Below are 72,089 nucleotides of genomic sequence, written 5' to 3' on the forward strand. Positions count from 1 at the left end.
AACATGGATGGACTTGGAGGGCATTATGCTAAACAAAATAAGTCAGAGAAAGACAAATACTGTATGTCATCACTTATATGTGGACTCTAAAAAAAAAACACAACAGACTAGTGAATATAACAAAAAAGAAGCAGATACATATATAGAGAACAAACTAATGGTTACCAGTGGGGTGGGGAGGGACACATATGGGTGGGGGAGTGAGGCACAGACTATTGAGGTATAAGATGGACTCAAGGATATATTGTACAACATGGGGAATATAGCTAATATTTTGTAATACCTGTAAGTAAAAAGCAACCCTTCAAATTGTATTAAAAATTAAAAAATACAATATAACAATGACAAAAATTAACTATTAGTAAGTCACAAAGGAAATCCCCACAAATTTCACAATACATAAATTGTACTATTCTCAAAAATCTACATAAATAGGATAAAACTTAAAAAACAAAAATGGCTAATTGAAATTTATAAACACTCTTTTTCAGAGTGAATATTGCATGTCCATTATTATCAAAGCCTCTAATGTGCTTTTATTCTTACACCATTCCCCTCTCCTTCTTCATTACAGAGGTATTCTGAGATTTTTCACAATCATCTCTTGGCTTTTCTTTATAATTTCTTGAACACATGCATGTATCAATAAACATATATAACTTAATTTAGGTTGTAATTTGTATTTATAAATGTTATATTTTTGTTCATTTTTTCTGAAACTTTTTGATTACAATATTTTGATTTTATGAATTATTTTTATAAACATGAATTTTTAATATGCAACTTAAAAATACTACATTTATCTGTTTTCCAAACAGTTGATATTTGAGTTATTTACAATGTTTGATTGTTATAAACAATAATGTGATGAACATATTTGTATATGTATCTTGGTGCAAATAGAATGCATTCAATAGAAAGTCAAAGGTAACTTAGTAAAGAAATTGATAGACTTTAATTTTACAAGAATATTTTTTGAAGTTAATTCTTTCAATTTATACTTTGAACAATGAATCTGTTTTTATATTGTTCAATTATTTAAATTTTCAAATGTTTGCCATCTTAATGGGTGTAAAATAGCATTTTTGTGGTTTAATTTACATTACCAATATTGTCAGGTAAGTTTTCACTGATATTGATCATTTCAACATGTGTGGTAGTTCATATTTTCTTAAATAGCTGTTTTTGCATTTTGCCTATATTTCTCTTAGCTTGTATTATTTTTTATTCATCAAAGATTATATACATGTAAGTATATGTTTGCATATTTTAAAACAATACCTTAATGATTATCTGTATAGCAGACATTAGTCCCAGTGCCACATGTTTCAAGTTTCCTTATGATGTCTTTGAATTAACTTGAAGCATTTATTATATTGTAGTCCAATATATATTCACATACTCATCACAGTTATCACATTTTGAGTCTATTTAATAAATTATTTCCTATCCTATAGTTTTCTACATTTCCTTATAAACATTTATTGTATTTGACATTTAAATATTTTATCTGCTTGGAATTGTAATTGTGTATGATATGTGGCATGAATTATTTTTACATTCTTTATATGTGAAAAACAAATCTTACCACAATTATGTCACACAGTAATTTCTCTTCTCCTTCATTTCCCATACTATTTCTCATTTTTAAAGTTCCACATTTGTATGTTTTCTTCTAGTTTTTCTGCTGAATACCACGGACCAATTTATTTATGGCTGGAATTCACATTCACCTGATTTTCTTAAAGAGCATCTTGACTATTATTGGCCCCATCTTCTTTCACATAAATTTTAGAGTAAGTTTGCTATGTTTCATTCAAACCTCTGCCAGAATTTAATGATAGAGCATTAAATCTATGAATCATTTTGATGAAATTTACATAGCTGAAATACTGCTTTACATATTCATGAAGTTATATTTCTCTAATTACTTATGTATCTTTATGCATTTCCACATAGTCATATATTTTTTCTCTAACAGAATGCAAATCTTTTATCTGGTGTATTTCTTTTTGCCTTATTTTTCTGTAATTGAAATTTTATCTTTTTATTGAATTTCTAACACTTGTTCCTAGGCATAGAAATATGAGTTATGTTTAGTCTTTGGACACTTCTGTTTATATCCTACCTTTTTATCTTATTAACCTAAACAGTTTAACTTACTTCTTTCCAAGTCTTGTAAATATTACATTTGATTTTGTTTCTTATGCAGCTCTTAAGGTACAGTCCTTAAAATGATGAATGTAAGAGGTCATGGTGGTTATTGGTATCTTGTTTCGAATTTTAAAAGTAATGTTTTTACATTTCTGTATTGATCACAGTAATGTTTACTTTGGGATTTTTTTTCATATACCCTTTACCAGGATAAGGAAGTTCTTCTCTATTTATTGTTTCTTAAAATCTTTTTATCAGGAACAGTATTGAATTTTATCACATGCATTCTCTGTATCTTCTGAAATGATCAATGGCTTTTCCTCCTATAGTTTTGTAAGCTATTAATGTGCAGTACTACATTGATTTATTTTATATAAGAAAACTATCTTGGATTCTTTGAATAACCCAGCTATGCAAGGTAGTTTACCTGTATAAAAGTAATATATATATATATATATTTTCACATTGGATTTAATTTACTAATATTTTGCTTAGAATTTTAAAATGTGCCAGTCAATTTGCAGGTCAATTTTGCCTACAGTTTTCACAGTCTTCCACTGAATTTATCTATTTTTGCTTTGTTTTTATTTATATGATAGTAAATATGAGACATTTCAATAATTAAATCTGCAATGTGAATGCATACATGAATGCAAACTATTTTAAATTGTGGATTATAGACAAATCACATTTAATCAGTCTGGGATGAAAGAGTTATAGTGAAAAAATGCCTATTATGAAACTATTGTAATGTAAACAATTGGTCCTTGCTTTACCTAAACTATACATTTGGATATTTAAATTTGTTTTCCTCAGAAGAAAGTATACCCTTCTTTTAATTTTATATTTATATGCAACATTTTGAAAGAAGCATATTCCTGTCAGAGATTTTAAAGTTAATAATAATGTATACTATAACTAAAAAAGGGCCCATGTCAAAATGGACTGAAGCACTACTTCTGAAGATTTGATATATAACTATAATCACTGAAAATACACAATTAATTTATGCCAAGTATCTGTATATTATGATTGCATATTAAAGGGTTGTTTTTCATATTGCATCATTCTTAAGACTGGATATTTTTAATATGTTAACTGCTAAGACACATAGCTTTCAGATCTTACCCAAAGCAAGGCAGCATGAGATATGCTTTGTGTTACTCTTTTTCTGACAATATCCCCTACTGTTGGATTGCAAGAAGGGTGATAAAGACTGGTTTATGTTACCAAACACTGTTTCCATTTCCTCCTGGTCAAAAAGCTATATAGTCATATTTCTCAGACATCTTTATGTTTAGAAAACAATAAGCCAATATTATGTGGGCAAAAGCAATGGACCCATGCCCATAATATTTCTACACCCTCCTATACATATCCACTTCCCTCAAGCCTGGCCCACGGAAATTTTCCAGGCTATCCTCCATCCGCTCTCTTTTTCCTCCCTTACTTTTTTCACGTTCTCTGTTTCATGAGGAAATTATCTTTCAAAGTCCAGTCACATAGGTGATTTTCTTCAGGAGCATTATCATTCAATACTGTGTAATTTCCATTCCCCCATGTGATATATGCCGTTCCATTCCAGAACTCACTACAGTCTTAACATGCACTATTAGGTATTTCCATCTATAAAATAAAATGTTCAGGTTCATTTTTGTATACTGCTGTATCCCAAAACTTTCTGTTTACCAGGAATAGGCCATAAATGGGCAAGCTGTTTTGCTGTTACATCCTACATTCTTCTACTAATCTCATCAAACTAGGCAAACAAATGGTTTTGTAACCACAGTAATAAAAGAATTGTAAAACCAACTGTGTGTTGAAACATGGGCAATTATTCTTATCCTCCACACAACTTTGGATGCTGGATTTTTAAAAAATCAATGAAATAGGTTTTTATGACATTATGACACATACCAGAGGCATATCATTTTTCATGTTATTTTCACCAAATATTATTATTGTATCATTTAATCTTTCTATTTAAAGACTGCCTCTGAAAATGACTCTGGAATTATATTTATTTAGGAACCTTAGTGATTTATCATAGATGAGGCAACTTTTACATACTTTCAAAAACATTTTTCCAGTACACTTTAGTGATTAACACCTATATCATATAAATGGCAATGTAAGCAAGATGTCTAGGGACATGAGACCCTATTCTGCTCACTCTCATTATCCTTCAGGCTGACTCATTAAGGTAAAGTAGCTTGCTAGTTAACCATCTTCCAAATATGTATAAATCATTCTTAATCCTAACTTCATGTGTTTTTATTTTGTTGAAATTATCTCTTTGCCCTTTTTGTTTAACCAAAAGTTACCCAATATTTCGGATACAAACCTCAGGAATTCTTCTATTCCTACTGCAATACACAACAAACTCCATTTTCCATGAAATATAACTGAACTGAATGTAATTCTTGTTGAAATCACATATATTGTATATGTTATGCTATATATACTAAATATTATATATGATATACATATTTATGATGTACTGGTTTTATCTTTTCAACCTCATATCCCCTCCTTTCAGATGAAGACCATATTTTTCATTTATCCTATGTTACTTATAACTCCTGTTAAAGAACTAACAGTATAAGAAAATCTAACATACATTTCATTGATTGGGTAATTAATTGATTTTTTAAAACCACAATACAGATGAAAATATTCAGCTTACTGAGTAATCATCAATGACCCTGTAGAAAATGAAATATTAAACTGGGTATGAAAAGCACATTTGACCAATACCAAATTTTCTCATTCAAAAGTGACAATCCTAATACACTTGCACAGAGGAATGTTTTTTGAATCAAAACTAATTGTTGATTTTTTTAACCTATTTTTTTTTAATTTTGCTTTTTTATTTTGGATTGGGGATTTGTTCCAAGCAGCAGAGCTATCAGTGACAGATCAAGTACATATGTGATAATAAAGTGAGCCTATTCACAAAGTTCATCACTGACAGAGACTGAAAATTCATCATGAATTTAGAACTTAAGAAATATCAAGCAAACCAACTCAGTATATATTTTTTTATAAATCAAGTATACTGCAATAAAAATTAAAATAAACAAATAAATAAAATTTTTGTGTAAGCTAATCTCTCACAACTCTCATCTATCTCAATCTTCATGTATATTAGTTAATTCTATTCCAATCTTTTCCAAAGGAAGAGTTAAATATACTTCTTTCTGCTCTAATTCTGGCTAATATTCCATCACAGGTGACTTTTCTCATAACAATACCATCAACTGATCTACTTGCTTGTTACTAATTTAACTAGAAATGGGCCTGAACTGTTTTTCAACTTATTTTGGCTGCTTCTTTTGGTCAAATTCCAACTCCCGTTTGTATTCTTGACTTAGTCAATGATCTCATTGTGAGCATGCAAATGTCTTTTGAAATGCATTCTTCCTAATTTTCATAATATTGCCCTGCATTGTACATATTATCCTGGATCATATTCCAATTATACAACATAAAGAAAAAGAGACTTGAGAAGAGACAAGATGGCAGAGTAGGAGGACCTTGAACTCACTTCCTCTCATAAGCACATCAAAATCACAACTAACTGCTGCATAAAAAATAGTGGAATCTACCAAGAACCAGAAATTATACATCCAAAGACATAAAGAAGAAACCACAAGACAGTATGAGGGGCACACTTGTGATATAATCAAATCCCATACCACTCAGATGAATTCCCAGGCTAAGAGTCCAGCATGGGGGGAGGAGACCCCAGAACATTTGGCTTTGAAGGTCAGCTGAGGTTAAATGCTTGAGCTTCACATGACTAGGGGAAACAGAGACTCCACTCTTGGAGGGCACACATAAAGTCTCATGTACACTGGTACCCAGCATAAAGCAGTATCTCCACGGAAACACACAAAGTCTCATGCATACCAGCACCTCAGGGCAAAGACTGTGACTTCATAGGAGACTGGTTCAGAACTGTGCTGGTCTTGGAGTGTCTCCTGGAGAGGGGGGTGGGGTACTGTGGCTCAATGTGGAGACAAGGACACTGGAAGAAGAGGTGCCAGAGAATATTTATTGCCATGAACTCTCCTGGAGGCCACCATTTTGGCACCAAGACCTGGCCCACCCAACAGCCTGTAGGCTCCAGCACTGGGAAGCCTCAGGCCAAACAATCAACAGGGCAGAAGCACAGCTCCACCCATCAACAGGCAGGCTGCCAAAAATATTTCTAAAGCCCTCAGTCACCTCAAGACATGTCCCTTGACACAGCCCTGCCCACAAGAGAATCAAGAACCAGCTCCAACTAGCGTTGGGTGGGCACTAGCCCTCTCCACCAGGAAGCTTGTACAAGCCTCTAGATCAGCCTCATCCACCAAGGGGAAGACATGAGAAGCAAGAAACACAGAAAATTAGATGAGATGAAATGGCAGAGGTATATGTTTCAGACAAAGGAACAAGATAAAACCAGAGAAGAAAAATTAAATGAAGTAGAGATAGGCAATCTATAAGAAAAATACTTCAGAGTAATGATCACAAAGATGACCCAGGTTCTCAGAAAAAGAATGGATGCACACTGTGAGATGTTACAAGAAATTTTTAACAAAGAATTAGAAAATATAAAGAATAACCAAACAGAATTGTAGAATACAATAACTAAAATAAAATTATACTAGAAAGAATAAGTACCAGAATAAATGAGGCAGAAGAGCAGATAATAAGCTGGAAGACAGAATGGGGGAAATCACTGATGAGGAACAAAATAAAGAAAACAGAATGAAAGGAAATGAGGACTGTTTAAAAGACGGCTGGGACAACATTAAATGTACCAACATTTGCATTCTAGGGGTCCCAGAAGGAAAAAAGAGAGAGAAAGGACCTGAGAAAATATTTCAAAAGGTAATAGCTGAAAACTTCCCCAACATGGGAAAGGAAACAGTCTCCCAAATTCAGGAAGAGAAGAGAGTACCAAGCAGTATTGACCCAAGGAGAAACATGTTGAGATGCTCAGTTATCAAATTGACAAAAATTAAAGACAAAGAGAAAATGCTAAAAGCAACAAGGGAAAAGCAAGAAATAATGTACAAGGGAATCCCCATAAAGTTAAAGGCTGATTTTTCAGAATAAACTCTACAGGCAAAAAGGCAGTGTCACAATATATTTAAAGTGATGAAAGGAATAAATCTACCACCAAAAAATACTCTACCCAGCAAGGCTCTAACTCAGATTCAACAGAGAAATCAAAAGCTTTACAGACAAGCAAAAGCTAAAAAAATGAGCACCACCAACCTGCTTTACAAGAACACTAAAGGGATTTCTCTAGGCAAAGAGAAAAGACTACAACTAAAAACAAGAACATTATGAAATGGGAAAGCTCACTGCTAAAGGCAAACATACAGTAAAGGGTGGAAATCATCCACACACAAGTATGATATCAAATCAGTAATTATGAGAGTAGCAGAGTACAAATGCAGATATTTGAAATGCATTTGCAATTAGGAGATCATCAAAATAAAAGTCATATATACAGACTGCTATATCAAAACATGGTACACCAAAACCAAGAATCTATAAAGATATGCACACAAAAATTAAAAGAAATCAAACATAATGCTAAACACTAAAATGAAATCACAAGAGAACAGAAAAAGAAGGAAATAAAAAAGACCTACAAGAACAAATGCAAAACAGTTAACAAAATGGCAAGAAGAACATGCATATCAACAATTACTTTAAGTGAAAATGGGTTAAATCCTTCAACCAAAGATAAAAATTTGTTGAATGGATGCAAAAACAAGACACATGTATATGCTGCTTACAAGAGACACACTTTAGATCTAGAGATACATACAGACTGAATGTGAGGGGATGGAAAAAGGTGTTCCATACCAAAGGAAATCAAAATAAAGTAGGAATAGCAGTAACCATATCAGACAATATAGATTTTAAAATAAAGTCTGTTACAGGAGACAAAGAAGGGCACTACATAATGACCAAGGGTCAATCGAAGAAAAAGATATATCAACTGTAAATATATATGCACCCAAAGACAAATGTTAACAGATATAAAGTAGAGATCAACAATACCACAATATTAGTGTGGGACTTTAACAACCCACTTACATCAATGGACAGATCATCCAGACAGAAAATCAATAAGGATACACAGGCCTTAAATGACACATTAGACCAGATGGACTTAACTGATATTTACAGAATGTTCCATCCAAAAGTAGCACAATATACATTATTTTCAAGTGCACATTGAACATTCTCCAGGATACACCACATGCGGGGCCACAGAGCAAACCTCAGTAAATTTAAGAAAATTAAAATCTTATCAAGCATCTTCTCCAAACCCAACACAATGAAATTAAAAATCAATTACAAAGAAAAAGAATGCAAAATCCACAAACACATGGAGGCTAAACAATACGCTACTAAACAACCAATGGATCACTGAAGAAATCAAAGAGGAAAGCAAAAAATACCTAGAGACAAGTGACAACAAAAACATGACAATCCAGAACTTATGGGACACAGTAAAAGTTTCAAGAGGAAAGTTTATAGTGATACAAGCTTACCTCAGAAAAAAAAAAAAAAAAAAAAAAAAAAAAAAAAAAAAAAAAACCTCAGGTAAACAAATAAAGCTTACATTAAAACAACTAGAAAAAGAGGAAGAAACAAAACCCAATATTAGTAGAAGGAAATAAATCTTAAAGATCTGAGCAGAAATAAAAGAGAGCCAAAGAAAACAATAGAAAAGATCAATGAAACTAAAAGCTGGTTCTTTGAAACAATAAACAAAATTGACAAATCTTAGTAAGGTTCATCAAGAAAACAGGGAGGTGACAAATCAATAAATTTAGAAATGAAAAAGAAGTTACAAACTTTCATAGTACAGAAATACAAAGGACCATAAGAGCCTACTACAAGCAACTGTATGCCAATAAAATGGACAAAATAGAAGAAACAGAAAAATTCATAGAAATGTACAATCTCCCAGGATTAAACCAGAAAGAAATAGAAAATATGAACAGACAAATAACAAATACTGATATTGAATCTGTGATTTAAAAACTCTCAATAAACAAACGTCCAGGACCAGATGGCTACACAGGTGAATTCTACTAAATATTTAGAGAAGAGTTAACACCTATCCTTATAAATTCTTCCAAGAAATTACAGAGGAAGAAACTCATTCTATGGGACCACCATTACCCTGAGGCCAAAACCAGACAAAGATACCACAAAAAAGGAAAATGACAGTCCAATATCACATGTGACACAGCACAACACACTGAAGAATAAAAATCATGATCATCTTAATTGATACTGAAAAAGCTTTTGACAAATTCAACATCCACTTATGATAAAAACTCTCCAGAAATTGGGCATAGAGGGAACCTACCTCAACATAATAAAGGCTGTATATGATAAACCAACAGCTAACATCTTTTATACTCAATGGTGAAAAGCTGAAAGCATTTCCTCAAAGATCAGGAACAAGACAAGGATGTCCACTCTCACTACTTGTATTCAACATAGTTTTGGAAGTCCTAGCCATGGAAATCAGAGAAGAAATAGAAATAAAAGGAATCCAAATTGGAAAAGAAGTAAAATTGTCACTTTCTGTCAATGACATTATACTATACACAGAAAATCCTAAAGATACTTCAAGAAAACTATTAGAGCTCATCAGTGAATTTGGTTAAGTTGCAGGATACAAAATTAATACACAGAAATCTCTTGCATTCCTATACACTAAAAATAAATACTCAGAAAGAGAAATTAAGGGAAAAATTCCATTTACCATCACACACAAAAGAATAAAACACCTAGGATTAAACCTACTTAAGGAGGCAAAAAAGCTGTACTCAGAAAACTATAAGATACTGGTGAAAAAAAAAAAAAAAAACAGTCAAAGATGGCACAAACAGATGGTGAGCTATACCATGTTCATGGATTGGAAAAGTCAACATTATCAAAATGACTATACCACTCAAAGCAATCTACAGATTCATTGGAATTCCTATCAAATTACCAATGGCATTTTTTTCAGAGGGTTAAAACAGAAAACTTTACAGTTTATATGGAAACAAAAAAGACCCCAAATAGCAAAAGCAATACTGAGAAAGAAAAACAGAGCTGGAGGAATCAGGTTCCTTGGCCTGAGACTATACTACAAGCTACACTAATAAAAATATATGGTACTGGTACAAAAACAGAATTATAGATCAATGGAACAGGATACAAAGCCCATAGATAAACCCTCACACCTAGGGTCAATTAATCTATGAGAAAGGAGGTAAGCATTTACAGTGGGGAAATACACCATCAATAAGTAGTGCTGGGAAACTGGACAGTTACATTTAAAAGAATGAAATTAGAACATTCTCTAACACCATACACAAAAATAACCTCAAAATGGATTAAAGACCTAAATGTAAGATGGGATACTATAAAACTTCTAGAGGAAAACACAGGACACCCTTTGAAATAAGTCATAGCAATATCTTTTTAGATGTGTCTACTAGAGTAAAGGAAATTTTAAAAAAATAAACAAATGGGACTTTAGTAAGCATAAAAGGTTTTGCACAACAAAGGACATTATAAATAAAACAAACAAACAAAAATCCACAGAATGGGAGAAAATATTTGAAAACAATGCAACTGACAAGGGATTAATCTCCAAAATTCAGAAACAGCTCATTGAGTTCAATAACAACACCACCACCACCCCCCCCCCAAAAAAAAAAAAGGACAGGAGACCTAAATAGACATTTCTCCAGAGAAGACACACAGATGTTCAAGATGCAAATGAAAAAATGCTCAACATTGCTAATTATTAGAGAAATGCAAATCAAAACTACAATGAGGTATCACCTCACACCAGTCAGGATGAGCATCATCAGAAAATCTACAAACAGTAAATGCTGGAGAGGGTGTGGAGAAAAGGGAACCCTCCTGCACTGTTGGTAAGAATGTAAATTGGTACAACCACTATGGAGAACAGTATGGAGGTTCCTTAAAAACCTAAAAATAGAGCTATCATATGACCCTGCAATCCTACTCCTTGACATACATTCAGAGAAACTCATAATTCCAAAAGATACATGCATCCCAATGTTCATTGAAACCCTATTTGCAATAGCCAGGACATGGAAGCAACCTAAATGTACATTGACAGATGAATGGATAAAGGTGTGGGATGTGTGTATATATATATATGATGGAATACTACTCAGCCATAAAGAAGAATGAAATAATACCATTTGTGGCAACATGGATGGATCCAGAAATAATCACATCAAGTGAAGTAAGTCACAGACAGAAAGACAAATATCATATGATATCACTTACATGTGGAATCTGAAAAATGATACAAATGAATTTATTTTCAAAAACAGACTCACACACAGAGAAAACAAACTTATGGTTACAAAAGTAGAGGGAGTGGGAGAGATAAATTAGGAGTTCGAGATAAAAACATATACACTTCTCTATAAAAAATATATAACCAGCAAGGCCTACTCTATAGCACAGGGAACTATACTCAGTAACTTGTAATAACATATAATGGAAAAGAATATAATAAAAGAATATGTATATATTATACATGTATACTGAATCACTTTGTTGTACACCTTAAACTAATACAACATTGTAAATCAGTTATATTTCAATAAAAATTTATTAATTAAAAATAAAGTTATTCCCATTCCACCATATAATGTATTTTTCTTATTCTTAATATTGTTGCTCCTTAATAATCTAGAAATATTCAACCAAATTAAGATAATTGATTAGAAAGTGTGATTTAGCATTCTGAAAGTGTTCCTTGTAATCATAAGCAATCTACCTTGCTATTGATCTATATCCAAATTTCTAAGAGAATATAATGTGTTGGAGAAAAGTTCTACATGGAAGCTTTTTGAAAATTAAAACATGTGGATCTTCTACTGTCTGACAGTATTACAAAAATTTATTGAATACTGTGAATTCATATACATCTTGACAGGCAATTAAAATATACTTTCAACCTCTATTTTATGATCAATGAAATAGTTATAACCATACAAACTTAATATACAAGATGAGAAATAATTTTCTTAAGCATATATCATCCAGTTTGTCCTCTAATGCTGATTATTATTCCTAATGCAGGAAATTTATATGTCATTCAAATTTATAGATACATTCCAGTATGGTTTAAAACTGCATTGAACCTTAGAATGCTTATTAAGAAAATATTTAAAAATTCCAATAGTATAATCCTTCTGCTTTATGTACAAAAGGCAAAAACATAAATATCTATATATGTATGTATGCTTGTGTATTTGTGTGTCTATATCTGTATATGAATGCAGATGTAGATATGTAAACATAAAAAGTAACAGAAGTTTGCAACCAATGTTATGACTGATTATTTTTTGTAGGAATACAAATGGGGATATTAAAATCTTACTGAATATATTTCTATATACTTAAATACTTTATAAGAATACCTGGATGTATTATTATATAATATACACATTATATGATTATGTAATATATATGAAATTAAATAAATGGATATTTTACCTTAAATTTAAATAAATATTTGCATATATTTCTACTACTCTATGGTTTTGTCACTTTTGCAAATGATATATAAACCTGATGAAATATATTTTTTAATTATGGTGAGAGAAAGGGATTTATTTTTACTATTTAATCATTAACCTTTGGTCACAAACTGTTTTATTGTTTTTAAGCAGATTTTAACTTCCATAGTTATCAATACCTGATACTTGGATCTGTTTCCTGGCTTTTAATAATATTTGGCTCATTAGTGAATGGAACTTGAACACATACCATTTTACATTTTGAAAATTAATATAGAGAAACCTCACTAAAATGGAGTTGTAAGGTTAGAAGGAGGAGCTCTAACATGCATACCACTTCAGGTAAACACAGATCCTAACAGGAAGAGAGGCACCTTGCCCTCTAGCAGAAAGTGACACTACTTTAACTACCACCAGCAGGAAGAAGAAAGATTTTTTTTCCTTGCCTGGCAAGAGCTAAGCCAGCAAAAGACTGTCACAACTCAGCCAATGAAAAGCCACCATAAACTCCCAGTTTCCTCCAAAGAGCTTAAGGTTTATAGCAGCCCCTTCCAACTTCCTCTTCCCTATAAAAGTGTTTTTTCTGCCCTACCAGACTTGCATGTGGTTTGTCATAACTGCATGTCCTGAATCACGTAAGAGTAATTTGAATATGCAAGCATGAGACAAGTAGGCAAAATCTGAATATGTAGCCTAACAATGAAAGCCTTCAATTAGTGCTTTCAGTGAGGATATGTGTGGGAGGGAAGGGGAAGTTGAAAGAATAAGTTTTTGAATATGGATTCAGAAATCTAAAATGTATTGTAATCAACAGGAGAACTGATCAGCAGTAACTGGCACAGGTATTTCTTTCATGAATGTACTTTTGTTTATAGAGAGTCAGAAAATATTCTCAAGCTTACATGGACTGGTGTAAAAGTTCTATTTAATAGTTATTCAACTGTAATGTTCATCATAATTTTTATATTCATGTTGTCAATTTGATTTTATTTTCTTTCTTTTCTTAATTGATATACATTTGATTTATAAAATTGTATTAGTTTCAAGTGTACAATATAGTGATTCAATATTTTTATAGATTACACTCCATTTAAAGTTGTCATAACATATTGGCTATATTCTCTCTACTGTATCATACATCCTCATAGCTTATTTATTTTGTACATAATAGTTTGTACCTTTTAAGCACCTACCCATATCTTGCCTCTCCTCACTTACCACTCCCTACTGGTAACCACAAGTTATTCTCTGTATCTGTGAGTCTGTTTCTGTTTGGTTATATTCATTTTTTTGTATCATTTGTTACATTTTACATGTAAGTGATAATGTACATTATTTGTTTTTCTCTGTCTGATATTTCCCTAAGCATAACACTCTCTGGGTCCATCCACATTGTTGCAAATGGCAGCATATCATTCATTTTTATGGCTGAGTAATACATATTTATAGATCTTCTTTTTCTAATTAATTTAGATGGTAGGTTAGGTTGTTTGAGACTTCTTGCTTTTTGAGGTAGACCTGTATTGCTATAAGTTTATAACTGTTTTTGCTGCATCCTTTATATTTTTGAAAGTTGTGTTTTCATTTTCATTTTCCTTGAGATAGTTTCACTTGGATTTCCTCAATGACCCATTGTTTTCCAGTAGCATGTTGCTTAGTCTCCCCTTGTTTGTGTTTCTCCCACTTTTCTTCCTATAATTGATTTCTAGTTTCATATCATTGGAGTCAGAAAAACATGCTTAATATAATTCCTATTCTCCTAAATTTGTTGAGATTTGTTTTGTGGCCAAGCATGTGATCTATCCTGCAGAAGATCCACATGCACTTGAAAAGAATTTATATTCTGCTGTTTTTGGATGGAATGTCCTATAGATATCTAAGTCCAAATGTCTAATGTGTTATTTCATTTTTTTTCTTGATTTTCTGTGCAAATGATCTTTTCATTGATGTAAGTGTGGTGTTAAAGTCCTCTACTAGTATTTTATTACTGTCAATTTCTCCATTTATATCAGTTAATATTTACTTTATATATTTAGATGCTCCTATATTAGGTTCATACATGTTAATGAGTGTTAAATTATCTTTATAAATAAAATCATTCATTTATTGTTATATATTGGCCTTCTTTGTGTTTTGATATAGACTTTGCTTTAGAATCTATTTTGTCTGATATGAATATTGCTACCTCTGTTTTCCTGTAATTTCTATTTTCATGAAATATCTTTTTCTGTCCTCTCACTTTCACTCTATCTGCTGATATCTGTTTTCTGGTTGTTTTTGTTGTTCTCTTTTCTTTTCTTCTCCTTTTAGTTTCATGCCTTGTGATTTGATGATTTTCTATTGTGGTATGCTTGTGTTTCTTTATCTCTGGTTTTTGTGTATCTATAGATTTTTGGTTTGTGATTACCATGCAGTTCATATATGTTGACCTATAACTGTAACTACTTGTTTTAAACTGGTAGTCATTGAGTTCACACACATTCTAAAAGATCTGTTTTTTTAACTCTTCCCTAAAACAGGTTGTGTTTTTAATTTCATATTTTACATCTTCATGTCAATACTTTACTGCATTTATTTCATTGTACTTACACTGGATTTTACAATTTTTGTCTTTTAATTTTTTTTACTGGCTTATTTAAGTGATTTATTCACCTTTTACTATATATTTGCCTTTACTAATGGGATTTTTCCTCTTCTATAAATTCTTACTTCTTTTTGTGGCCTTCTTTTTCCACTCAAAGACCCATTAACACTTATTGTAGGGTCACTTTAGGATTGATAAACTCTTTTAGTTTTTGTTTGGGAAAAAAATAATATTTCTTTTAATTCTGAATGATAGCCTTGCAGGGTAGAGTATGCTAGTTGTGTTTTTTTTGTTTTTGTTTTTTTTCCTTTCAGCACATTAAATATATCATGCCACTCTCTTCTGGCCTGCATGATTTCTGCAGAAAAATCAGCCGCTATCCAAATGGGGGTTCTTTGTATGTGACTATTTGTTTTTCTTTTGCTGACTTTAATATTCTTTTTATCTTTAACTTTTGCTGTTTTGATTATTATACATCTTGTTGCAGGTCTCTTTGGGTTCATCTTGTTTGGGGCTCTCTATGATCCCTATAACTCTATTTCTTCAGCTTTGGGACATTTTCAGCCATAATTTCATCAAATATTTGTTTGATTCTGTCTCCCTCTCTCTCTTTCTGCTATATCTGGGACACTATATGTGAATGTTATTACAGTTGATGTTGTTTCTGAGTTCTCTTAAACTGTCTTCATTTTTATTTCTTTTTTTTTTCCCTCTCTCTTCTGGCTGGGTGATTTCCATTATTCTATCTTCCAGGTCACTTATGCATTCTTCTGTATCACCTAGTCTGATGTTAATTCCTTCCAGTGTGTTTTCATTTCAGTTATTGTTTTCTTTAGCTCTGATGGCTTACTTTTTCTATGTTCTAGTTCCTTTTTAAAATTCTCACTGTGTTCCACTACTCTTTTCCCTTGTTCAGTTAGCACTCTTATTACTAATGCTTTGAACAATTTATCTGGTAAATTATTTACCTTGGTTTCATTAGTTGGTTTTTCAGATTTTTATCCTTATTTATTTCTTTGAGACAAATTCCTCTGTCTTCTCATTCTGATTATCTTTCTCTGTCTCTATGAAATTAGATGAAACAGTTATCTATCCCCATCTTAAAGTGATGTCTTTGCATGGCAGTGTCTCTAAATTGCTTAACAATTCCCCCAGAGAGCTGGATCTGAAGTGAGCTTCAGTCAAATCTTCCCCCAGGGTGTGCTGACAGCTATTCCCTTGGTGGGAAGTGGGGTTGGGGATGCAGGGGCTAGAACCAGTGCCAGTTGTGAATCCAGGATTTCTCTTATGCTCAGTGACCATCACCAAACTATTGGAGGCAGGATAGGGTTGTAAGGTGCTTGAGAAGAAGCCTTGAGGTCTGGGTCCAAGCTGGTTGTATTCCCTCTAAGTGTGTACATTTCCATTTCTCAACAACAAAATATTTGCCACAGTAGGGAGCAGCACTGGAACAAGTGGGCTACAGCAGATGCCTGATTCAGGATGAGATGTTCAAGCCAGCAGTTGCTGTAAACTGGCTAGAGCCTGGGAAGTTTTAATCAACTTCCTCTGCTTTGTTCCTGGGAGTAAGCAAGCATGTAAACACTCTATATGAGCACAGTCTTGGTTTCTTACAGCCCTCCTATAAATCCCACCAGCTAAGGGACTCATCTTTTCAGTGTCATACCCTGGGCTGGGGACCCAGTATGTGGCTTGAACCCTAACTCCTCAGGGAAAATCTCTGAGCCCATGATAGCCCCCTCCTCTTATGTATCCCCTGCTGTGGGTGCAGGTCCAGAGGTAATCACTTCTCCTCCCTTCCTACATGACTACATGTGGATATTTCTTTACAGTCTCAGTTGTAGAAGATTCTTTCTGCCAGTCTTGTTTGTTTTCAATGAGAGTTGCTCCACATGCAGATGCATTTTTGTTGTGCTTCTGGGGTGAGGTGAGCTCAGTTATCCTTATACTCTGCCATCTTGATCTCCTCCCCATTTACTGACCTTTTAGACTGGATTTGGGGTAATTTGGAGAAACTGTCAATCTAAGATAATAGAGAAATTGATGTATTTAAGTGCTATAGAGAAATTTCAGTTAAATTTTAAAAATTATCAAGGACCATGATGTTTTGAAGGGTCCATAGAGATTACTCTTTGGCAGTCTGTTTGTGATATATAATGTTGGACAATACCTAGAGGGAAAGGGTAGATGAATGGAATTCTGATATTTCTATCCTGGGAATTTTGATACTTCTCTATGAATTTTTTTCTTCATTAGTAAAGAGAAACAGGTTATAGTCATATGTTTACATTACAGAGTTAAATATTTTTTGCTTGAACATTAGAGAATTTATCAAATTCTTTTTAACTTTTTTTTCTTAGTATCTTCCTAAAGCAATGTATTATAGTTATAGATATATTCTCTCACTTCTCTTACTGAAGCTTTGATAAATTTGGAGCAATAAAACATAAACACACATTTCCCCTTTTCCCCAACTATTATCTGCAACTCTCAACATTATAGCACTCCACCAAAATTCTCAACAGAACTGCATATGTCCCCAACTTATTAATCCTATATAGAAGTGCCAAGAGGGATAGTGTGCTGTGTGCAAGTCTTGGATATTCAGATTATGCCTCAAGACTGAACCAGACTCTTCAACAATATTTCTATCCAACTTGAGGAAAACCCAGGGGATTTTTGTTTTATGTTGGGTCTAAGGTTACAAGATTAGGAGAATTAACAAATAGTGTTATTTTTCCTTAGTTCCTAATGCCCCCAAAATATTAACAGGTTTTTGTTTTTACTCTCTTTCTTGTTCTTTAGTTCTTGTTACTGAATATTTATTGGGTTGAATAATCCAAATGGGCTAAAAAGAACTAAAGTGTGCAATTTTTAAATTAGACAGAAATCATTCTACAAATGGTATTTTTCTCACTCATTTCACCTAAGCATCCTGTTCATCTCTAAATTAAATAAAGAGAGTATAATATTGCTCTATGAATTTTATTCACCATTATTAGTCATTATATCTTATTATCAAAAGAGTACCTGAAATATGGGTTCCAAGGAAAGGTCAACACTTATACATAGACACCAATACTCAATGTAAGATACAATGTTGAAATAAGGGCAGGGATAGAAACTATAAACAATCTGTGTCCAATTAATTTTTAATTACTATGGCAATTTTTAATATAATGATCACAATAATGATAAAATAATTGATGAAAAATTAGACATATTTATCAAATGTAACAAATTGCATAGCAAATTATAATTATTTATCAAATTCTAACAAATTATGATCATGTTAAATTTAAAGAAAAAAAATTACCTAAAGGTAAATAGGCCAAATTTAAGCAAAGTGTGAGTCAATATTCAAACCCTGGATGATGGAATATAAACAATTGTTCAGCAGAATTCCTGTAATCAGAGTGGGTAAAATAAATTCTCTTAACTTCTTGGTAAAGAAGAATAATAATCTATGCAGCATGTGTGCACACACACACATGCACACACACTCAGAGCACATAAATTGTATACAGTTTTAAAATAAATAAAACAACCATTTATCTAGTCATTCAGCTTGGAATCCTGTCTTATGCAGTATGCACTCTTTTTCTCTCCAGGATGGCTGTGAAAGATCACACACATCTTTCTGCATGAGGCTGAAAATTCACATAGATATGACTAAGGTTAATAACTTTAATAAATCTTGTTGTGTGACTGTTGGCAAGTATCAATAATTTAAGCTCACCAATGTAGTTTCTTTATATATATGTATATATATTTAATTCTGAATATATTAAATTATCTATTCCTAGCTATCATACACACAAGACATTAAACTGTTACCAAAAAAAATGATATATTAAAATTAAGCATACACTGAAAAAGAGTTAATAAGAAATTTACACTTAATGTGACTGTTAAAATTGTTATATTTGAAAAATAAACACCCAAAATAAGCCTTGAAAATATGGCAATAGCTAAAAATGTGTTGATTTTATCATATTCCTGGCCAAATTTCTTCCCAATAACCCTCTAAGATACATACAGATATCCATACACTTCCTTTATAGAGGCACACAGGTAATCTTACCACAGGTATACAGTTAGTAGTGTGGCACATGTATTTCAATTCAGAAGGGTGGAGTTTAGATTTCTATCTTTTTTTTAACCTAACCTTTTCAAATTGAGATATAATTTATCATATTAAAATAAACAAACTTTATGTGTTCAATTCTTTTTTTTTCTTTTTTTTTAAGAATTTTATTGAGATACAGCTAACAGACAATAAACAGCACATATTTAGAGTCTACAATTTGGTATCCCGGTCTCTCAATTCATTCTCCACCAACCCTCTCTGCTTTCCCCACTTGGTGTCCATGTTTGTTTTCTACATCTGTGTCTCTATTTCTGCCTCACATTTCCTCTTTCATAGTTGTTAGCATTTGCCTTGTGTATTGAGGTGCTCCTATATTGGGTGCGTATATATTTATAATTGTTATCTCCTCTTCTTGGATGGATCCCTTGATCTTTATGTAATGTCCTTTCTTGTCTCGTGTAACATTTTTTATTTTAAACTCTGTTTTATCTGATGTGACTATTGCTACTTCAGCTTTCCTTTGATTTCTATTTGCATGGAATATCTTTTTCCATCCCATCACTTTCTGTCTGTATGTGTCCCTAGGTCTGAAGTGGGTCTCTTGTAGACAGCATATATATGGGTCTTGTTTTTGTATCCATTCAGCCAGTCTGTGTCTTCTCATTGGTGCATTTAGTACATTTACATTCAAGGTAATTGTTGATATGTATGTTCCTATTACCATTTTCTTAATTGTTTTGTTTTTGTTTTTGTAGGTCCTTTTCTTCTCTTCTGTTTCCCACTTAGAGAATTTCCTTTAGCATTTGTTGTATGACTGGTTTGGTGGTGCTGAATTCTCTTAGCTGTTGCTTGTCTGTAAAGCTTTTGATTTCACCGTCAAATCTGAATGAGATCCTTGCTGGGTAGAGTATTCTTGGTTGTAGGTTCTTCCCTTTCAACACTTTAAATATATCATGCCACTCTCTTCTGGCTTGCAGAGTTTCTGCTGAGAAATCAGCTGTTAACCTGATGGGGGTTCCCTTGTATGTTATTTGTTGTTTTTCCCTTGTTGCTTTTAATAACTTCTCTGTCTTTAATTTTTATCAATTTGACTACTATATGTCTTGGCATGTTTCTCGTTAGGTTTATCCTGCCTGGGACTCTCTGCGCTTCCTGGACTTGGGTAGCTATTTCCTTTCCCATGTTAGGGAAGTTTTCAACTATAATCTTTTCCAATATCTTCTTGGGTCCTTTCTCTCTCTCTTCTCCTCTGGGGCCCCTATAATGTGAATGTTGGTGCATGTAACATTGTCCCAGTGGTCTCTTAGGTAGTCTTCAGTTCTTTTCATTCCTTATTGTTTATTCTTTTCTGCGTCAATGATTAGCACCATTCTGTCTTCCAGGTCACTTACTCCCCCTTCTGCCTCAGTTAATCTGCTTTTGGATCCTTTTAGTGTATTTTTCATTTCAGTTATTGTGTTGCATATCTCTGTTTGTTTGCTATTTAATTCTTCTAGGTCTTTGGTAAACTTTCGATCTTTACATCTAGTCTTTTCTCAAAGTCCTGGATCATCTTCACCATCATTATTCTGAATTCTTTTTCTGTAAGGATGTCTATCTCCTCTTCATTTAGTTGTTTTTCTGAGTTTTTATCCTGTTCCTTCATCTGGTACAAATTCCTCTGTTTTTTCATTTTCTCTGTCTTTCTGTGGCTGTGGTTTTCAGTTCCACAAGATGAAATACTGCTGATACTTCTTGATACTGCTATCTACTCTCTTGTGGAGGAAGCTGTCTAGGAGGCTCATGGGTGCTTCCTGATGGGAAGGACTGATTGTGGGTAGGGCTGGGTGGACAGAGCTCAGTAAAACTTTAATCTGATATGGTGGATGGAGCTCAGTAAAACTTTAATCCACTTCTCTGCCAATGGGTGGGGCTGTGTTCCTACCTTGTTGGTTGTTTGGCCTGAGGCTACCTAGCACTGGAGATTACAGGCTCTTTGGTGGGACTAATGGTGGACTCTGGGAGGGCTCATGCCAATGAGCACTTCCCAGAACCCCTGCCACCAGTGCCCCTGTCTCTTTGGTGAGTCACAGCTGCCAACCACCTCTACAGGCAACCCTCCAACACCAGCAGGTAGGTCTGATTCAGTCTCCTGTTGGGTCATTGCTCCTTCCCCCTGGGTCCTGGTCAGCACACTTTTTTTTTTGTGCCCTCCACTCGTGGAGTCTCTGTTTTCCCCAGTCCTGTGAAAGTCCTGCAATCAAATACCATTGGCTTTCAAAGTCTGATTCTCTGGGGATTCCTCCTCCTGTTGCTGGACTCCCAGGTTGGGAGGTATGGGGCTGATGTGGGGCTCAGAACCCTCACTTTAGTTGGTGGGCTTCTGCAGTATAAGTGTTCTCCAGTTTGTTAGTCACCCACCCAGCATTTACAGGATTTGATTTTAACATGATTGTGCCCCTCCTACCCTCTCATTGCAGCTTCTCCTTTGTCTCTGTATGTGGGGTGTCTTTTTTGGTGAGTTCCAGTGTCTCTCTGTTGATGACTGTTCAGCAGTTAGTTGTAATTCTGGTGCTCTTGCAAGAGAGAGTGAGCCCATGTCCTCTTATTCTGCCATCTTGATCCTATATCCTGTGTTCAATTCTGTAGGTTTTGACAGCTGTATACATTAGTGTAATCACCTAACAGAACATCTCTGACATCTCAGAAAGTGCTCTCTTGCCTCTTTCCACAGTCAAATCTATTTTCAAGGAAGTAAGCACTGTTGTTTTTAGCTTTGTTTGTTCATGCCAATGGAAAGAGAGCACTTTTTTGTCTTTGCTTCTTTCACACTATATAACCTATTTGTTTCATCCATATTATTACTTTTTTAATTGTCCATTCTTTTTAAAAGTTTTAATAAGTAATCCATTGTATAATATACCACAGGTTATTTACCCATTCTTGTACTGATAGACTTATGAGATTTTTTTGGGGGGAGTGGGGGAGTAGGGGAGTGCAGCGGCACTTTTATAAATAAAGATGCTCTGAATACTCTTGTAGAGAAATTTTTATGAACCTATGTTTTCCTTTCTCTGAGGCAAATAACTTCATTTGAATTGCTAAATCAGGAGGCAGAAGTTAATTTTAAAGAAACTGCCAAGCAGTTCTACAAAGTGGTTATACCATTTTACAATTTAATATATAATAAATATTTGATATATAAAAATATATGTTTTGATTGTTTCACATCCTCCTAAAATTTTGGGGTTTTCAATCTTTTTAATTTTAATTATTCTCAGGGGTATGAAAGAGTAATCTCATTATCAGAGATACAGCTCTTAACCACAGGGGCTCTATGTCCTTGTATATGTTGCTCAGAAACATTCTGATTTCAGTGAACATATTTGAAACTACAATAAATTCATGAAGAGCACAGTCAGGTTACAAGGCATGGTAGAATTTTTACAGGAAATTGAAAGTATTAAAATATTCTCTAGAGAGGAACAGAAACAAGTGGTAGTTATAAGGATGAGTGACTACAGTTCAAATTGAATTTCTCTCCTTCAAACCAAGATGGAAATTTCTTTCATATTATGATTCAATTCCCAAGGGGGTAACTTAACTGAATAAAGCCCAGATCATTTTAATTTGACCCCCTAAACTAGCTTTATTTTCTTTATTTAGATGTTGGTCCTTAGGGCTTCTGTCAAAAACCCTGACTGTGAGCCTGCTAAGAGAAGAAGATGGAAGTGAGAAGTACCACAGGTGATGAGAATAATATATGAAATAAATCCTCCAGGGCCCAATTACCAGCTGCAAAATTGAAGAAGTCAGACTCATTTCTGACTTCAGACATTCTATTTTCAATGTATTTTGCTGTCATATCACAAATATTAGTAAAACAAATGTTTTATATACAAATAGAGTTAAGATTTTTACTGATGATGGTGCATTATATTTTAAATTATTCATCCCCTTCATTATCAATTACAGATAATTATAATTGTATGTAACTAATTGCCTGCCCTGCTATTTATTCCTAAAAATCAGAGGCCAACACTACCAATTTTGTGCTTTTAAAAAATGTAAGAATATCTAAATCAAAACGTTTTCTAAGAAAGAAAATAAAGGGAAATGAAGGTCTATTTGAACTTTTAAAAAGTTTGTCTTCCATTTAAAACTGCTTCTCATCACAATTTGATAAGAAAAACCAATGTAACTTTTTTTCTCTTGGAGAACAATCACTTGAAAAAATGTTGGTGGTTTTTTAATGGACAGTTTAATCTCTGTTTGGAGATGAAGTGAGTCTGCTGTTCTATTTACCTTCTAGAACAAGACATTGTTGACTTTGATTCTGTAAACAGAGACAATGAAATCAAATAGACTGAGTCATTTTTTTTCTCAAATGGGAATATGAAGAAATCTCAAGGAAAACAGATTAATTTACACATCTCAAAAGAGAAAAAATGCAGTGTTTAATATGATATCTATTACTGAATCTTAGTGATTTAACAACTCTAAGTAGAACACAGAGAAAAATGAATTCCAACCACACATGATAGGCTATAAACTGAGAATAATAATTATATTAAATGTGTATTTTGTACACCTGAAATAAATGAAGAAACAGTAAAATGTTAACATTATACTTTCCATTTGACAATTCTACTAAATAGTTGAAAACCATTTGGTATATTACTAAACCTAATACTATCTGTGTAAAGAAGATTCCATATATCAATCTGTATTTACAGAGCTAATTAATTTTTTGGTAAATTCAACATATGAACTTTTGCCAGAAAGACACAAAGGTTATATGGTTGTGACCATCTTGTGACCATTATTTCTGTATTGATTAGGCAACACTTATCAAGTAGGCTGATGCCTTCTTCTGTCCAAAGACTTATACTGATTTAAAATGCCTAAGTGTAGTAAAGAGAGTATTTTTTCACAAAAAAAGAAATAATGATTAAACAGACATATGTGTTAAAGTCCAATTAAAATAATTTTTAATGTCCAAAACCTATGGGATGCAGCAAAAAAGTTCTTAGAGAGAAGTTTATAGCAATACAATCCTACCTCAAGAAACAAGAAAAATCCCAAATAAACAATCTAACCTTACACCTCAAGAAACTAGAAAAAGAAGAGCAAACAAAACTCAAAGTTAATAGACGGAGAGAAAACACAAAGATCAGAGCATAAATAAATGAAATAGAAACAAAGAAAACAATAGCAAAAATCAATAAAATTAAAAGCTGCTTCTTTGAAAAGATAAATAAAATTGATAAACTTCTAGCAAGACTCATCAAGAAAAAGAGGGAGAGAACTCAAATCAATAAAGTTAGAAAGGAAACAGAAGTTACAACGGACACTGCAGAAATAAAAAGCACCATAAGAGGCTACTACAAGCAACTATATGCCAATAAAATGGACAACCTGGAGGAAATGGACAGATTCTTAGAAAGGTATAAACTTCCAAGACTGAATCAGGAAGACATAGAAAATATGAACAGACCAATCACAAGGAATGAAATTTAAACTGTGATTAAAAATCTCCCAACAAACAAAAGTCCAGGACCAGATGGATTCACAGGTGAATTTTACCAAACATTTAGAGAAGAACTAACATCTCTCCTTCTCAAGCTCTTCCAAAACATTGCAGAGGAAGGAACATTCCCAAACTCATTTTATGAGGCCACCATCACCCTGATACCAAAACCAGACAAAGATACTACAAAAAAAGAAAATTACAGGCCAATATCACTGATGAATTTAGATGCAAAAATTCTCAACAAAATATTAGCTAACAGAATCCAGCAACACATTAAAAGTATCATACACCATAATCAAGTGCGGTTTATTCCTGGAATGCAAGGATTCTTTGATATATGCAAATCAATCAATGTGATACACCATATTAACAAATTAAAGGAAAAAACCAAATGAGCATCTCAATAGATGCAGAAAAAGCTTTTGGCAAAATTCAACACCAATTTATGATAAAAACTCTCCAGAAGGTGGGCATAGAGGGAAAATACCTCAACATAATAAAGCCCATATATGACAAACCCACAGCAAACATCATTCTCAATGGTGAAAAACTGAAAGCATTTCCTCTAAGATCAGGAACAAGACAAGGATGTCCACTCTCACCACTACTATTCAACATAGTTTTGGAAGTCCTTTCTACAGCAATCAGAGAAGAAAAAGAAATCAACGGAATTCAAATTGGAAAAGAAGAAGTAAAACTGTCACTGTTTGCAGATGACATGATACTATACACAGAAAATCCTAAAGATGCGACCAGAAAACTAGTTGAGCTAATCAATGAATTTGGTAAAGTTGCAGGATACAAAATTAACACACAGAAATCTCTTTCATTTCTATACACTAACAATGAAAGATCAGCACCATTGCAACAAAAAGAATACAATACCTAGGAATAAACCTGCCTAAGGAGGTAAAAGTCCTGTACTCAGAAAACTATAAAACACTAATGAAAGAAATCAAAGATGACACAAACAGATGGAGGGACATATTATGTTCTTGGATTGGAAGAATCAACATTGTGAAAATAACTATATTATCTAAAGCGATTTACAGATTCAATGCAATCCCGATCAAATTACCAATGGCATTTTTCACAGAACTAGAACAAGAAATTTTACTATTTGTATGGAAACACAAAAGACCCCGAATAGCCAAAACAATCTTGAGAAGGAAAGATGTAGTTGGTGGAATCAGGCTTCCTGACTTCAGGCTATAACAGAAGGCTACAGTGATCAAGACAGTATGGTACTGGCACAAAAACAGAAACATAGATCAATGCAACAGGTTAGAAAGCCCAGAGATAAACTATGGTCAACTAATCTAAGAGAAAGGATGCAAGGATGTGCAATGGAGAAAAGGCAGCCTCTTCAATAAATGTGATTGGAAAATTGGTCAACTACATGTAAAAGAATGAAATTAGAACCCTCCTTAACACCATATACAAAATAAACTCAAAATGGATAATTAAAGACCTAAATGTAAGGCCAGACACTATAAAACTCCTGGAGGAAAATATAGGAAGGACACTCTTCAACAGCAAGATCTTTTTTGATCCATCTCCTAGAGTAATGGAAATAAAAACAAAAATGAATAAGTGGGACCTAATGAAACTTCAAAGCTTCTGCACAGCAAAGGAAACTATAAGCGAGATGAAAAGACAACCCTCAGAATGGGAGAAAATATTTGCAAATGAACAGACAAAGGATTAATCTCTAAAATATATAAACAGTTCATTCAACTCAATATCAAAAAAAAAAAAAAATCAAAAAATGAGCAGAAGACCTAAATAGGCATTTCTCCAAAGAAGACATACAGATGGCCAAGAAACATTTGAAAAGCTGCTCAGCATCACTCATTATTAGAGAAATGCAAATCAAAACAACAATAAGGTATCACTTCACACAGGTCAGAATAGGCCTCATCAGAAAATCTGCAAACAGTAAATGCTGGAGAGGGTGTGGAGAAAAGGGAATGCTCCCACTGTTGGTGGGAATGTAAATTGATACAGCCACTATGGAGAACAGTATGGAGGTTCCTTGCAAAACCAAAAATAGAGTTACCATATGACCCAGCAATCCTACTGCTGGGCATATATCCAGAAAACACAATAATTGAAAAAGACACATGCACTCCAATGTTCATTGCAGCACTATTTACAATAGCCAGGACATGGAAGCAGCCTAAATGTCCATCAAGAGATTAATGGATAAATAGATGTGGTACATATATACAATGGACTATTACCCAGCTCTAAAAATCAATGAAACTGAGGCATTTGTAGAGACATGGATGGACCTAGAGACCGTCATAAGAATGAAGTTAGTAAGATAGAAGAAAAATATCATATATGAACACATATATGTGGAATATAGAAAAATGGTACAAATCAACCAGTTTGCAAGGCAGAAATAGAGACACAGATGTAGAGAACAAATATATGGACACCAAGTGGGGAAAGCAGGGAGGGTTGGGGGGGAATGAATTGAGAGATTTGGATACCAAATTATACACTCTAAATATATGCAGTTTATTGTATGTGAACTGTACCTCAATAAAAGTTCTTAAAAAATAATCATTTTAAATGTCCTTGAATATAGTTTCTCTAAATCTAATCTATGAAAGAGTTGACAACTCTTACTAAACTATCAAAAATAGTTGGAAGAGTGACCACATTAACATCTATGATTGAGAAAATTTACCTGAAATTTAAAAAATCACGTGCTCCTAGAAGTGTTATTAGCATTTAAATATCAGATCATTGATATTTCAACTGGTAGACTGATAAAAATATAGTATTGTAAATGTTATTGTTAATTATATGGTGGGAATATCACAAATTTACTTTACAACATGCAGATTCTAAACATTTTCTAAAACATCTGCTTATTTATGTAAGAGGGTATCCTTTGCTAAAACATATCTATGCATAAGTGACATGACCCTATTCCATATTTTGGATCTAGTCCTTTTATAAAAAAGCAAGTTATATATATGTGTAGCTTTGGATAACTTTTTTGATAAAATAATAACACACTTTTGTAATGCCATTCCAAATTTGTTAAAATTTAAAAATTTGAGAATAACTTATGTTTTTATGCTTGTCATGGAAAGTTTTACACAAGTTCACATATTATATTTTGAATTTTCGTAGATCTCTTTGTTATTTAAAGCAGGTTGGATTTCAGAAAGGAGATTTTTGTATTTTCAGCCAGATATTTTATGTTGTGTCAAACAACCTGAATCATCTAAGATTTAAATGACTCAATCAAATATTTTTTGAGATAAAAAAATCAGAATTTACGAGTCCTCAAAAATTTAATTCAGAAAATTGTGAATACGGTGAGTTCTCAAAGTTAAGTAAAAACAAGGCAAAATATAACCATAGTTTAATTTCCATATGTCATATGCATCATATTATAAAGCAACAGTTTAAAACTAAAATAAAGCCAAATAAGCCTGAATCCTCTCTCATAAAATTAATGAATAGTAGACATGTATTCGATTTTTAAAAATAAACAGAACTTTGTCAATATGATTATAGAAAATGCAGAATGTATGATAAAAATTTAGACATTGTTTTGTCTATCATTATATACAGAAAGAAAACAAAGATTGTTACTTTCCTATTTATTTGAAAGGTTGCTGCCGATGCCATCAAATGTCACAGTTTTCAAATGGATTCATTGCAAGTGTTTGGTCTTTGGATGGTCTTAGGGAAGAGATAAGATAGAAAATGGATCCAAAAGCTCTCAGCCAGTGCGAGACACATTAATACCTCTAAAATTTTAAAAAAATTGCACAACAATACTGTATGAAATTAGTAGCCTTCAAAGCTGTCCTTCAAAACCTCACAGGAAAATATTCATGAATACAGAAACAAAACAAACAAACAAAAATCTCAAAAGAATCCTCCAAACTATGAAAATTTTAAATCTGGGAGAATTAATAATAATTTTAACATAGACGAAGTCAGACTAACAATAAAACTTTCCAAGGTTTCAATACTGTAAGTGACGATCAATGAGACAGTGCCAAAAATCCGCTTCTCCATCTGTCTCCTGACTTAGGGACTTCAGAATATTAACAACCAGGGTGCTGGTTATCTGTCCCTTTGTGCTTCATGGATTTTTATTTCAAGTCAGTAAAATACTATTGTATGTATCCTGATCTTATGAAATGAAAACACTTGTTCTTTACAAATACCATTTTGTTCAAAGATGAATAAATAAAGCAAAGATGCAAAGAAAATAGTAATACTGAGCCACAGGAAAGAAAATATTGTAGAACAAAGGAAAAAAAGAAGAGTATCTGGGAATCTGATGAATAATTACACACTTGTAAACAGGGGAAAATTGATTAAAACCTTCAAATATATTGGAAGCAAACATAAATTTTTAGAAAGAAAAATAAAATTTTGTATGGTGAAAAACAATCTAAACCAGACCAGATGTAGAGCAATAGGAACTCTCATTTATTGCTAGTGGAAATACAGAAAGGAACAGCCATCTTGGAACACAATTTGGAATTTTCTTATAAAACTAAACATACCCTTACAATACCATCCAGCAACTGCACTTGATATTTACCCAGAAGAGTTGAAAACTTATGTCTACACAAAATTTGCACACAGATGTAGCAGGTGTATACATAATTTACAAAACTTGGAAGCAACTGTGATCCCCTTGAGTACATAGGTGAATGGATAAGTAAGCTGTGGTACACTCAGATGATAAAATTTTCTTCAGCACTAAAAATAAGTGAGCTTCAATCCATGAAAAGAAATGGAGGTATCACATTCACGTTACCAAATGAAATAAGCCAATCTGAAAGGCAAAACTATGAAGAGAATAAAAAGATCAGTGTTTGCTAGGGATAAGAGTGGAAGAGATAAGCAGTACACGGGGGATTTTTAGAGCACTGAGAATACTCTATGTGATATTATAATGTTGAATACATGTCATTGTAAATTTGTCCAAACACAAAATATACAACACTGAGAATGAACCCTAAGGTACCAATGGATTCTGGGTGATTAGGATGTGTCCTATCATGATATAGGCTCATTATTGGTAAAAAAAAAAAAAAAAAAGAAGGAAAAAAGAAAAAACTGTACTATTCCACTGAGTGATGTTGATATGCATGAGACTATCCATATGTATGGGAAATCTCTGTAACTTCTTCTTAATTTTGTTGTAAACCTAAAACTGCTTTTAAAAATAAAGTCTTAAAATGTTTTGAGAATAAAAACTAAGTGAATTCTGGGTAGATGTGGTGGCTTTAACTCATTGATCACTCACAAAAACCCACTAAAACTATGTTAAAGTAATGATCTCTTAAAAAGCATAAACATGGGCGATTGGGATTGCCATATATATATTACTAATAAGAAAAAATATCAAATTTACACTTTAAAATTAACAGACAAAAGAAAAAAGCATAAACACATGAGGTTGCTGAGAATGAAAGAGGTGACAGCAACAGTAATTTAGATGATGAAATTCAGATGGATAAGTAGTAATTCACACAACAGAAAGAGAAAGGCAAATCCTATTCTAAGAGATGAAAAACCCAAGAAACAACTCAATTCATTTCAAAGAATTCTCAAAAGCCTCAGATTATGGCATTGCCACATATGTTGAAATTAGGGTTAAAGTGGGAAGATACCCTAAAATAATATGGATGGATTATAAATTATCCAGAATTAGCAAGATCCTTAAGTCTCTCCCCACTTCAGTCTCCAGCAATAAATACATTCTGCCTTTCCAGTCACATTCTGGTTTATTATCCAGAGCAGTGCCAGCCTTTGAGAACACCACACAAAGTTGAAGGCTATGGCACTTTATTGAAAAAATGGAAGTGAATTTATGCACACTGTCTATTAACACTCCTTAAAGCCTAATCTTGCCTCAGAAAATACTTTAACCTTTAACTTTAGCCTTTAACCTCTTAGTAAGAGATTGAAACATGTTTCTTAGGGAAATGTGAAAACCAGCTTTAGATAAGAAATCAAAAGCTGCTAACATAAGGCAATCCTCAACAAGTGGCCAGGCAAAATCACCATCGGGGAAAATCAGAAGTGATATGCCCATTCATTTACTCAGAGGCTATAATCAGCTCCTTGATATCAACTACCCCTAAATGTTATAGAAAATTGTGAGGATGACCCCAATATTTCACATTTCACTGCCTCAAACACTCTTTGTAGTTTCCTGCTCACCAAGTAACACTGAACAGAGCTTTGTGCCTTGATTTGGCTAATGAGATATTAACTAATAAGCGACACAAAGAGGCTTAAAAATGGGCTTATTCGTTGCTTTTGTACCTCTAGCATCATTATGAGAATTGCCCAAGCTAGACTGCTGGAGAATGAATGTTATGTAGAGAGAGATGTTTTCACTCCAGAGCCCTAGAGCACAATATCTCCCCATCTTCTAGTCCCACCTGACCCGCAGATTTATGAGTAACACAGCTAACACTAAGATGCATGTATGAGCTCATATGAACAGAATCATCCTGGTGAAGAATGCTGTTGTAGAAATAGTTAACTAATACAAACCACAAAAGACAGCATTAATTTATAAAAACTCTCCAACAAAAGAAAAAGAACAAATTCATACAAAAAAGAAAATATCGAAAAAAAAGGGGATATAAGAAAATATGCAGAGAGAAGTAAGCCAATTGGAGAGATAATTTTGTATCCAAGAATCAAAATAGAAAACCATTCTTAAAAATAAAGTTTTAGAGAATAAAAGGAACTCTTGAAAAAAAAATATATATGCATATATATAATATAATAACAGACATGAAAACCTCAACAGAAGCTTTAGAAGACAAAACTGAGAAATTTCTTAAGAAAACATGAAAGGATAAAGGCAACAGAAGATAAGCCTTAGAAAAATAAAGAATATTAGATCACCAGTCCAAGAGGTCCAACAACTGTAACTAGACATTCAGAGCTAGTAAAGAATAAAAAACAATGAATAGAGAAAAGCATTTAAAAATAGTAATTAAAGGACATTTTTCAGAAAGGACACAAATGAAAAGTTCCCAAAGAATATCTTGCACAATGGTTGACAATGCACTCGCTCAAGGCACTTGTGAAATATTATAAATCAAAAAAAGCTATTCTCATACAAATAATGGGGAATTACAATTCATTAAGGTTCCTAATTGAATACTTAATACTTAAAGCAATGAAAAACATCTTTATAATTCAGAAGTAAAAGTATTAAGACTATAATTCTTTGTCCAACAAAACTATCAAATAAGAATGCAGAATAAAGATATTTTCAGACATTGAATGATTTAATAAATGTACTTCCTCTACTCTTTTTCTCAAGAGAGTATTAAAAAATATTGTTCAGTCAAATGAAGGAGTAAATCAGGAATAAAATAGAAAGTGCAGAACAAAAGACAGATTAAGAGAATTCCCAGACAGTTGTTTATATGCCATTCATAAAATAAAACCACTTCAGATTGTAACAAGTTATAAAATTACTAATAAGTACCTACAAAAGTAGGTTTAAAAAAGATAAAAACTAAAGACTTAGACAATTTTGAGCCTCATGTGAAACTAAAATGTACAGATAAGGTAAAATTAATTATAAACTCTTAGAGGTGGCTGTTAAAACAAAAAGCCAGTGTAGAAGTGGCTTACCTCTGAATATATCATGTGTATTCATTATTATGGAGACCTTTGATATTGAGTGAAGCATTATTATATATCTGTAGTAATATGTAATTGCAAATATAAAACATGGAGGAAAGAACAGGATGGGAAAGGAAGAAAAGTGAAAAATCTCTTCTTCTATGAAGCCAAAAGTTAATAATCATAATCATAATGTTATGATAATAATAATTAAAAACTAAAGTTAAAATAATAAGTAGAAAATAATGCTTTTCCTAGATATGGCATTAAATATCAAAGCTAATTAAGTACTGGGGAGGAGATCAAGATGACAGAGTAGGAGGATGTAGAACTCATTTTCCTTTAAGAACACATAAAAAATACATCTACATGTGGAAATTTTTTCACTGAAAACTAACTGGAAACTTGCAGAAAGATTCTTGTCCAACCAAGACTGAAAGAAAGATACACATGGAATCCAGTAGGAAGAGAAGAGAAGTAATCAGGTTGGGATTTATGTTTGCAGGAAAGGACTCAGAAGAAAGGGAGATTACATGGGTGGAGATCCTTCCTAGGGAGTGAGTGGTTCAGGCCACATGTTTGGTATCCCAGTTCTGAGGTTAGACACAGGAAGATGAGGCCTCTTGGCTGGTTAGAGAGCCACTTGGACTAACAGCAGAGCTGTGGACTCTACAACACTTGCTTGCTCCTGAAACAGAGCAGAGAGGATGGTTTGAAAACCACTTTGGTGGCTGGCTAGTTTTCTGTGACCACCCAGCTTGACCTGATTGAACACTGCAGCCCCACTTGCTTTGTAGTGCAGCTCCACACTGGGATGAGGGCTTGGCTGTCAGACACAGAGATGGCTCAGACTTAAAGTTGTGTCTGAGCAGGCCAAGGGCAGCCATTACTGATACTTATAAGGGCAGCACATCAGAAGCAGCCCTCACCCCTGTCTGTGAATGGATCACTGCATCTTGTGCCCCAACACACACCAAGAACCCACACTGGCCCCACCTACCCTGTGGCATAGCTTCACACTATGGAGAGGGTGGCAGAGGCTGAGGAGAAAGAGGGGCTCTAAGAGACAAAGGCGTTTCAGACTTGCAGCATCTAAGCGAGGCAAGGGTTGCCATTACTGGTGCTTACAGAGGTAGTGGTTCAGAAGGAGTTTGAGTCTTTGACCCTGGCTGAACCACAACACCCTGAGCCCAGATCCATGCTGAGTTCCCACACTAGCCCCTCTTGCTCCAGCACTGGTCCCTTCTAGGGTGAGGGTGACAGTGCTGGGAAAGAGGAGAGCACATACTTAAAGGCAATGGAGCTAACACAGGCCTGATCCTCAAGACTTCTGTTTCAGCAACCTGGGACCCAACTCCATTCCCAATAGGGCAGGGATAGTCACTGGGCAGAAGGGTGCCCCAGGTTACCACTGGATCTGGCCATAGGCCCTCGGCCCTCAATCTCCAGCCCCACCTCCTATCAAAGTGATAGCTGGCAGCCCACCCTGAGGAAAGAGTTAACTTGTGTTCATGTCAAATCCAGCTCTCCCACCAAAAGCAACTGAGCACACATTGACTGTATAGAAATGCTCCCACATAAGGTGACCCCTTCAAGACCATATTTGGTGTCTGTTTTACCCAATTTCATAAAGATAGGAAAAGTTAAGCAAAATGAGAAGACAGAGAAATTTGCCTCAATTGAATGGTCAAGAAAAAACCTCTGAAAAAAGCAAATAATAAAACAGAAATAAAAAAATTATCAGATAAAGAATTTAAAGCACTAGAAATAAGAAAGCTAACTGAATTAGGGAAAATAATAGGAGAAACAGTAATAATTTTAACAGGAAACTAGAAAAAATACAAAAGAGCAGCAAGAAATGAAGAACAAAATAACTGAAATGAAAAACATACTAGGATGAATTAACAGCATACCAAGTGATACTGAAGAATGCATAAATGATTGGAAAGAAAGAATAATGGAAATAAACCAATCAGATAGCAAAAAGAAGAAAACACTTTAAAAATGAAAAGAGCTTAAAGGATCTCTGGTACAACATGAAGCATACAAACATTAGCACTTTAGGGGTCCCAGAACATGAAAAGAGACAGAAGGAAATCAAAAATGGATTCGATGAAATTATGGCTGAAAACTTCCCAAACCTGAAGAAGAAAACAGACATCAGGTACAGAAAGCACAGAAGGCCCAAAACAAGATGAGCCAAACAGAAACACATAGACATGTTATGTTTAAAATGGCAAGAGTTAAAAAGAGAATTCTAAGGGCAGCAAGACAAAAGGGTACATACTCTATAAGGGTGTCATGTGTTTTTTCTGCAGAAATTTTGCAAGCCAGAAGGGGGTGATCAGATATATTTAAAAACTGAAAGAAACAACAACAACAACAACAACAACAAAAACCTATAACCTGATAGTTCACACAGCTGGATTATCATTCACAATTGAAGAAGTGATAAAAAAAAAAAATTCTCAGAGAAGCAAAACTAAGAGTTCATCAACACTAAACCTACCCTACAAGAAGTGTTAAAGGGTTTCTCTAAGTGTAAAAAAAAAAAAAAAAAAAAAAAAGGCTACAACAAGGAAAAACACTTTAAAGGAAAGGAGGATCTTACTAAAAAAGGCAAATATAAAGGTTGTGGATCAACCACTTACATAAGTGAGTATAAAGATTAAAAGGCAAAAATTATAATATTAACTATACAATAAACAGTTAAAGGGATAGACATGAAAGTGTAAAATATGATATCAAAATCACAAACTGTGGAGGAAGGGAATAAGAAAAGTAGATCATTTAGAATGTTTGGTTTTAAAGGACTACCTGTTTAAAACAAGTAGATATAATAGTAGATCAACAGATATGAACCGCTTGGTAACCACAAGTCAAAAAACCTGTAATAGATACTCAAAAACTAGAGAGAAAGGAATACAAGTATACCACTAAAGAAAATCATCAGACCACAAGGGAAGAAACAAAAAGAATAAAAGAACAGAGAAGAACTATGAAAACAACCAGAAAATGAGTAATAAAATAGCAATAAGTACATGCCTATCAATAATCACTTTGTGTCAGTGTACTACATGATTCAAACAAAAGCAATAGGGTGGTAGATTGGATTAAAAAAAAGAAAAAAGACCTTTCTATATGTTGATTTTAATAGACTCACTTCAGAGCCAAAGACACAGATAGACTGAAAGTGAGGAGACAGGAAAAGATATTTCATGCAAATGACGAAAAAAGCATGGGTAGCCATACTCCTATCAGACAAAATATAATTTAAAGCAAAGTCTGTAACAAAAGACAAAGAATGGCATTATATAATAAGGAAGGGATCAATATAAGAAGTGGATATTATAGTTATTAATATACATGAAATAATACAATAAGAGTAGGAAACTTTAACACCTTGCTCACAGCAATAGACAGATCATCCAGAACGAAAATCAGTAAGGAAAGAATGATCTTAAAAAACAAGTTAGATACCTACAGAATATTTCATCCAAAAACAATAGATTTTCAAATGCATATGGAATTTCTCCATGGTAGGTCAAAAATAAGTCTCAACAAACTAAAAAGGTTATAAGTGGTATCAATCATTTTTCTGAGCACAAAGCTATGAAATTAGGAATCAATTATAGGAGGAAAAATGGGGAAAACACAAACACTAGAAGACTAAAAGCTATGCTACTAAAAACCAATGGGCTAGGACTTTCCTGGTGGGGCAGTGGTTAAGAATCTGCCTGCTCATGCAGGGGACACGGGTTCAATCCCTGGTCCAGGAAGATCCCACATGCTGTGAAGCAACTAAGCTTGTGTGCCACAACTACTGAGCCTGTGCTCTAGAGTCCACAAGCCACAACTATTGAGCCCATGTGCCATGACTACTGAAGCCCATTCTCCTAGAGCCTGTGCTCCACAACAAGAGAAACCACCACAAAGAGAAGCCTGAGCAATGCAATGAAGAGTCACCTCTGCCTGCTGCAACTAGAGAAAGCCTGCATGCAGCAATGAAGACCCAACACAGCCAATAAATAAATTAAAAAAAAATAATGGGCCAATGAGGAAATCAAAGTGGAAATCAGAAAATACCTCAAGAAAAATGAAAATGGATATACAAATTTCCAAAATCTATCATATGCAGCAAAAGCAGTTCCAAGAGGGAAGTTTATAGTGATACAGGACTATCTCAAGAAAAGAGAAAAGTCTTAAATAAGCAACCTAACCTACCATCTAAAAGAATTTGAAAAAGAACAAGTAAAGCCAAAAGTCATCTTAAAGAAGGAAATAAAGATCAGAAAGAAAATAAGTAAAATAGAGATCAAAGAAAACAATAGAAATGATCAATGAAATTAAGAGGTTTTTTGTTGTTGTTTTGGAGTTTTTCTGGATTTTTTTTCAGATGATAAACATATTGATAAGCTTTTAACCATGCTCAACAAGAAGAAAATGTGAGAGGACTCAAATAAACTAAACAAGAACGGAAGGAGGAGAAATTACAACCAATCTCATAGTAATACAGAAAGAAATTATAAGAATACTATGAACAGCTGTATGCCAAAAAATTGGACAACCTAGAAGAACTGAACAAATTTTTAGAAATATAAACCTGTCACTTGCAGTGAAATTGAATTTGCAATTTAAAAACTCCAAGCAAACAAAAGTCCAGGACCAGACAGCTTCACAGAGGAATTCTACCAACAGATAAAGAGCTAATAACTATCCTTCCCAAACTATTTCAAGGGAGGAGGGAACATTCCCAAATTCATTCTATGAGGCCACCATTATTTACTCTCATACAAAAACCAGACAAAGACACTACTATAGAGAAAATGACAGGCCAATATCCCTGATAAATATAGATGTAAAAATCCTCAATGGAATATTAACAAACAATTCAACAATATATAAAAAGAATCATATACCACATCAAGTGGAGTTTATTCCAGAGATGCAAGTATGGTTTGATATTTTCAAATAAATCAACATAATACACCACATTAACAAAAGAAGGATAAAAATCACATGATTATCTCAATAGATGCAGAAAAAACACTGAACAAAATATAACACTGATTCTTAATAAAAGCTTTCATCAGAGTTAGTATAGAGGCAACATATCAATATAATAAAGGCTATTCGTGACAAACCCACAGCTAAAATCATGTTCAATGGTTAAAAGCTGAAAGCCTTTCCTCTAAAATCTGGAACAACAAGAATTCTCACTTTTGTCACTTATATTTAACAAAGCACTGGAAGTCTTAGCCACTTCAGACAGGAAAATAAATAAAATGCATCCCGATGGGAAGGGAAGAAGGAAAACTATCACTATTTGCATATGACATAATACCACATACACAAAACTCTAATGTCTCAACCAAAAATATTTTAGATCAATAAATGAATTAAAGTTGCAGGATGCAAGAATAATATATAGAAAAAGTGTTGCTTTTTTATACACTAATAATAAACTATAAGAAAGGTAAAGAAAACCATCCATTTAAAATATCATTGTAAAGAATAAAATACCTAGGAAAAAACTTAACCAAGAGGTGAAAGACCTGTACTGAAAAGTGCAAAACACTGATGAAGAAATTTGAAAATGATAAAAAGAAATGGAAAGAGATTCTATGTTCCTGCCTATTGTATATATTGCTGCTATAAATATTGCCAAGCATGTATCTCTTCATATTAGAATTTTCTCTGGATATATGCTAGAGTGGGATTGCTGGATCATATGGCAACTCTAGTTTTTTGAGGAACCTCCATACTTTTCTCCAAAGTGGCTACACCAATTTACATTCCCATCTATAGTGTAGGAGGGTTCCCTTTTCTCCACACCCTTTCCAGCATTTATTTGTAGACTTTTTGATGATGGCCATTCTAATTGGTGTGAGGTGATATCTCATTGCAGTTTTGATTTGCATTTCCCTAATAATTAGTGATGTTGAACATCATTCCATGTGCCTCTTGGCCATCTGCATGTCTTCTTTGGAAAAATGACCCTAAAGGTCTTTTGAACTTTTAAGGATTGGATTGTTTGCTTTTTGATATTGAGTTCTATGAGATGTTTGTATATTTCGGACATTAAGCCATCGGTAGTCACATCATTTGCAAATATATTCTTCCATTCAATAGGATGTCTTACATTGTGTTTATGGCTTCCTTTACTGTGCAAAAGTTTATGTTTTATAGGTCTTATTTATTTATTCTTTCTTTTATTTCTTTTGCCTTAGGAGGCTGATCTAAGAAAACATTGCTATGACTTATGTCAGAGAATGTTTTGCCTAGGTTTTCTTCTACAAGTTTTATGGTGTCATATCTTATGTTTAAGTCTTTAGGCCATTTTGTGTCTATCTCTGTGTATGGTGTGAAGGAGTGTTCTAACATAATTGATTTACATGCTGTCCAGCTTTCCCAACACCACTTGCTGAAGAGACTGTTCATTGTATATTCTTGCCTCCTCTGTCAAAGATTAATTGACTGTAGGTGTGAGGATTTATTTCTGGGCTCTCTATCCTGTTCCATTGATCCATATATCTGTTTTTGTGCCATTACCTCACTGTTTCAATTACCATAGCTCTGCAATATTGTGTAAAGTCTGGGAGGATTATGCCTCTAGCTTGGTGCTTTTTCCTCAGGATTGTTTTGGTAATTCTGGGTCTTCTGTGGTTCCAAATAAATGTTTTGATTATGTGTTCTAGTTCTGTGAAAAATATCATCTGTAATTTGATAGGTATCACATTAAATCTGTAGATTGCTTTGGGTAGTATGGCCATTTTAATAATATTAATTATTCCAATCCCAGAGAATAGGATATGTTTTTATTTCATTGAATTATCTCCAATTTCTTTTATCAATATTGCACAGTTCTCAGCGTGTAAGTCTTCCACCTCCTTGGTCAGGTTTATTCCTAAGGATTTAATTTTTTTTATGTGTATTTTAAAAGGGATTATTGTTATCTTTTTATTTTCCCTTTCTGATATTTCATTGTTAGTGTAAAGAAATGCAACATATTTCTGATGTTAATCTTATATCCTGCTACATTGCTGAATTTTTTTTATCAGTTCAGGTAGTTTTTGGGTGGAGTTCTTAGGTTGTTTCATATATATCATGTCATCTGCATATAATGACAATTTCACCTCATTCCTTCCAATTTGCAAATATTTTATTTCTTTTTATTTTCTGATTGTTGTGGCTAAGACTTCCAATACTATGTTGAATATAAGTGGTGAAAGTGGGATCCTTATCTTGTTCCAGATTTTAGTAGGAAGGATTTCAACTTTTCACCACTAAGTATTATGTTGGCTATGGGTTTGCTTTAAATGGCTTTTGTTATTCTGAGATATGTTCCCTCAACTTTGGTGTATGTGTCCATTTTTGTGAGAGGTCTTATTATGAAAGGATGTCAAATTTTATCAAGTGCTTTTCCTACATTTATTGAGATGATAATGAGGTTTCTGTCTTTTTTGTTGTTGTTGATCTGATATAACATATTGATTGATTTGCATACATTGAACCACCCTTGTGACCCTGTAATGAATCCAAATTGGTCATGGTTTATGACCCTTTCTGCATGTTATTGAATTTGCTTTGCTAATATTTTGTTGAGGATATTTACATCTATAGATACTAAAGGTATTGGCCTATACTCTCTCCTGTGTGTCTATGTGTGTGTGGGTGTGTGTCTTTGTCTGGTTTTGGTATCAGGGTGATGGTGGCTTCCTAAAATGACTTTTAGAGGGTTCCCTTCAATCTTTTGAAAGAGTTTGAGAAGTATTGGTATATATTCCTCTTTGTATGTTTGATAGAATTCCCCAGTGAAGCCATGCCATCTTGGACTTTTGTTTGCAGGCAGGTTTTTGTTTTTTTTTTTTAATTTTTGTTTTTGTTTTTTTAAATTACAGATTCTATTTCACTTATAGTGATCAATCTGTTCTATTTATCTATTTCTTCTTGATTTAACTTTGGTAGGAGGTATGTTTCTAGAAACTTGTCCATTTCTTCTAGATTGTCCAATTCATTGGCCTATAATTGTCCATAGTATCCTCTTATGGTTTTTTGGTTTTTGTTTGTATCTGTATTTCTGTGGTGTCAGTATTATTTTCTCCTCTTTCATTTTTTATTTTATTTACTAAGGTCCCCTCTCTTTTCTTCTTCATAAACTTGTCCAGAGTATTGTAAATTTTCTTTATCCTTTCAAAAAACCAGCTCTTGGTTTATTGATTTTTTCAATATTTTTAATATTTATTTTATTTAATTCTCTTATATTTATTACTTCTTTTCTTCTGTTGACTTCAGGTTTTTGTTTGTTCTTTGATTTCTAATTCTTTTAAGTGATAGGTTTGAGACCTTTCTTGTTTTTTTGAAAAAGGTCTGTATCTATTCAAACTTCCCTCTTAGTACTCATTCTGAGGCATTCCATAGATTTTTTATGGTTGTGTTTTCATTGTCATTTGGCTTGAGGTATTTTTAAATTTTCTCTTTGATTTCATCATTGACTCATTGTTCACCTCCATATAATCTTTTGTTTTGTTTTGTTTTTGTTTCTATTTCTGAGGCTGATTTCTACTTTCATGCTGTTAGTCACAAAATATGCTTAAATAATTTCTATTGTCTTGAATTTGTTGAGGCTTGTTTTGTGTCCTAGTATGTGGCCTGTCCTAGAGAATATTCCATGTGCACTTGAAAATAATGTTTATTCTCCTTCTTTTTTGGCTATAATGTCCTGAAGAAGTCAATTAAGTCTATGTGTTCTATTGTGTCATTTAGGTTTTCTGTGGTCTCATTGATTCTCTGTCTGGAAGATCTGTCCATTGATGCCCATTGTATTTATTATTATAAGTCTCCTATTATTGTATTTTCATCAATTTCTCCCTCTGTGTCTGATAGTATTTGTTTTATGTATTTAGGTTCTCCTATAGTGGGTGCATATATGTTAGCAAATGTAATGTCCTATCCTTTAATTGATCCCTTTATCATTGTATAGTGTCCTTCTTTATCTTTCTTTATGGTCTTTGTTTCAAATTCTATTTCATATAATGCGAGTATCAGATGATGGTGATCATGCTTTCTGTCATTTCCATTTGCATAAAATATCTGTTCCATCCCATCAGTGTCAATCTATGTTTTTCTTTTGTCCTACAGTGGGTCTCTTGTAGGCAGCATACTGTAGGTTCTTGCTTTATTATCCAATCTATCACTCTACATCTTTTGATCAGAGCATTTAGTCCATTGACAATTAAGATAATTATTGATAGGTATGTATTTATTACCATTTTAAATCTTGTTTTCCAGTTGATTTTTTATTTCTTCTTTGTTCCTTTCTTTTTGATCTTCCTTTTGTGGTTTGATGGTTTTCTTTTGTATTATGCTTGAGTTATTTTTGGTTTTTGTGAATCTACTATATGTTTTTTATTTGTTATTTCTCTGTTTTTCAAGTATGCTAACCAATTACTATATTTACTTGCTTTAGACTGGTAGCCATATAAGCTCTAACACATTCTGAAAAAAATCTACATTTTATTACTCTACTCCTCCACATTTTATGACTTTGATGTCCTATTTTACATCTTTGTTTTTATCCTTTTGCTGTTCATTGTAGTTATTGTTTTCACAATTTTTTAAATTTTTTTTAAATCTATGTACCAGCTTACTTATATGATCTACAATCCTTTTACATATTTGCTTTTCCTGTTGTGATTTTCTCTTTCCTATAGATTCTTACTTTTATATTTAGATAGACCTTTCCATATTTAATTTAGGGTAGCTTTAGTATTACTGTATTATTTTAGTGTTCACTTGTCTGAGAAATTCTTTATCTCTCCTTCTGTTCTAAACGATAACCTTGCTGGGTCGAGTATCCTAGGTTGCAAGTTTTTCCCTTTCAGGACTATCTTGCCACTCCCTTCTGGCTTTCAGTGTTTCTGTAGATAAATTAGTGATAGCTTTATGGGGTTCCCCTTGTAACTAACTCATTGTTTTTATCTTCCTGCCTTTAGAAACCTCTCTTTACCTTTAAATTTTGCCATTTTAATTATAATATGTCTTGGTGTAGGTCTGTTTGGGTTCATCTTGTTTGGGAACCTCTGTGCTTCCTGTATCTGGATATCTGTTTATATTTTTAGGTTTGGGAGTTTTTCAGCCATAATTCCTTCAAATACATTTTGATCACCTTTTCTCTTTCTTTTTTTTCTGAGATCCCTATTATGTGTAGATTAGAACACTTTATATTATCCAATAGGTTCCATATATTGCTTTCATTTTTTTCATTTGTCTTTCTGTCTGCTGTTCTGATTGGGTGATTTCCATTATCTTATTTCACAAATTACTTATTTGTTCTTCTGCATTACTTAATTTGCTGTTTATTGCCTTTAGTTCAGTTTTCATTTAGGCAATTTTGTCTAATTTTGATTGGCTCCTCTTTATAATTTCTAGTTTCTTGTTACAGTGATCTGGATTTCTATCAATAGACTTTATTTGGTCAGCATTTTTATTATCTCTTTTCTGAACTCAGGGTCTGGCAGACTGGAGAGGTCTGTTTCATTGTTTATTCTTTCAGGGGAATTCCCTTATTCTTTTAATTGGGAGTGTTTCCTCTGCTTCTCCATTTTAATTATATTTCTCTGACTCTATGAATTTAAGAGAAACAGTTATCTACTGTGATCTTGAAGGACTGTTTTTATGTGGGAACATACCTGTGTAGCCTACATGAGTCTAATATTCTTGGTGGAAAGGCTCTTTTTGTATGGATGCCTGCCATGTCTTTTCACAGGGTATGCTGGCTATTATCCCTTTGATAGGGGCTGTGACTGGTGTTGTAGTAAACAGAGACTGCGCTAGATGTTGGGCAGCGCCTCCTCTTTGCTCTGTGGTTGTCACAGTACTGTTGTGGTTAGGGTCTGCTTCTCAATTTTTGAAGTAGAAGCCCCCAGATTCAGTTCTAAGCTGTAGTGTCAGGTAGGTGGGACTGCAGTGCTGCTGCTGGAAAAGGAATCACTCAGTATTCATCTGCAGGAGTTATTCCCTGGGAAGTGTACTCTGTGATGTCACTTGTCACCCTTTGTGTGAGCTCACTAAGTATACTTTTGTTGGCACTGCCCTCAGCCCTGCCTCAGCCTTGATATCTCTCAGACACTGTGCTCACAAAGCCACCAATGCAAATCTGCCAAAGTCCAACAACTGTGCCTGCCATGAGAGCACAGGGAATCAGCCAGACCCCACCTCTGCCTCCCTGTGTGTGTGCCCACAAAACCCGCCGCTGTTGACAATGGAAAAGCTCCAGCCACTGGAGTGCCTATAATATGCTTGGATGTCCTGCAGGTGCTGTGCTCACAAAACTGCTAGCCACATAAATCTGCCTAAGTCGTATAGCCACTGGGAATTGGCTAGACTTCAGGCTCATCTCTCCTTGTGGCCAACCTATGCTTGTCTGCTCCTTGAGCTGGTAGATGCAGAGCCCTGCCCACTGTGAGCATGCCAAGAATGAGGCTGCTATGGTGGGGCCACAATCCTCCTTTTATGTGCATGTTGATAATGGGGCTTCTATGGCAAACCCAGACTTTGTCCTGCATGCACTCCTGGTTGCGACACAGACCAGGGTCCAGGCCCTTTGGGCTGTCTCCATGAAGCCAAACCCAGTCCTCTCCCCCGTCTGTCTGCTGAAGTCCAAGTCTCAGCAACCAGCCATCACACACTAGAAAGAACAATGAGATGGCTGGGATCATCATTGCTGGTCTTGTTCTGTCCTGCCTGCTGCTAGCCAGTGGCTGCACTCTCTTCTGACCCTATCTGCCCTGCCTGATTTCCCAGCAGGCTCTCCCAAGAACACAGGTTCCATCCTGATTCCTTTTTTCCCCTTTTGTCCTACCCGGTTATGTGGTGAACTTCCTTGCAACTTTTGTGGTATGAGATATTCTGTTAGCATTCAGCAGGTATTCTGTGAGGATGGTTCCACATATAGATCTATTTTTGATGTATTTATGGGAGTAGGTAAACTCCATATCCTTCTATTCTGCCATCTTGATCTTTGCCCTTAAAAATAGTTTTTAAAATAAGCATAGTGTCCATCAAACTTGCTTTTTCTGAGCTTGATGGGAATGCAAATTTCACAATTAAATTTATTTTATCTTCAATTAATTAAAATTTTATTTTAATATCTACTGTTTAACACCAAAAATCATCTTGTTAATGTAAAAGCAAGATCTAGGGTTGGTTTTTGTAACCTCAGATTCACACCTACTATTCCCACTTGTAAAACCCTTGTATTTCCTGTTCTTGGGGCAGACACAGGGTTTGGTGTGGTTGTGAGAGTTCAGATTCTTGCCAAAATGCCTATATTCTTTATTACATTCTATGAGAATCAAAGGACAGGGTTTTGGTCAGTTATTGGCTAAGAACAGTGATTTGAGGTGGGAATCTTCCCTCTACCCCCACTGGGTAGTGGCATCATTTTACAGGATGTTGATCTAGCCCACTGATCACAGGCAGCACACACAGACCCCAGTTGGTGATGCTCCTGAAACTACATATCTTCCCCAGTTATTGCCATTTTGTTTTCCAGCAAGAACATTCCATTCTCTGGATCCACCAAGAAAAGGACAAAATTGTTGCAGACTGGACAACTTCATGAACAATCTTTTCAACAGGGCATAGCTGAAGGTGAAGTTGGTCTGTCTTGTCAGAAAACTGTGCATATGTTCCAAAAGTGTTAGGTGAATGTCCTGACTTTTGTGATGATTGTGGTGATTGCCTCTATTGATGAAACTTCCTAGTAGGAGTCTCATCTGTCCAGCATTGACAAATTTTAAGGAAGTATTTGACTGTGTTATATAATAGATCTCATATTTGATGATCAGATCAAGTGAAAAATAAGTTTGGCATGCAAAATTCAATAAAAGAAAGTATAATATATAAGAAGCAATGATAATCAGTGGCAAAAGGTATATTTTAATTACATTTAAATAATTCTTGATTATTTAATGCATTTTATGAATTTTTTTTGGAAATTAGACATAATATGAAAAAATATATCCAGAAATAAATTCTAGTATATTACATAAATCCGAGTACATGAAGGTTGCTATGGGTAAGGGAAACTTCACATTAGATGGTAGATAGTGTTTGGATAGGTATAAAAACTCTAATGCTTTATAACAATGTTTATTAATTATTAATATTTATCTTTCTAATAGCAACTTGGAATTTCATAAAGCTATGATTTTTTAGCATGAATATCTCAAATTCCACCACTAATATAGTGACAAACTTTATCTCTTATTCTTGGATGACAGTTTTCTTTTCTAGTTTCCTAGTCACCTCTAACAGAGAGTTTCTTTAGTGAATTTTCAGCATCTCAACAGTTAATTTAACAAGGAACAACCAATTCAAGATAGTTTACACTAGATTTAAGAAAAAGACATTGAAGAAAAGTGACAGGACATATACTAGCAAGAATTTAAAATTAAATGTTGACCATTAGAGCTGCTAAGATAATTTATTGCTTAACTTGTACAATTATGTTCAAAACTTTTATCATGTTTATCTTTTCTTTCTTTACCAATCTTTCATATCCTCTTTCTTCCCTTGTACTACTCCTTCTAATTTCCATAATTACCAATATTTATTACTCATAGCAAATGAATTATGTCACTTTTCTCCTGAAGTGGCTCAGATCAAAATAGTTTGTAAAGATTTTGTGAGCTAAAATGAAGGTAGGTCTGCCACCTAAAAGAGAATATTTTCTGTTGGCTCTAGAGGTAAATTTTATTTTCCAATACTTATTTTTTTTAAGTTTTAAGTTAATTTTCATTGGAGTATAGCTGCTTTAAAACGTTGTGTTATTTTCTACTATACAGCAAAGTGAATCAGCTGTACATATACATACATCCCTTCTTTTTTGGGATTTCCTTCCCATTTAGGTCACCACAGAGCATTGAGTAGAGTTTCCTGAGCTACACAGTAGATTCTCATAAGTTATCAATTTTATACATAGTATCAATAGTATATATATGTCAATCCCAATCTCCCAATTCATCCTGAACTCCCCTTTCCTTCCTTAGTGTCCAGACAGTTGTTGCTTATGTCTGTGTCTCTATTTCTGTTTTGCAAATAGAATCATCTATACCATTTTTTCTAAATTCTACATATATGCATTAATATAGAATATTTGTTTTTTGGTTTCTGACTTACTTTACTCTGTATGACAGTCTCTATGTCCATCCACATCTCTACAAATGACCCAACTTCATTCCTTTTTATGGCTGAATAATATTCCATTGTATATATGCTACAAAGCTACAGTAATGAAGACAGTATGGTACTGACACAAAAACAGAAATATAGACCAATGGAACAGGATACAAAGCCCAGAGATAAACCCTCACACCTATGGTCACCTAATCTATGACAAAGGAAGTAAGAATAGACAATGAAGAAGAGACACCCTCTTCAACAAGTGGTGATGGGAAAACTGGACAGTTACATGTAAAAGAATGAAATTAGAACACTCCGTAACACAAAAATAAACTCTAAATGGATTAAAGACCTAAGTGTAAGCCAGATACTATAAAACTCTTAGAAGAAATTATAAGCAGAATACTCTTTGACATAAATAACAGGAAAACCTTTTTGACCCACCTCCTAGAGTAATAAACATGAAAAGAAACATAAACAAATGGGACCTATTTTTCCAATACTTATATTTTCTGAGTTTTTAAGGAAAGTTCTAATGGAAAAAGAATGCAGACCATCAAATCACTATAGGAGAGAGAAAGTGCAGATGATCTTAAAATAAAGGTATGGAAATATATTCTCCAAGAAAATGTAAACAAAAAAACTAGATTGACAACTATATTCTTATATTCAGAATGAATAAAAGAAAAATATTAAATAGTGATACTATGTATTTTAAAATATTTTTATTTAACTTTTTCTTTTGTAATGAGCTATAATTGACATGTAACATTGTGTAAGTTTAAAGTATATAATTTGTTAATTTGACCCATTTATATATTAAAATATGATTACCACCATATCATTATCTAATATCTCTCTCCATTATGTCCAATAAATTCATTTATTTTTGGTTTTGGAAATATGTATGATCTGCTTTCTTAGAAAATTTGAAACATATAACACATTGTTAAATATAATCCTAATGCTCTTCATTAGATCTCCAAAACATATTCATCACCTAACTTTAAGTATGTACCCTTTGAACAACATCTCTCCCAATCTCTTGCTTCCTCCACACCCTCATCCCTGTAAGGACTTGTCTATCCTCTTTCTACGAGGATTTTTTAGCTTCCACATAGAAATGATATCATACAGTATTTATCTTTGTCTGACTTATCTCACTTAGTGTAATATTCTCAATGTTTAGCCATGTTCCAAATGACAGGATTTCCTTCTTTCTCATGGTTGGATAATATTCATGTGATATGTATGTATTCATGTATGCATGTATCTACCTATCTACTATCTATCATCTATCTATATCTATCTATCTATTTATCTATCTATCTATCTATCTATCATCTATCTATCTATCTATCATCTCTATCCATCTATCTCACAACCTGTTTACCCATTCACCCATTGATAGACATTTAGGTTGTGACTCTGTCTTGAATATTGTAAATAATGCCACAGTAAACACAGAAGATGGGAGTGCAGATATCTCTTCAATATCCTATCTTCATTTCTTTTCATTTTTTTTCTGTCTTCAGATGGGAGATATTTTATGGCTCCTGTTTATATCTGGGACTTTCCCTGGCCTTCTATGGATGTACCTGCTCCATGCTTCTTTTTCTCTCTTGGGGCAGAATCCTTAAGCCCCTATGTCTTCTCTAATTCATACACTGCACTTGGTTGACTGTCTATTACCTGTGTTTTATTTCCCCCATGATGGCACTACAGCTCATGATTGTGGTTCTCCCTTGCTCACAGACCGTCTTTTGTTTTCTGCACACATCCTGTGTACCTGTGCTTGTTGTCTACTCTGTGCTCTGGAGCACCCACAAGGAGCCAGACACAAAGCGGTGGCAGTTATGGGTTTTGCACTTGGGTCACGGGTGGCGCCCACTGGCCATTTGGGGGATCCTCAGGTGAGGTTTTTCCCAGTGGTTGTGAGGAATCCACAATGCAGTCAGCTAAAACTTTGTCCCTTTAATGTCCTCTGATATGTTTTATATTTTTCTTTCCTAATCTCTTCCCTCCCCCGAGTCAGGGAACTCTCACTTTTAGTTTTTTATTTTTAAATTAATTGTATTGGAGTGTAGTTGCTTTACAATGCTGTGTTAGTTTCTACTGTACAGCAAAATGAATCAGCCATACATATACTTATATCCCCTTCCTTTTGGACTTCCTTCCCATTCAGGTCATCACAGTGCCTTAAGTAGAGTTCTCTGTGCTATAGAGTATATTCTCATTAGTTACCTATTTTATACATAGTATCAATAATGTATATGTGTCAATCCCAATCTCCCAATTCCTCCCACCCCCATGTCCCCCCTTGATATCCACATATTTGTTCTCTATGTCTGTGTCTCTATCTCTGCTTTACAAATAGGATCATCTATACCATTTTTCTAGATTCTACATATATGCAAAATTAATATTGTTAATATACAATAATATACAATATTTGTTTTTCTCTTTCTGACTCACTTCACTCTATATGACAGTCTCTAGGTCCATCCACATCTCTGCAAATGACCCAGTTTCTTTCCTTTTTATGGGTGAGTAATATACCATTGTATATATGTGCCACATCTTCTTTATCCATTCATCTGTTGATGGACATTTAGGTTGCTTCCATGTCCTGGCTATTGTAAATAATGCTGCTATGAACATTGGGGTGCATGTATCTTTTTGAATTATGGTTTTCTTTGGGTATATGCCCAGTAGTGGGATTGCTGGGTCATATGGTAGTTCTATTTTTAGTTTTTAAGGAACCTCCATATTGTTCTCCATAGTGGCTGTATCAATGTACACTCCTACCAACAGTGCATCAGGGTGTCCTTTTCTCTACAGCCTCTCTAGCATTTATTGTTTGCAGATTTTTTGACAATGGCCATTCTGATGGGTGTGAAGTGATACCTCATTGTAGTTTTGATTTGCATTTCTCTAATAATTAGTGATGTTGAACATCTTTTCATGTGTTAGTTGGCCATCTGTAAGTCTCCTTTGGAGAAATGTCTATCTAGGTCTTCCTCCCATTTTTTGCTTGGGTTATTTGTTTTCTTGATATTGAGTGGCATGAACTGGTTGTATATTTTGGATATTAATCCTTTGTGTGCAAATATTTTCTCCCACTTCAGATCTAGGAACATATGGAAGGGAATTCTCACTTTTATACTCTAGGAGAGAAGTGGGTTTCTTTAGCATTATCCCCTACAGCTAAGTAAGCCAGACCTCCACTCATAATTCTTTATTTTTCCCTGAAGAAATGATCCCTGGTCTCCTCTTTCTCTAAGTTATGCAGCATTGCAAGAAGAGTGATGCTGGCAAATTTCCTCTTGCCCACTCCTATGCATCCAAACTCTTTGCTCTACCAAGTGACAGAATTTCTCTTCCAGAAGCCTCAACTGTACAAAGTCTCTCATGTCCATGGGTATCTACCAAAGTCAGTGTTTCCCATGTTTATGCTGCTGAGAGGGATTGGAGCTCATTCACAGGAATCTGCCAGTTCCACAGTCAATGCAAGTCAATGTCTATCTGCCCAAATACCCCTACACACAGGTGGGTAACACTTCTCCTGGGTTCCTTGACCTATGGTACCACAGCTCCTACAAGAGGTACTGTTGTTTGTGGATAGTTGTCAAATTTTAGATGTTAGCTAGAGTCAAAAGCAGGGGATGGGGACTTCCTAGGTGGTGCAGTAGTTAAGAATCTGCCTGGCAATGCAGGGGACATGGATTCGATCCCTGCTCCAGGAAGATCCCATATGCTGCAGAGCAACTAAACCCATGCACCAGAACTATTGAGCCTGTGTTTTAGAGCCTGTGAGCCCCAACTATTGAGCCCATGTGCCACAACTACTGAAGCCCGTGCACCTAGAGCCCGTGCTCCACTACAAGAGAAGCCACTGCAATGAGGAGCCTGTGGACCACAATGAAAATTAGCCCCCACTCACCACAACTAGAGAAAGCTTGTGTGCAGCAGAAAAGACACAACACAGCCAATAAATAAATAAATAAATAAATAAATAATTTAAAAAAAACAAGGGATGGCTTATGCTGCTCTGATGCTTATATCACTCAGGACATTTTATGTTATTATGTATATTACAATATAATAATATTACAGTATCTATTCTTAATGGAACAATGCAAGGGGCTGACAAATTAAGTAGAAAATGCATTTATAAAAGATAAAGAAATAAGCTTAATTGCACTGAAATATCTTTGTAGAATTGTAAAACAGCTACAATAGCATAAGAACCCTTAAATGTTTTTTACTTGTAGTTATCTGTTTGTCTTACTACATAGCCAACCTGTGTAGAGCCAGAACTTTGTTTCCCTTATTTCCATTTTACTGCTTTACTTTTCTAATGGGGGCTGGTTATATCCTAATAAATTACAGAATACATTTTACAACTATGATAGGCAGTTCAGAGATAAGGTAGGAATAATGAAAGGAGGGAGAAAAGAAGGAAAGAAAAAGGAAAAAATAAAGTTAAAAAAATTTATATGTAAACAACATTTTATGCATTGTATTGGGTGATTTCAGAAGCACCAACCAAGTACTGTTTAGAAATAATGAAGTGTCACAAAGGCATCTGTGTGCAAATGAATCCATGATAGTCAACCATGTACTTAATCTTTCCTGCACCTTCAGATGTGGAACTGTTTCTTTCCTACTTTTGCACAGCAATCAACATGTTACTGGAAAAGTTTATTTTGCAAGTCTTTGTTATGTAGTCTGTGTGGCTTGGCCAGTTTTATTCTATTCTGCAAGTGGTTTCAAGAAGTCCCTTGAACAATGACTGGTGATTGTGAAGTCTTTCTGCTCTCCCATATGCTTCTGGGAGCTGCTCTACTTAAAGCACTATTTTTTTGTCATCAAGTTGACAGCACCAATCTGCCAAAGGATGGATTCACAAATATTTACCTGTCAGAGTCTTCAGCAAAAGATCAAAACAAATCTCACATGTTACAACTAAATGTGCTCAGTTTGTCATAACACTGTTTGGCACATGCTCTATCATGAGTGCTCAGTGAAACATGTTTGTAAATAAATACTTGCAAATTGCTTTAACACTGATTTACATAAGTATTCCCAGTAACATTAAATTCACTTTCAAATATCTAACCACCTGTCTAACCCTTCTACCTCTTTTTTGTGTATGTCCTGATAAATGTGAACTGATAATTACTAAGCAAATTTATGTATAAACTATTTAGGCTGACTGGGAAGTCTACAGAAAGTGATAGAGAACAAAAAGTTCTTAAGTTGCTTAAAGCATATTTATTTTTACAAAGTAATAAAGTTGAATATGATAAAATTTTAAGTCCTATGTATTTTATTTTTCCTTTGGTTTATATCTCTCCTGTGTTACTTATCAGTTCTCTGTGATGTCAATTGGTAAAAAGTAACCATTTACAAATTACAAAAAAAAAAAAAAAACCTAAACAAAAATAAGTTTAGTACGGTTGTCCTCAGAATCTAAACCTAAGTAAAGATCCATGGAAAAGTTCTCACCAATCCAAAGCAAAATATTTTAAAACATGGTTACTTGGTGAATGTGTCACATTAGCGAATTTATTCAATTTATTGATGTGCTTTTTTACTCTGGGACTTTACTCTTTTTACTTTTCTTTTATAAAGTGTGATAATAAGGAACAGGCTTCATTTTAATTTTTAATGATCAGATTTGAACAAATAACTTACTGTTCTTGCATTGGTGCCCTTTGTCATCATTCTCATTTATTTCATCTATTGGTCCCCCTACCTATGCACCCTTAATTTATTTTACTTATATTTCAAATCCAACAACATGGGATTAATTGGCTAAATGACAAATAGCACATAACTGGTGAAGTAGATTAAAAAAAATAGTTCCTTTTATTCTCATGCAGTATATTTTTCCATTATAAAGGACTTTCTCTACATAAAAAAAAATCTGAGATTTATATGCTTGTGTGATCTATACAGAAAAAAATATTCAAAGTAGTGCAAGTATAACATATTTACAATGTACTGTGTGGCAAGATGAAATTTATGTTACCTACAGTGGAGATTTATAATAGTCATGGAAGTAATTGATCATTGTTAAGCATTTTAAGATCTAATCAATCAATATTGACAACATAGCCATAATAATAACATCTTTTTATCTAATGAGAATCCTAAGAATCTTTCTTTTGTATTTTTGGATAAATTGTATTTATTGACAACTACTGAAATACCATTGAGCAAATTTATTCTTTAAATTATATTCCATTATCTAATAATAAACCTCTAATCATTCTTAGTCCAAAATACCTGGTGGGATAATTTAGAGAGTGTTCTTTAAGAATATGACGCTTCAATATATTTAGAGTAAAATTACTACTGTGATCCCCTAAGGCTTTTCTTCTTTCTGTGGGAAAAAGAAAAAAAAAAAAAAGCCAACAACAAAAGCTTAACACAACTTTGTCAAGAGAGCCACAGATGGATTTTTTTGTGAGTGATGCTATTATGTTTCTAGCAATGAAAAATATTAATTGTGTACAAGATGAGCACTTGTTACTGTGGCATTTCCAGTTTACACTTTCTTACCTGAAGTTACATCCAGTTTAGAATTTGTTCTGAATTTTTCAATATGGATTATGCTTTTCATATTGAGTCTATAAATTTTTGTCTGTATTTTTCCCTTGAAAATTTTCTCTATTGTTTCTGTATTGTTTATAGGTTTAATTATTAAACTTTATAATCCTTTTAAGTTATTATATATGCTATTATATATAATACACAAATATATATTATATATATTTATAGTTGAATGTATTCTTAAAATTTTAAATCCTGTGTACTTTTCTATTTATATATATAAACATATATGCAAACATATATACACATATAAGTATGTATAACTATTGTATATTTATTATATTATTATTACATTATATCATATATCATATATACCTATTACAATGCCTAAAACTTCCAGAATAATGTTGAACAAGGGTTATGAGATTAAACATCCTTGCTTTATTTCCAATCTTAAGGGTAAAGCATTGTTGTCTTTTACAATTAGGTATGATGTAGGCTACAGATTTTTTGTAGATGATAACAACAGTTATCAAATTGATGCAATTCCTATTTTTCCCTAATTTGCTGAAAAGGATTTTATTGTTTTTATCATGAATAGCTATTGGATTTTTCTATACCAATTCATATAATCCTATGATTTTTCTTCTTCAGCTTGTTGATATGGTAATTTATATTGGTTGATTTTAAAATGTTGATCTGGTCTTACATACATGAAATAAATTACACTTGGTCATGAGAAATAAATATTTTATACATTTTTGGATGAAATTTGCTAATACTTTGTTAAGGATGTTGCATCTCAGTTCACAGTCTGTAGTTTTCTCTTGCTTGTAGTTTATCTTTTTCTAGTTTTGATATTAGTGTTATACAGGTCCTATAAAATGAGCCAGAAAGTGTTCACACCTTTTTTATCTTCTGAAAGACATTTTGTAAAACCCATGTTAATTCTTCTTTAAATATTTGGTAGAATTTTCCAGTGAAACAATAAGGGACCAGGGATTCATGTTTAGAAGATTTTAATTAAAAATTTAATTTATTTAATGACTATGGGACTATTAAGATTATGTATTTCATCATGATTGAGTTTGGTAATAGTGTTTTTTAATTGATCCATTTAACCTGAGTGTACAAATTTATGAATATGAAGTGTTATATCCTTTTAATGTTACAGAATGTGCAGTGATATTCATGTTCATTACTGATATTGGTGATTTTTTCTTCTCCCTTTTTATCTTGTTAATCTTGCTAGAGATGTATTAATTTTATTGATTTTTTAAAAAATGACCAGCTTTTGGTTTTATTGATGTTGTCATTTACTTTCTTATTTTTAATTTCATTAATTTCAGTTTTTATCTTTACTAATTTATGTTTTCTTTTTACATTGTGTTTATTTTGCCCTATTTTTCTAGTTTAAGTAGCAAGTTAGATTATTTATTTGAAAAGTTTCCTTGTTCTTAATAAAAACATTTAGTTCTATATATATTTTCATACTTAATGCTAAGAAACTGGATGCTTTCTACCTAAGGCCGGGAACAATGCAGGGATACCCTCTGTCTCCACTACTAGGAAATATCATAGCTGGTCCAATAAGAAATAAAATGTATACCAATTGGAAAGGGAGAGAGAAAAATGTTTTTATTTATAGATAACATGATTATCTATGTAGGAAATCCAAAAAATCAACCAAATAAACTACTGAAATTAATAAATGATTATTGCTAAGTTGCAGGATACATACAAGGTTAATATAGAATTGTCAAATGCTTTCCTATATACCAGAAATAAAAAATTAGACTTTAAATTACAACATAATATTATTCACATTGCCACCTAAATATGAAATATTTAGATATGAATGTAATAAAAGTTGTATAAAATTTATATGAGGAAATCTCTAAAACTCTGATAAAAGAAATATATATATATATAAATTAATGGAGAGATATTCCATGTTCATCGATAAGAAAATTCAATATTGTAAAGATGTCTGTTTATCCCAAATTGATTTACAGGTTAAACACAATCTCAATCATAATAATATTATTTTGAAGATACTGACAAACTGATTCTAAATTTGTATGGAACTGCAAAGACAATTGCCAAAATTATGTTGAAGAACAACAGTTTCAGAGGACTAATACTACCCAACTTAATAATTACAGCTACAGTGATTAAGACAGTATTGTACTAGCAAAAGAATAGACAAATGGGTCAATGACACAGAACAGAGAGCCCAGAAATAGTAATTACACATAAATACAGTTAAATGAACTTGACAAAGGAGCAGAGAAAATTCTTTGAAGAAAGGAGTCTTTTCAACAAATCATCCTAGAACAACTTGGCATCCATATCCCACCCTCAAAATAATCTAGACACAGACTTTACAAATTTCACAAAACATTAGTCAAAATGGATATGTCTTTGGCTTACTCTGCCATAAGCAAATATCATAGATTGGATTACATAAGAAATAGAAATTTCTTCCCCACAGTTCTAGGAGTTGGGAAGTCCAAGATCAAGTTGCTGGTGAATAACTTCTGGTAAGACTTTGTCCTTGACTTAAGAAAACAGCTGCCTTCTTACTGTGTGATCATATGGCCTTTCCTTGGTGCATACTCTTGGAGAGAGTGCTCTCTCTTCCTCTTCTTATAAAGCCATTAGTCCTGTCAAATTTAGGCCCTACCTTTATGAACTCATTTAATCTTAAATACCTACTAAAAGCTCTATCTCCAAATAGAGTCACACTCAGTGATAGGGCTTCAACATATGGCTTTTGGTGTTATACAATTCAGTTCATTACATTCCACACCTGGGCCCTCAAAATTAATGCCTTTCATACCCAAAGATTACATTAATTCCATTCTAACAAACCTCCAAATCTTAACTGATTTCAGCATCAATTATAAATTCTAAAGTCCAAAGTTACCACTAAATCAGATATGGATGAAACTCAAGGTACAATTCATCCTGAGGAAAATAGCTCTCCAACTGTGAACCTGTAAAAACCAGACAAATGATGTACTTTCAAAATACAGTGGCATTGAGAATAATATTCTTTGATTTGATGCTCTGCCCTACAGCTCTAAGTGAGGGTTCTGCCCCATGACCCTTCTGGGCTGAGGTCCTGCCCTCAGAGCTCTGCTGGGTGGCCTCATCTTTATGGCCCTGCCATGCATTCCTACACCCAAGGCTTTGTGTGGAATCCTTCTTATCTGTTGAAACTGAGGCAGTGGTCCTGATGACCTTTAAATTGCCTTTGAAATGATTTCTTTTCCCTTCTTGAAAAATAGCAAACTTTTGGAGCCAAATATTTCTATCATTCTATCCTGTTAAACTCAAGAAGTCTCACAGCCTTCCTTTAGTTTGTCCTGTATTTATCCCCTTCAGTTCAGACTGGCAACATTTCTGTTCCTATAATACCATAAACTGCTCATCAAGTGATAGTCCAGCCACACCCTTAGTGTTTCTTCAGAATATGCTTTCGCATCTTTTGCCAAATGGATAGGCTGAAAATTTTCCATATCTTCAAGTTCTGCTTCCTTTTTATTTAACAACTCCTTTGATTCATCTCTCTCCTTTTTACATTTCCAACACTTTGCTTAGAAATATCCTTAGCTAAATATTCAATTTCATCATTCGCAAGTTCTACCTCTAAAAAAATGCTGAAACAGAAGTCAGTCAAGTTCTTTGCCACTTTGTAACAAGCATATTTTTTTTTCTTGAGTTTCCAATAACAAATTCCTCATTTCCATCTGAGATCTTACCACAATCATATTAATGTCCATATTTCTAGCATGCATCTCCAAGCTCTTCTAGCCTCTACTCATTACCCAGTTCTAAAGCTACTTACACATTTTAGTTATTCATTACAGCAGCATTCTGCTTCTTGGTACCAATATTAGTCAGCTTGGGCTGCTATAACAAAATACCATAGATTGGATGGCTTAAACAACAAAAATTTATATTCTTACCATTTTGGAAGTCAGAAATCTGAGATCAAGTTGCCAGCATGTTCAGGTTCTTCCTGAGTTGTAAATGTCTGCCTTCTTGTTGTGTCCTCACATGGACAGAGAGAGAGGGCACTCTAGTATCTCTTCTTATAAGGGCACTAAACCCATCATGAGGGCCCTGTCCTCATGACTTCATCTAAATCTAATTATCTCCCAAAGGCCTCATTACCAAATAGTATCAGACTGGGTTTAAGGCTTCAACATATGGACCTGGAGTAGGGGGCATAATTTTAGTAGACACTTTAGAAGACAGTTTGACAGTTTCTTATAAGGCTAAATGTATTCTCAGGATGGAATTGAGCCATTGTCTGTGGTATTAACCAAAATGAGTTGAAAAGTTATGCCCACACAAAAATCAGCATGCAGTTGTTTACAGCAGGTGTTTGCATAACTGCCAACACTTCAAAGCAACAAAGATGTCCTTCAGTAAATGAATGGATAAATAACTGTTGTACCCCCTGTTGTGGAAGGGCAGGGCTATATGGAAACTATAATTTCTACTCAGTTTTTCTGTGAACCTAAAAGTGAATCAAAAATAGTGTATTTTAAAATAAAGTTAATAGTAGAATTTTGTAAATGGGTGTTTGTTGTATTTCAACTTTTCTATATATTTGAAAATGCTTATAATAAAAGCTTAAGAAAAAACTCTGCTGCAGCATTTTTCTTGTCTTTAGTTCATGGTCTTTCTTCTTCCTCCATCCCTTCCATGTATAATTTTCTATATTTGGTTTATTTTTACTACTACTATAATGATAATGAATTGTTTATTGCCTACTTGACATCATCACCTACCAGATTCCTCTTGTTCATTTGAAAATTTTGCCCAAATCCAGATTTGTTACACTGTTCTTATTCTATTATTTCAAATATTTACTAACAGTGAGTCTCCAAGTATTAGAAGAATAGAACTCAATGAGACTCATAAATTTATACCTCTGCTTGTTTGCAGCTATGTTTCTACTTTGAATGTCACTCTAATTTTTAAGAATTTAAAATCAAAAGTATAATTTGTTAACGCTGTATGATCTGCAAAATACACTTCTCAGTCTTTTTTTCTTGTGCAATCCATCTTTGGTTCTCAAATTTGTATTAATAATGCATGAATGGATTGTGGTCTTGTGTAAAAATGTGTAGATCCTGTGACTACATTCAGAACTGTTACAAAATGATGTGAATCAATATATATATTTTCCAAATAACAAAAAACAGTTTTTTAATCAGCATTTATGATTATATTTATTGTTTTAAAACTCTATTAAATATATTTCTAGATTTTCCAAGGACTTTATTTTATCACTTACATTATATAGTTCAGTTGCTATCAGGGAGATTTAAATGGATATTAGATATAAAGCATGTGAAACTGTGTAAAAAGCTAATAATCAGTATTTGTCATTATATTTTAAAGTTGTTTTTTAAAAATATAATAGATACACTTTATTGAACACACAGAACTATGCAGTTGTCATATATCTGCAAGTTAGAGTTCAAATTGTTCTATCTTTCGGTATTCTATGCCTTCTTTTTGTTGAATACAAGATAAACCACTTGAATGAGGACTTTGAACCAATCCTCTTTTAAATACTGTGTAGAATCTTTAATACTCTATGTAATTTTCTAGAATCCATTTTCAAAATCATACTTAAAATTGCAGTTTCATAATAAAAGTTCCACTGCCTTTCAGGTAAAAACAGGGATATCAAAAAGCTTTAACTGGAATAAAGAAAGATATGAAAAATGTTAGCCTATGACAAGTATATTTTAAGTGTCTTTTTTACAGTGCAGTATTATCTTACTTTTATCATTAGTAATTAAAGTTCACCTATTTTTCCTAGAATGAGTTAAGCAAGAACATCAATTCAAGCTGCTGAAAGAGTCAATCCTGCTAAAATGTACTGTATTTGCTAAAAAATATGTTTTGCTCTTTTAATGAAAATCAAACAAATATTAGTCAAAGGTATAATAAACAAGGAAGGTCAAATATGACCCCTGCCATTTCCACTAAAATCTGTCACACAAATGACACATTGATTTCCCAGAGGAATGACTGTCAAGGGGGTAAACATGATATTCACATTTATTTTCTGATGTCAGAGCTGCAAGCCAAAGATAAGATTTGAAAAACAATTTTTTGGATTGCATATTTTATTCTCTCTAAATATTCATGTATTTTCCTGTGGTGTTTTCTCAAGGCCAGATAGTCTTCAATCTGGTGCCCTTCCAGCATTCTCAGACCCCCACACTGTTAAAGGCCATTGCATATGACTAGAAGCAAGAGACTAGATCACTGGCCAAACAGATGGTGAGAAATATTTAATTGACCCACTTGAGAAGATGATGAGTAACTCAGACTATGGATTCATCAAGGGAAATGAATAATAAATTACATCTCTTAATAAATTCAAAACTGAAACAGTTTCTCAATTGCTTATTTCAAACAGTAAAATAAGTAAAGTATTTAAGATACTAGGCAGTATTCATATATTAATCCCTTATTTCTGATGACCATGTTACTGGGTAGTGATGAATGCAATGTTTATAAATAGAATATTTCCTGCCATATCAGTAAATAAAGGATGTCACAATTATCAAGGATTGCAGCCCTCACTGATATGAATGCCTGCCATCAGACTGTGTCACTCCCTGAGGTGAGCCCTGAGGAAACTCAGGATGTGAAAATGCAGGCCCCAGATAGCTAAGGTACATATCAGAAGAAGGATGTCAGTGTGCCCAAAGCTTGCATCTTCCCATACATAGAAAAGCACCTAAATTCCTTAATTTGAGATATCTGGTTTCCTTTAATTAATAATAATCTCTTGAGTTCCTGACTACCTGTCCTTTGTTGCAAAACCCTTATATATCCTGGCTCCTCCCCTGGCCTTCTTGGAGCAGTTTCTCAGAGCTATCTGAGATGCAGCCTCCGGGGCTGCAGTTCTAATTTTGCCCCAAATAAAACTTAACCTGAAACTCTCACTTTGTGCATATATTTTTTAAGTCAACAATAGCACACTAGTATTCTCATTTTACATAGGAATCTGAGGCTCTGAATAATCAAGAAATTCATCTAGCATCAGTTAAAATATAATGAGGTGAGCAAAGAATCAAAATTAGGTAAATTTTCTCCAAAGTCTTTAAATAACTACAGTACATTTATGCTGGGAATTCTAGAATATATGTATTTATAATTCTAAAATATATTTACAGTTATAAAGGTGAAATGTGGTCACTGAACATAATTTGGAAAACACAATCAACTGTTACCCTCCTATTCAAAAGAAATTATTTTAAACTGTGGGTAGGTTTAACAGGGTGTGATCATTTCTGTATATTTTGCATTTTAATCTGTTGTACTTCTTAAAAAATCTGGTTTTCCTTTAATATATTTTCAGCATTAGACTCTGGCTTTAGCTCCAGTCAGTAAAGATCTTGGTAGCTGTAACTCAAGTTGTTACAAGAAAAAAGAAGAATACAACAAATATCAATGACCTTTCTTGGACTCATAAGACTACTGAAGTCACTGAGCAAATTGCCATTCAGAAACCTGGAGACTTAGGTGAATACTTAGAATCACAGTTGAGATCAACTTATTTGGAAATGAATCTGCTGGAACTATACACTGATAGAAATGCTTGAGACAATTTTGACAAATGGCTGGAGACTAAGGATGAAGTAAGATGGAAATAAGAAACTCCTGAGGGTCACAGTCTTAGGGGTCCCCCATACTTTCGAGGGTTTTACCGTCAGGAACTTCAGTAGATTTTTTTGGCGAAGAGCCAAGAAAAATCCCCTAGTGTTCTTGCAAAGGAAAGGAAAAAGACACCATTCTGAAATATGCCCAGAACATTCTCCATTACAAAATCCTACTTTCCAGAAGAAAAGACTTCACCAGATTCGTACTGCACCTGGGAGGGAGGGGAGGGTGATTACCTAACTCCAGGCTCCTAGCATTTCTAACTTATCTGAGGGGGAAAGAAATCTAAGAAATATTTGTGAAGGTCACAGCCTAGGAACAAAAGACCACTAAAAGACTGAAATGTAATCATAAGATTGCAAAGAACTTTCTCTATCCTTCATAAAACCACCACATCAACAGGACTCCGTTACAATAACTGTAAATAACAGCTCAGACTTACTTTAAGAAGAGTTTTCAGGAAAACAAAAAGATTATAAGGGAGACAAAAATAAAGACACTACAGAAATTTGAAATTGCTATCCCCTCCAGGTACAGTGAAAATTAAACAGTCTAATTCATAGCCAATTAACATAAAACCTCACACTAAAGGCAGCTTTGCATCAATTCCTGCTCTCTGGTACAAGATGTTAGTTTTCAAACAAAAAAAAATTCAAGACATTTTAAAAGATAAGAAATAACAATCTGAAGAGACAAAGCAAACATAAAAACCTACCTCAAATATGATACAGAAATTGGAAGTATTCAGACTTTAAAAAAAATTATGTTATGGGTAAAAGTAGACAATATTCAAGAACAAATAATTAATGTAAGCAGAGTGATGAAATGCCTAAGAAAAAAATCAAGAGAAAATCAAATAAATCAAGATACTAACAGAAATTAAGATTATTATTCACTCATTAGTAGAATAGACATGAAGAAAGAATCAGTGAGGTTGAGAATATAACAATATTCTAAGACAGTAATCAGATAAGGAAAATAAATGAAAGGCATTCAGTTTAGGAGGGAAGAAGGAAAACTCACTATTTGCAGATGACATGATACTATATATAGAAAACTCTAAAGTCTCCACCAAAAAAAAATTAGGGATAATAAAAAGAATACAATAAAGTTGCAGAATACAAGATTAATATGCATACATCTATTACTTCTCTATACAGTAAAAATCAACTATCAGAAAGAGAAAGCAAGAAAATAATCCCATTTAAAATTGTATCAAAAAGAATAAAACAGCTAGGAGTAAACTTAGTCAAGGAGGTGAAAAACCTATACTCTGAAAATTATAAAACATTGATTAAGGAATTTGAAAATGATACAAGAAATGGAAAGATATCCTGTGCTCTTGAAATGGAAGTATTAATATTGTTAAAATGTCCAGGGTTCCCAAAACAATCTAAAGATTTAATACAATCCTAATCAAAATATCCATGATATTTTCCACAGAACCAGAACAAATAATTGCAAAATTTATATGGAATCTCAAAAGACCCTGAATTGCCAAAGCAATCTCAGGGAAAAAAAAACAAACAAAACAAACAAACAAAAAAAAAGCTGGAGGCAGCATACTACCTGACTTCAGCCTATCCTACAAGCATCTTCAAAACAGCATGGTATGAACACAAAAACAGACATATAAACCAATGGCATAGAATAGAGAGCCCAGAAATAAATCCACACACCTATGGTCAATTACTCTACAGTGAAGGAGTCAAGATTATACAATGGAGAAAAATTTCTTCAATAAGCAGTGCTAGGAAAACTGGACAGCTACATGTAAAATAATGATCTTAGAACATTTCCTCAAACCATATACAAAAATTAATTCAAAATGTATTAAAGACCTAAATGTAGGACCTGAAACCATTAAATTCCTAGAAGAGTATATAGGTCGAACACTCTTTGACATAAATCATAGCAATATTTTTTTTGCTTGTCTCAATGCAAATAAATAAAAGCAAGAGTAAACAAACAAAAACAAATGGGACCTAATTAAACTTAAAAGCTTTTACACAGCAGAGAAAATCATCAGCAAAAGAAAACACAACCTACTGAACTGGAGAAAATATTAAAAAATAATGGATGAGGAGTTAATATCTGAACAGCTCATATAACTCAACAGCAAAAAAGCAACCTGATTAAATAATGGTTAGAAGACCTGAGTAGACATTTTTTAAAAGAAGACGTACAGATGGCCAGCAGGCACATGAAAAGATGCTCAACATTGCTATTCATTAGATAAATGGAAATCAAAATCACAAAGAGATATCACATCACTCCTATCAGGATCACCAAAAATCTAAAAATAACACATGTTGGTGAGGATGTGGAGAAAAGGGAATGCTCATACATGGTTGGTTGGAATGTAAATTGGAGCAGCCAATATGGAAAACAGTATAGAAGTTCCTCAAAAACTAAAAAATAGAACTATGATATGACCTAGCAATTCCACTTGTAAGTAGATATTCAAAGGAAACAAAAACACTAATTCAAAAAGATACATGCACCTCAGTATTCATAGCAGCATTATTTGCAATAGCCAAGATATGGAAGCAACCTGTGTCTATTAACAGATGAGCAGATAAAGAAGGAGTGTATATATCTATATATCTATATCTATATCTATATCTATATCTATATCTATATCTATATCTATATCTATCTATATCTATATCTATACCTATATTTATACCTATACCTATACCTATATCTATATCTACACCTATACCTATATCTATATAAGGGAATATTACTCAACCATAACAAAGATAAAAATCTGTCATTTGTAAAACAGTGGATGGACCTAGAGAGTATTATGCCTAGTGAAATATGTCAGACAGAGACAGACAACTGCTATATACTAGCACTTATATGTAGAATCTGAAAAATAAAACAAGGAATGTACCTAACAAACAAAAACAGATTCACAGATATAGAGAACAAACTAATGGTTAGCAGAGGGAAGAGGAAGCAGGAAGGGAAAAGTTAGGGGTATGGGATTAAGGAATGCAAATTACTATATATAAAATAAATAAGCAACAAGGATGTATTGTACAGCACAGAGAAATATAGCCATTGTTTTATAATAACTTTAAATGGAATGAAATTTTAAAAATATTGAATTACTATGTTGTATATCTGAAAATAATATAATTTGAAAAATAACTATATTTCAATAAAAATGTATACATAAAAGAAACTTCCTAAACTGAAATACAAACAGAAAAAATAATTGAAATGGCTGAAATTTGCTGATTTTATATCACTGAAAAATGTTGAGTAATAATTTTCCAAAAAGGTGTTCAACATACTCTAACCAACTGTATTTGAAATTGTCTGTTTCTTGATACTAAAGTAAACTGATTTTTTTTCTAGTCTTATTAAATTTTGGAGATATAATGGTTACTATCACTATTCTTAGCATAAATTGATGCTTAATATGTGCTTGTCTCTGTTCTAAGAGTTTAACTCATTTAATTCTCACAAAGCAATGAAGTAGATGCTATTTTTAGCATGTGTTGATGAAGTAATAGTCACAAAAAGTGATAAATAACTTACTCCTCATACCTAGGAGCCATCAGAGTTGATATTTGAGCCCGATTATTATTGCTACAAAATTAATATTAGTAATCCCAATGTTGGCTACTTCTCTGAGGTTAAATATATTTTTTGTGTAGTCAATCCAAGCTGTTATTCCTTTATTGAATCTTAATAGAATAAAGGAAGAAAAACAAGAATTTTTGAGTATGGCATGAATGAATGAAGATGTCAACTGTTATTCTCAATATCTTTTTGTATAAAGCCATTTACAGTGTTGAATGACAAATGGAATTTTGATTTTTAATAGAGAAATATAGCTCTCATTTTTTGATTCTTTGTCTTTGATGTTACGCTTTGGAAATGAGACATGTCTCCACTACTAAATAAATATTGGTCCGTATTTTCTAATTTTGTCAAATCACTTTTAATTTCTTATTCCTTAATCAATGTGTGTTTGAGTATGTGTGTATATTTTTAAAAAAATTTTATTTCTTCCCTGTTTTCATCCTCTCCACCTAAAAACAAACAAAACCATAGTTCCCAGCCAATTAGCTAATGGAGATATTTATTCCCACATAGAAATATATGATTTAAATTGTCATTTTGTTCATATAATAAATTTTTTTATTTTTTATTTATATTTATTTATTTCACATTCTAGTATGTGAAAAGTAGGATTTCCCCCCTTTAATGTTTAGTCTTAATTCATGTATATTCTCTTAAATTTTTCATTTAAAAATTAAATTAGGTTTAAATTAAACTTTAAAATTACTTAAAATATCTAGTTAATATTAGGTATCATATATCTTGTTTTACTAACTTTAATATATTCTGACTATTGAAAAAGGCTGTATTGTTTCACATAGTTGAAACTAGATATTTTTAAACAGACAAGCACTCTTTATTTCTAAATTTACTAAGTATTTATTCACTTCATCTTATAAGTGTTTTTGAATGTTACTAAATGTCTTGGTGGTATATACTGAGATAATGTGCCATTTTATAATCTAATTGTCTTTGGGTATTCATTTTTTAGCCTTGGCTCTCCCTAGAAGCATGATTTCTCTTTTCTCTCATTCTTTTCTAAACTGCTGAAGCTGATAGAAAGCCACAGTATCCAGCAGACATCATTGCTAACGATTTCAGTGCCTGTGTGTATCTGGCCCCACCTGTGTTGTTGTACTTTTGAGCCCTAAGTGTCCTGAAATGTCATTCAACACAAATTCATTGAGAGTTTACTATGTGCTGAGGGGTTCAGCAAACTTTTTCTGTAACAGGACAGATAGCCACTATTTTAGGTTTTGTGGGACATATACCTTCTCTGTTCCGTGGTCTCTTTTCCTTCTTCCCCTTTACCTCCTCCTTTTCCTCCTCCTCCTCTTCTTCATTCTTATCCTCCTCTTATGTCTTCTCCTATTTTTTCTTTGCAACTCTTTGAAAATATAAAGTATTCTTAGCACACCAATCATACATGTGCCATTTGTTGACTCCTGTGTTAGAATCAGGGCTACAGTGGTGAGTGATGAGCAATGCTGATAATGTCTACACATTTGACTACAAACAACATGTGACTAAAGAGAACTGTAGAAGAATACAGGCCACTATAACATTGATAGTATCTGCCAGTTGGGCAATTCAAAGGAAGACCATTTAGGACTGAGACTCAGAGAATTGTGTAGCCTGTAACTTACTGTCTTGTCCTATTAGTCTTAAATTTTCAGCCTCTCTGAACATTAAATCCCAAGAAGATAAGGCTAGTGTAGATTTTCATGACAACTGTCTCTTCGGATCCTAGTTTCATGCTCAAGGGTTACATAAATATTTTTTGAATAAAACCAGGGTGAAAGAAGTATTTCACAGGATCCCTTCACATTTCTCACTTGCATACAAGGTGGAAAGCTTCTTGCTTCTCTGATTGGCAGTTAACAGGTTTCTGAGCCCATGTGAGAAGTTTGATAATGATTATTTTGTTAGCATAGACTCTATTTCATAAGAGGAAGTTGGGCTACTGCTTAAGGTAAAGATTGGGTAATGATTTATTAATTAACTATAACTTTATCAATGGGAAAGTTCTTCCAGGTTCTGACAAAAAGCTGTCATTCTCACTTTCTATGGATTATTTCAATGTCTTTTTAAGCATTTTAGAGAGAGATGTGAACTCCACTGTCAATATACTAGGTAAATCAGAAATGGAATCACAGATTTTGGAGGTCCTTTATCCCAGCTTTAAATTTACATAGTCAATCATTTGGTGAACAATAAAGTGGAAAGGTGTTGCTACTAACATGATGTGTGGGTTTCACCTGTGTTTGACAAATTTGGAAACCAGAAGCTTTTAATTCAGTTGCCTCATCTCAGGGAACTTCTTGGCCTTAGTCACTATAGGCAACTAAGTTTTTCCTTCTAGTTCCATGGGTGTCTAGTGGTGTGTGTGTGTGTGTGTGTGTGTGTGTCTGTGTGTGTGTGGTTTCAACCACTAATGCTTTACCTCAATTTATAAATCTTCATTTTCATGACCATGACCCTTCTCTGAACTCTCATCTCTGCAACTAGGACAACTATAATAGTTTTCTAACTGTTCTGTCTCCACACAGTTTTTTTTCTGCATGTGTGCTGGTTATGCTTTGTTTGCTAGGGCAAGAAAATATCTCAATCCACTTTCCAATGATTTCAACAATGGTTGAGATAAACTTTTCCTTTTCTAAATTTAAAGATACATTAAGGGAAAAATGCAATTTATGTTCCATTTCCAAAATAGTCTGGCCAATCAGGTTTTACTGTGTGTGATTTAAAGGTTGTCAAAAAAGCTGAAGTTAATTCATTTTTTCTCTTTCTGTATAGTTTTTACACCATAATTTTCTCCTACTGTTGCATCCTGAGTAATAATTTTAAAATTCAAATGTGATTATGTCATGAATATGCTTAAAACCCTTCAGTGACTTTCCTTAATTGAGAAGACTTTCTTAATATGAATTATACAAAAGTAGGTGTTTGAGGCTTCCCTGGTGGCTCAGTGGTTAAGAATCCACCCACCAATGCAGGGGACACTGGTTCAATCCCCGGGTTGGGAAGATCCCACATGCCACAGAGCAACTAAGCCTGTGCACCACAACTACCAAGTCTGCACTCTAGAGCCCATAAGTCACAACTACTGAGCCCACATACCACAGCTACTGAAGCCCACATGCCTATGCTCCACAACAAGAGAAGCCACCACAATGAGAAGCTTGTGCACCACAGCAAAGAGCAGCCCCCACACTCACTGCAACTAGATAAAGCCCTTGAGCAGCAATGAAGACCCAATGCAGCCAATAAATATATATATATATATATATATATATATATATATATATATATATAAAAGTAGCTGCTTGAGCTACTACAGCCTCCTAGACCAGCTGCATCACAAACCAGAAACCTCTCAGCTTTTCATGTCAACTAGCCTGGCCTCATTTCCAGTGCAGAAATTATTTTTTTCTTTTCCACCATCAGGTTGTCACAAATTCTGAAAGTGGTACTTTCATGATACTTCCCAAGCACTGAGCTGTTAGTCCTTATTTTCATTTCAAGTGCAGATGAATGGGCTTTTTCTCCATACTGCTCTCGCATTGGTTAGATTTCTCCATTTACTAGCTCACTTACAACACTGTTATTCACTTTCATACAATGTACTAGAAACATACAAATAAAGAGATATGGCTTTAGCTACATAAAGTGAAAGGAAGAAAATATTGGTGATATTATAATAATTACAAATAGTATGCTAAAATGTTAAAAATGTCTTCAGGGAATTGGAATTAAAAGACGCCCATGCACATGAGTGCTTATTTATATATACTTTTACATTTTTCACATACCTTAGCAATTTTTCCAATTATCATATATTTGTTTTGGAATTTTGAAAATAATAATTATTTTTGTCTGTCTCATTTATCAGAAGGTATACTTAAAGAGGTCAGGAACTATTATTCTTATCATAAGGGCACATGAAATTTTAGCACAATGTATAATACTAACCTGTCACTCTTTATATATTTGGTGATATTATAATAAGGAAGGAAAAATGTTTAAATCAGTAAGTAAATGAACTACCTCTGCTATATTCCCACTGTGGCTTAATTAAATTTTACTCTCCTTGTACTGTAGTTCTGTACATCTACAGTCTTGCTTTTCCAGATAAACAGCACAAATGGTGATAATTTGACCCACAGCATTTTCTAAAGCTGTTTCTGCCTTTAAACAGGTGTCTTCCAAAGACCCAGCCTTAAGAAGTGAGATATAGGGTAGTGGTCCAATAGCAGGGACAGTATTTTATGTGTAAGAGTAAACTTCAGGACTCAATTCATGCCATATGGACACTCTCTTAGTTTGATACATTTTGTAGCAAAACCCAATCTCACGTTCTTAGAGTTCAAGAAGGAGAAGTGACCTTCTACCTGAGGTTTCCAAGTTTCAAGCTGCATTTCTGAGGCTGAAAAAAAATCTCTTAGTAGTGCTTTCCTTCCCTACAGTTCTGTATGAATATTGAAGGAAGGGTGCCAGAATGCATTACTATCCAGTTCTAAAAAAAGAAAAGAAAAGAAAAGAAAAAGGCATTTCTCTAACTGGGGAAGAAGTAGTACTAGGGACTTCACTGATCTATCTGAAGCACATAGAACTGTTCCTGGAGGATAGATTCTGGTCTTGTCACAGAAAAAATTCAGAGATGAGACAGGAACATCAAGAAAGTAAAGTGAGGATTTACTTAAGCAATAGTACACTCTCAAAGGGGAGAGTGGGCAGGCTCAGGTGAATAGTTGCCCTGATTTTTTTGGCAAGTCGGTTATGTGGGGTGTGGAAATGAAGGGGCAGAATATTCACTGGGGAGGTAGGGATTTGGGGTCGTATCCCTTGATTTTCATCCAAGTTCCATCTTCCTGAGGGTGGGAGGGATCTTTGTCCTTATTTTGTCATGATTGAAAGTGTCATGACTTCAGTGTATGATGAGTATTTCTTATTGGTAAGGCTAATTTCATTGTAATGAGGGTATTATGAGTAAAAGGTTATATTTTTTATGCTGGACTTGCTGCCAATTGTAAAAGACTGTTATCTGCATTATGAACTGGTCTAACAGGAAAACTAGGGAGTTAGTGCTGGAAAAATCCAGGCTGGAATTCTAGAATTTCTTCATCCAGACTTCGTTGGTTCCCTACATTTCCTGAATCCTAAAGTCTTCTGATAGGGTATAACTAAGAGTATCATTATGAAGATTTAACAAGTTTGGGTGTGTAAAACACAGTGCCACACACACATATTCTAACTGATCAATAATTTTAAGTTCCCAGCCCTCCTTTCAAACTTGCTTTTATTCATAATGTGCTGCTAGAAGGAAAGGACATAATTTAATTTTTCATTCAAATAAATATCTTGTAGTAGGTATAAATGATAACTATATATCAAAATATGAGACTATATTGTTAGGGTTTTTTTTTTCTCCTGCCTAAAGTTATTATTCAACTATTTGCGACATCTTTTAATATTATTTGATATTATTTTTAATAGCTGTGTAGTATTCAATTTTATCAAATGACAAATAAAATTGTCAATCTTATATTTTTTGATATTTCTGTTTTACAACCTTAGTCTCATTATGTAAAAATAATGAGCTGAAATGAATAATATATGTAAAATTTTATTTTTAACATGATTGTTCATTATGAGAAAAGAAAGTCTTGGGACACTGTCAGGGAGAAAAAGTTTTCCTTGAGTCTGTTAGGATCCTGGCTACATCTGAAAATTAAACTGACAAAGACAGATTAATGGGAAAAAAAGTATACAAATTTTATTGAATTGTTACATGTATATGGGGGTTTTTACAAGAGAATGAAGATCAGAAGAAGTGATTGAAGCAGGAAGCTTTTATATCGTTGAGACAAAGAAACAATAAATTTGTAAAGAATTGACAAAATAAAGAGGTTTGGGCTAGCTGTAGTAAATGGTGAAAAAATGTGCAAAAAAATCAACAAAATGAAAGGGCAATCTGCACAATGGGAGAAAATATTTATAAATCACATATCTGATAAGGAGTTAAGTACCAAAATATATTCAGAACTCATACAACTCAATAGTAAAAGTACCTTGCTGATCAAAAATTGGGCAGAGGACCTGAATACTTATTTTTCCAAAGAAAAGATCCAGATGACCAACAGATACTTGAAAAGATGCTCAACATTCATCATCAGGGAAACACAAATTAAAACCACAAAGAAATATCACCTCATATCTGTTTTAATAACTACTCTCTAAAAAGACAATAGATAACAAGTATTGGTGAGGATGTGAAGAGGGAACAATTGTATACTGTGGGTGGGAACATAAATTGGTGCAACCACTATGGAGAACAGTATACAGGTTCCTCTAAAAATTAAAAGTAGGATTATCATATAACCCAGCACTTCTGAATATACATTAGAAGGAAATGAAATCATTATCCAGAAGTGACATATTCACTCCAATGTTCATTATAGCATTATTTACAATAGTCAAAATGTGGAAACAATCTAAGTATCTATCAAAGGATGAAGGAAGGAAGAAAATGTGTTCTGTGTGTGTGTATGTGTGTGTGTGTGTGTGTGTGTGATCCTACCATAAAAAAGAAGAAAATCTTGCCATTTGTGACAGGATGGCTGGGCCTTGTGTGCATTATGCTAAATGAAATAAGCCAGATAGAGGAAGTCTGTCTTTTTTACACTTTGTGCTGTATAATCCTATGTATATGTGCAATCTAAAAAAAAAAAAAAAAGCTCACAGAAGCAGAACAGATTGATGGCTGCCAGAGGTGGGGGTGGAATGTGGGGAATTGGGTGAAGGTGATCAAACAATACAATTTTCAGTTATTAGAGAAATAACCTCTAGGGATGCAATGTGCAGCATAATGATTATAGTTAACAATGCTATTTTGTATATTTGAAAGTTGCTAAGAGAGTAATATTAAAAGTTTTCATCACAAAACAAAATTACCACTATGTGAGCTAATAGATGTTAACTCTGTTTTTTCACTGCAGAGAGCCCAGGTTCAATCCCTGCTGGGGGAACTAAGATCCCACAAGCTATGTGGCATGGTGTGGCAAAGCAAAGCAAACAAACAAAAAACAAACAAACAAAAAAACCCTAAACTTCTAGTGGTGATTATTTCACAATACACACGTATGTCAAATCATTGTTATGCATCTTAAACTTGTACAATATTATATATCAATTATATTTTGATATAAAGGGGGAAAAGTAACTAAAATGATAAGCATTAGTATAACAAGGTTTGTTTGTATGGATTTCACGGCCCTGAGTTTTCCTTCTCTAGTAATAAGAATGTCTTGTTTCCTCCTGATACAGGGAGGATACCTTTCACACTGGAATTTTATGACCTGTTTCAAGGAAGAAGGGAGAGTGGGAGGTCAGAGTGAGCTTCCTTCTTCTGCCATTTTCATTGTCTTAACCCCTTTTAGCTTAAATTATTTTACATACCGAATTGTTATATTTTGGGGT

The sequence above is a fragment of the Hippopotamus amphibius genome, chromosome 7 (assembly GCF_030028045.1).
Source record: "Hippopotamus amphibius kiboko isolate mHipAmp2 chromosome 7, mHipAmp2.hap2, whole genome shotgun sequence".
Taxonomy (NCBI): domain Eukaryota; kingdom Metazoa; phylum Chordata; class Mammalia; order Artiodactyla; family Hippopotamidae; genus Hippopotamus; species Hippopotamus amphibius.